Raw genomic sequence first — 72,089 nt, forward strand, 5'->3', positions numbered from 1 at the left:
CGTTCACCTCTTGTGCATGGGGTCCTGGGTTCGATCCCAGCTCGCATCAAGTGAACTTTGTGGTGGATAATCACCATGTGCCTGGGTTTTCTCGGGGTTCTCCCGTTTCCCCTCACTTTCTTCATTCCACCATTTCATTTATTTCTCATCATCACCATCACCTTTAGCCTAGCCGCATAATCGTCGACGTAACACTTAATCATTTCATTTCATTTCATTTCTCTCTTCTCAATAAGTTTGAACATCGTGTCTGTAGATTTCTTCTTGGTACGAACGTTTCCTCCCACTTTCTTATTCCACCAATTCTTCCATTATCATTCAATTGCCTTAATCATCGTCTACCTTAGCCTAAAAGGCATAATCGCGGGACGTTAAACTAAAATATTTCATTTCATTTTTCATTTGTTTCATTAACATTTAAAATAGTTTTCACATTAGGCTCCTCTGAGTAGGTTGTTCTCTTTGAGAGCAAAAGTGACAGGTGGCGTGGCACAAGGGAAGTCCTTTCCTTAATGGTCTAATGGCTAGTGCGTGTACCATTGATGTACGTGGTCTCGGGTTCGATTTCCGGTGAGGACAGTTTGGAACTGTTCTTGATATTTCTCTGTTTGTGTTTCTCTAGAATCTGGTAGTCCTAAACAGTTGAAAAAGAGAAAATAAGATTTTTCAAAAAAATATAGTGCCTTCACCTCTAGTGCGTGGGGTCTCTAGTTCGATCGTAGCTCACACCAAGTGGACTTTGTAGTGCACAAACACCATGTGCGTGTGTTTTCTCGTGGTTTCTCCAATTTTCTCTCACTTGATTCATTCTTGTCATCACTGTCTCCTTTAACCTGCATGACGTAACAATGGAACGTGCAACTGAAATATTTCATTTCATTTTCATTTTCTTGAAGAAATAATAAGTTTTAAGTATTTTTCTTTCTTTTTCGTTTTCGTCCAAAAAATTTGATTTCTTCGCCTGAGATTATTTAATTAACCTATAAACAAAGCGTCTATTCTTATAATGTGGCAGATTTTCTGCGTGGTTATCGAAGTATGCGAGGTGTAAGCTACACTAGAGCTGTATGATATTTCGATATTTGGATGAATATTTAAAAATATGCAAGATACTAACATTAGAAACAGTAGGCCTATTGACCGATATACCGATATTTTTGATATTGAAATATAATTTTGTATTTTGATATTCGACTTTCCTCGAGATTTCGATATTTTTATTACTTCACCATATCGATCAAGATTCGATATTTTATGGATATCGATTTTCGATTCTAAATCTCAATAACGCATATCCTTAAGAGGTCTTATCACTGCGAAATTAAACTACCGCTAATTTTACAGCAATTATGTGATATCTTCAAATAGATAAAAGATAATCGAAAAGTGGAACAAGAGCTCGCTAGACAATATTATTTTGCATGAGATATCCTTATCATGATTCACTTATCTGCTTTCGATTTCCAGTTATTTAGAAAATCGGCATTAATTTTCGCGTTTATAAATGGCTGCAAATGGAAAGCTACTAGGTGACTTGTGATAACGGTACCTATCGTCTAGAGCGCTCTTTTGTTCCACATTTCGATTATCTTTTGCCTATTTGAAGTTATCACATAATTATTGTAAAATTGGCGGTATTTTAATTTTGCAGTGATTAGGCCTCTTAATATAAGGTTGTTAAAACAAACATTGAAGTGTACTCGATTTCAATCATACGTAAGTGACATTAATATAAACAACAGATATGCACCGTTTATTAATTCATTCTAAAACAAGATACGATAATACTAGACTGCTAGGCTTACATTATTTAAGAAGTTCAATGGAAGAACTGAATAACTATTCTAGGTGTTATAGCTAGAAGCTGAATTATGAATAACTGACAATCTATTAAAATGCTACAATAGCAACAAAGGCGCTTTTTTTAGGGGTGCGGGAATAGGGTTAACTTCATAATTCTTTATTCATCAATTATTTTATAGGAGCAAAGAGACCTCTACTCCCAGCCATTAGAGGGTTACGCCCTCTCTTTGGCATAGATTCTTGAAGGATTTCTATTGATGATAAGATAAATGAAGATGGGCTAAGTGCAGAAAGTATGAACATAAGGAATAGTAATGATAATGTAACAATATATATTGAAGTTGAGTGCAGATATATGATTGAGGTGCTAAGGTGCTAATAGGCATTTAAATACATAGAATAAAGAAAAATGATGATGATGAATGAGGTGAAGTGCTAACACATCACAAACAGAATTTGATTAGTGAGACAGATGCAGGGTTAAATCTTCTGTCCCGGGGCGACTCGGGACTAATGAACACATGGGGAAGCCCTTGTTAATGGTGAGGATCTAGTGCTGAGATGGAAAAAGATGCGGTATATGATGATCAATGACGTATATATCATATATTTCCCTTTCAGCCGCAGGAAGGTGCTCGTGTTTCACATATAGAGATACAAAAATATTTAAAGGTGAATGTTTGTATCGATAGGCTGCGTCAGTAAGAGCGTCGGCGTGAAGGATGTCCAAGAAAAGTGGATGGCCTGTTGGGATGCGAGAGCTGATGTATCTCAGGCGAAGTTGTGCGAGATGCTCGGTGATCTTTGGAAAGTCTATATATTCGTATGTGAGCCACGTTGGGTATGGAAGTTTAATTCGATACGCCAGTCGAATAGCATGTCGTTCCAGTATGCTGAGTTTTTCATAGAAAGAAACAGAAGCATTGCACCAAGCGGTATGCCCAAAAGTAAGGATCGGACGGAGGAATGCTTTATATGTGTGAAGCAAAACATCTGCTTTTAGTCCCCAAGATGTTCCTGTGAGACGTCTCAAAAGATTTAATCTAAGATTGGCCTTATCCGTTAGTTTTTTCAAGTGAGCATTCCAGCTGAGCTTCGAATCGAAAACCACGCCTAGATATGTATCAGTGGTGGTAGGGCGTACATGATATCCATCAACAGTTAGTTGTAACAGAGTTGGGTTTCTACGGACTTTGGAACGACGCTTAGGTGGTAGAAAAACCAGAGCTTGCGTTTTCTCGGAGTTGATCGTTAACTGCCATTTCTTGCACCACTTGACAAAATTATCGATTGTTGTTTGTAATGCAATGTTAAGCTGATGTACAGTTTTGCCGAGAGCAAGAAAAGCTGTGTCGTCGGCATATTGAAAAATAAAGACATTACGTGGTACAGAAGGGATATCGGAAGCATACAGTATATATAGTGAAGGACTGAGAGCTGATCCTTGGGGTACTCCAGTAAGAGGAAAAAATCGGCCAGGAGAGTGCTGTACCAATTGTAACATAAGCTATGCGATTGGAAATAAAAGAATATATTAGCCTGAGATAGCATATAGAAAGATTAAACGACTGCAATTTTTTAATGAGGCCATAATGCCAAACCTTATCGAATGCCTTCTCTAAATCCATGAGAATGAGACAGGATGGAAAAGCTTTGTTATATTGATTAGTAATTATTGAACTGAGACCAAGTAGCTGGTCATTTATGGAAAAACCAGGGCGAAATCCCTCTTGATGAACAGGTAGCATAGAAGTGGCGTCAAGATACTTATGGAGTCGGCATACTAGAATTTTTTCCAATATCTTACTGAAAACTGAGGTGAGTTGGATTGGTCTGTAAGAAGCTACTGAATGTACAGGTTTATTCGGTTTATGGAACATACATATTTTGGAGACTTTCCAATCTGAGGGGTAAAACCCGGTTCTGAGGATGAATTATATATTGTGACGAGGAGCAACAAGAGAGATGGCGGGGCTTCTTTGATATGTCGGTAAGATATCTTATCGATTCCAGGTGCTGTATTCCTTTTCCGTTTTAGAGCAGAGTGCAGTTCATCCACAGTGATGGATGAAGTAAGAGATGATCTAGGTCTATGATATGCTCCGTGGAAGGTTTTAAGGCAGGAAGACAAGAGATATCTGTCCGTTCACAACTTTTGGAAACAGCTGTAGAGGTGAAAACGTCCTGTAACTGAGCAGCAAAAGCGTTTGCTTTGTCTTCGTCAGAGAAGACAGGAGTACCGTCGGCTATTAGAGGATAGGTGACTTTGGTGCTTTTGCCAATAAGTTGGTGAAACCGCTTCCAATAGCGAGAAGGATGTGCTTCCTCGGATAAGGTATTACAAGATTTTATCCAGTTTCGACGTTTATAAGCAACAAGATAATTACGCACCGTTCTTTGCCATTGGTGGTGTAGGCGTAAATATGCTTCGTTCCCAGTTCTATAATTTTCTCGAAGATGTCGGCGAGCTTGCTGGATGAGTGGAACGTATGTCGGCGGTAATTTCGGTTTGTGCGGATGCACTTGTTCGGTTGGAATATGATGCTTAGCACTAGTTTGTATTGCCGTAGTGATAGTTGTAAGACAGGAAGCTAACTCTGTCTCGCTAGTTGGAGGCGCTTCACTATGAAGTGCGCGCTCAAGCTCTTGCCGGAAGAGAGGCCAATTTGCTTTATCATATCTCGGGACATAATGAGGTGCGATTTCTTGGCGTGGTCGTTGTCCTCGAGTTAGTGTTAGTTTCACTGGATGGTGATCGCTCCCAATTGAGTCTAGAACTTCAAGCTGGCAGTCAGTAAGAAGATTCAGAGATGTAATGACAACATCAGGTGTAGTCTGACTTATAGGTCTGGTGTGCGAAGGTATGACATGAAGATGGAGCTGGAGATTGTTAGTTAAATACTGTTGAAAAGCTACTGTTTCACGATCACTACGACTATGAATATTAATGTCCGCCATGATAATAATATTTCGATAATTATTGGCAATGTATCCGAAATACTCTAACGGGATAGGTTGTCGTGGTCGAATGTAGATCGTACTGAAATTGATGACTATGGACGGAAAGTATATAGAGCAAAGGAGGAATTCCGGGAAAGTTCGAAAAGCTGGTGGATTATACGAGCGAACCGGATACTTAGGAAAAAAGCCTATTGCAACCCCACCTTGCGCACGAGCCAGGTGATCATGATAGTCATGACGCTCTAGTTGATAGCCAGGAATGCGGGCTACCATGCTCGGTTTTAAAGCAGTTTCATTAAGCGCAAAGACATTGATATGTTCCTCCAACAACATTGCTTCTAACAACAGTTTATGCTGCGAAAAGGATCGGATATTGACAAATAAGAAAGTAATCCCCATAATGAAATTTACTATGCAGATTGCACTAAACTGCAGTTTACAGAGATCCAATATGAAAATGGACATAGTTGTTAGAATACGTTGCATGTAGATTGATATGGAAGATGGATTTTGTAGCAGAAATGATGTGATGAAGAATATTGGCTCGCTGAAAGGGAAATATATTTTGAAGCACCAGACTGATGTAGCGGAGAAAATCTTCGATTGTTAGCGGTGGTAAGATGGATTGGTTTGGTTCAGTGGTCGTGTCAGTCGTTTTTAGCGGTACTGTTAGCTCCGGATGCTCGGGAGTTGGCTCTGGTTTAGCTTTACAGCGATAACTGTAGGTTGGGTGAAGTCCACTGCCACAGGTGTTACACTTTGGTGGTCCTTTTAAGTTTGGACATGCTTTGGTTTCATGTAGACCCGAGCAGTATCCACACTTAGATGGATTAGAGCAATTTGCTGTAATGTGGTCATTGTACACCTGACATTTTTCGCAGCGTATAGGTAAAGGTCCCTGAGTTTTAGAGGGTTCGACACGATGTATTTTCTTATAAATTGGTGCACCGAATCGTAACAGATAATCGATTGTCTCCTGTTGCTTAGAAAGTACCCGGACCATGTAGGTCGGACCATTATTATTTCGAATGCGAATGCATCTGTCTACTGTAATCCCCTCCTGTTTTAGCTCCTCTTGGAATTTCAGCATCGGTAAGTTCTGGGGAAATACCCCTAATAACAACCGAGAGATATGGTGTTTTGCGAGGTGGTGGAGGTTGTTTCTGCCGTTTATCTGTTAATTTTGTAAGTTTGGTGTTCTTACCGAAGATTTCGTAGGATGCTTTGTTGCGAATGGTAATACCAAAATCTGGATCTTTCGATTTCAGAATATAGCCGTTTCTAGTGGGGACGATTTGAACGAGAGTATCTCGTACCCGTGGGACGTATTTCATAATTTGTAGAAAAATCATTTATGGATTGGTGAACTTTGTATCGTAGTCTGTAAGAAATGAAATGATAAATTGGTATTTGACTGTGCAGCGGTAGTAGTTTGAAGCTCTGTAACAGTATTGTTACACTGTGGATTGACTTGAATGTCCATAGATTCTATTGGAGACCGTGACCGTATCCGTTTTGCTGACTGTATTGAATCATTTGATGGATGTCTCTCTCTAGATGTAGACGGTATTGATTGACTTCCCCAAAAAAGTGCCGAGTGCGATTAGAAGGTACAATGGGTGCCGTTTGTGCAAGTGCAGAGCTCGAGTTTGCAAGAAGTATAGCAGGTAATCCGGAATGTCGTCCTAGATTCGATTGTCCGTTAGTGTTGCTAGAGTCCGCCATCTTAATGAAGCTGCCCAGGGCCGAAGCCCAAACGAGAATGAAAAAGATGAACAAGATGATGAGATGAAGTTCAAACAGCAAGTTTGCCCTTCGAAAGTGAAAACTTCCGTCAACCCTCTAAGTGTTGTATGTGTGCTTTGCTCCCAAATGCGTATTGCAACACTTGTTCCTCGCTGACACACTAACTAGCACAAGAGAGGTTAGGCTCCTTGATTCAGTATGACAAAGGCGTTTTTTTTTGAGGGATGCAGGTTTGGGGAACATCTTTATTGTTTCAAAAGCAGAAGATGAGATTAATCTGCCACTAGAGGGTTTCGCCCTCTCTCTTGGCATGGGGTGTGTTTGCATCAATTGTGCCTTTATTTTACTTATAGTTGGGCATTGAGCTGTAGAGAAATATGCTAGTGATTAATAATTAATAAATATCAAAGAAACTAATACATTACAGCAACATATATATTGATAAGTTAAGAGAAAACATAAAGAAAAATTAACATAGGAAAGATAAATATAACTAACTAATATATAAGAAAGATATAATGAATGCAAGATAAATATAACTAACTAATATATATTAAATATATAATGAAGTGAAATGATAAAGAACAGTGAAGGTACTAAGAATGCGACGAAAAGAATGTACAAAGATATAAAGCATTAATGGTATTGAATTGGAAGAACGACAGTCGAGTGATGATTATGAATGCAGTGCACTTGACATCACAACACAATACAATTAAATTTGTAAGTATGACGAATGCAGGTTAGTCTTCTGTCTTGGGGCGGCTCAAGACTAATGAGAAAACACTGGGAAGCCCTTGTTAGTGGTGTGATAAATAAACAGTGCTATAATGGAAAAAGATGAGGAATGTCATCATGAATGAGTTGTCGTTGGAAAAATCTGACATGATGGTGATCATTCGGTAGAGTGCGAGCATAAATGGAAAGTAAGATGCTTAGTGGCGTATAAAAGTATCTGAACTGCGATTCTTGCTCCAAATCTATAAATATGGTGTTTAGAAAAATATCCTTGTAGTCGTGAAGGCATTTAGCTATATATTTTCTACGTAATTGGGCAATGTGTTGTACAAGCGGCGGAAAGTTTATCTTGTCGTAGAGATCGTGATTATGGTAAGGTAGTTTGATACGAAATGCTAGCCGAAAGGCATGACGCTCGAGTATCTCTAATCTGTTATAAAACTTTTGGGGGGCTGAACACCAGGCGACATGACCAAAAGTGAGAATACTCCGCATAAATGCTTTATAAGTGTTCAGTAGCAATGTTGAATTTAAACCCCAGGTTTGACCTACAAGGCGACGAAGAAGTTGAAGTCTATTCTTGCCTTTTGTAACAAGTTTCTGGAGTTGTGCTGACCATCTCAATTTATCATCGAAAATGACACCTAAATAAGTAACAGTTTTAGTTGGTCGGAGGAGATGATCGCCAACACGTATCTCAAGCAAATTCGGATTACGATGGACTTTACTACGACAATTCGGCGGTAAAATAACTAAAGTTTGTGTCTTTTCTTCGTTAACAGTAAGTCTCCACTTATTGCACCAGCAAAGAAAGTCCGTAATTGTAGTCTGCAAATTGACGTTAATATGTTGAATTGTTTTACCGAGTGTAAGAAAAGCAGTATCATCCGCATATTGGAAGAGATATGTATGAGGTGCCGGAGATGGTAAATCGGATGCGTATAGGATATACAGAAGAGGTGATAAACTTGACCCCTGTGGCACTCCCGTATAGGGGAAAATCGGATGTGATAGAGAGCCGTTGATATTAACATAGGCAATACGGTTTAATATAAAAGAGTAGATAACTCGAAGATAATTTAGAGGAACACCGAGCTTCAGCAATTTATAGAATAACCCATAATGCCATATACGATCAAATGCTTTCTCAAGATCCATGAGTATGAGGCAGGACGGTAGTGCTTTGTTATAATGATTTGTGATAATAGTGGTAAGACGGAGTAATTGATCATTGAGACTGTAATAGGGACGAAATCCTGTCTGATGAGAAGGTAAAAGATGATGATCATTGAGATATGGATGGAGACGATGCACCAGTATTTTCTCAAATAATTTTCCCAAAGTAGATGTCAGTTGTATGGGCCGATATGACTTCACGGAGTGAGGTGGTTTGTTTGTTTTTAAGAACATGCAAACTTTAGACATTTTCCAGTCGTGTGGATAATATCCAGTTCTTAAAATAAATGTATAAATCGTTGCCAGGAAGAGAAAAAACTGTAGTGAGCACTCTTTGAGGATTCGATAAGATATATGATCAAAACCAGGTGCTGTATTACGCTTCCGCTTTAAAGCATCTCTTATTTCATCTGAGGTAATTTCGTGATTTAAAGGATGTGTTGTATCCAACTCATGGGTGATTGATGGTTGGAGCAGTTGGTTGATTGCTGGTTCAGATATGCGGGGACTTAAACGATGTGCAGATAGAGGCGGCGTAAATACTGTTTGTAAGTGAGATGCGAAAGCATCCGCTTTCGCCTGATCAGTGTGCAAAGGCTGATCGTCCTGGACAAGAGGGTATGAAGTACTGACTTTCTGCCCAGTTAACAGGTGAAACTGTTTCCAGTATCTTGTGGGGTGTGTTTCGGTGTTCAACTTGTTGCACGTTTTAGTCCACGTAAGTCTTTTATGGGCAACTATATAATTGTGAACTGTGCGTTCCCATCGACGTGCTTGGGCTAAATATTCTGGGTTTCGTGTCTTCTCATATTCACGAAAATACTGTCTGGATTTTCGTACAAGTGTAAGATATTGCGGTGGTAATATTGGCTGATATGTTTTCCCATGATACGTAGGGATGTTCTTTGCAGCACTGTCGTTAAGAGCAGTTGTAATGCTATGAACGACATTGTTCAGATCAGCTTCAGAGGTTGGTGGTTGTAACTGATCTATTGTGGTATTGATATCAGTCCGATATTGTTCCCAGTTAGCCTTATCATATAAGAAAATAGTTCTTGTTAATTGTGGAGACGATGGTGGTCGTGCTTGGTTAATTATCGCTTTTAGTGGTAGATGATCGCTACCGATACAGTCAAGAACCGTGATAGAAGTTTTAGCAACTATTGAAGCTGTACTAATGATAACGTCAGGAGTAGTCTGACTACTCGGCCTGGTATGTTTGGGTAGTTGATATATATGGCCATGCAGACCTAGGGAAATAAAATCAGAAAACTGAGTTTTCTCCCTGGTGGATCGACTGTGAATATTGATATCCGCTAGTATTAGTAATTGACGATAATGCGAGAATAGGTACTGGAAGAAGTCGAGCGGAATATCATGCCCTGGACGGACATAGATTGTAGCTACGGTTAAAGCCATATTTGGTAGATATATGGTTGTCACCAAATGTTCAGGCAAGGGGACAAGTGATGGAATAGAATGAGCTCTGTAAGTTAGTTTATGGTAGATTCCAATAGCAGCGCCGCCTTGTGCTCGAGCGTTAGTATCTGCGTAATCATGTCTTAGTAACTGATACCTAGGAAGGCGTATAGATGTTGTGGGCTTAAGGGCTGTCTCATTCAAAGCAAATATATCCACATGTTGTTCTAAGAGTAGCTGCTCAAATAGTATTCGGTGTTGAGATAACGACCGAATATTCATAAAAAGAATAGTAAGAGCCATACTGAGACAGAAAGCTTTGGGTTTAAACTGCGGTATCACGTGGGACAATATGGAAATGAACATACGGACCAGAATAGGTAGCATAGAGATTAACTTGAAATATAACTGAGGCCGCCGCAATAACATGGTCAAGAATTAGCTGTCGTTGAAATGGAAAGATATTTTGCAAGATAAGAGTAATATAGCGCAGGAAATTCTCAACGGTGAGAGGAGAAGCAATAGATTGGGAAAAAGGAACAGAAGCGTCTGTTGTACGGAGCGGAACAGTCATTTCCGGGTGATCTGGTTTGGCTGCTGGCTTAGATTTGCATTTATAACTGTAAGTGGGATGTGCGTTACTTGAACAGGTTGAACAATGTGGTGGCTTCCCTGTATTTGAGCAGTCCTTAGTTTCATGTTGTCCTGCACAGTACCCACATTTGGGGACATTTGGACACTTGGAAGTAACATGCTCATTGTACACTTGACATTTCTCACATTGAACCGGAAGAGGTGAACTGGTACGAGATGGCTCAACACGATGTCGTTTTTTAAAGATGTAAGCACCATCTTGCAACAAAGTATCGATTGATATTTGAGACATGGTTAAAACACGAACCATATAAGTTGGACCATTGTTATTTTTGATTCGAAGACATTTTGCTACCTCTATGCCCTCGGCTTTAAGCTCCTCTAAGACTTCTTCGTCAGTTATTTCTGGCAGAACGCCTCGAATGACAACAGACATCATCGGTGAACGAGAGGGAGGTGGTTTTTGTTTGATCTTAGTACTGAGATTGGTAAGCTTGGCATTTTTTCCGAATATTTCGTAGCTGGCTTTGTTACGAAGCGTGATACCGAAGCTTTCATCATCAGATTTAATAATAATGCCATTCCTGGTAAACACAATCTCTTTGACACTGGCGCGAGGAAGGTATTTCATTATTTGATTAAAGATATGACGGCTATTACTGTACTTGCTGTCGTAATCGGTAAGCAAAAAGGAATGTATCTTTGGTCGTGTGAGAGATGCAATAAAGTTTGGCTGCATTCCAGAAGTAGATGTCGATGGCGGCGATATATCTGTAGTGCATTGCATTGGTTCTGCTTATACAGGTGGTTTCTGTATGTAAGCAGGTGAACGGGATCGAGAGCGTTTGCTTACAGATTCGGCACTACTTTCTGATAATGGTCGACCGCGCCGGTTCCTGCGAGGATCCCTTCCTGTTTCTTCCGAGGAGTTACTGATGGGAGGCACAACTATCCCCGGTAACCGATGCATGATTCAAAGGGATCAAGGCAATGGAAACAAAAATACTCAGCTGTGGGTAGTATATAGTTGAAGAGCACTTCGTTCGAATGCGTGCTACAAAAGACAGACGAGTTGGTCAGAGTATGACTGTAAACAATGACCTTCAAAAAATCTAGAACAAGCCCTCCAGAAGACGAGGATCTTCTGTCAGACTCCTAAGTAGCGTATCTGTACCGTTCTCACAAGTACGTCTACAATACTTGATCACTGCTTAGTACAGTAACTAACTACAAGAAGAGTTAGGCTCGAAGTATGATGTGACAAAGGCGCATTTTTTTTTACGTTTACCCGCTTAAAGGGTTGCGCCCTTTCTTCGGGAAGAGGTCGGATTGTATAGGAGCATCAATTTTAATATGAGAGGGTCTAGGTGGTGTTTAGTCATCTTTATTTAACATTTTATTCAGTTCACTCATAGGGATGGGCATCAATTAAATGAGGGCAATTTTCATCTGCCATGGATGCTAAGGAAGATCGTCTGGCTGACATATAAGTCGTAGTCGTTCCTTAACTTCGGCGCCTGAAATGAAGAGAACATAACAAAACACAGTTGCGGTGATTCAGGTTCATCTGGAGCTATAAAACATACGGTGAAATCACAGAAATAGACGGTAGGCAAGACAGGAAGAGTGGTAGATGTCATGAGGGTGAAGTGCTATGACGTCACAACACATGGGTATTGTTAGTAAGACGAATGCTGTTAGCTTCTGTTCCTGGGGCGACTCAGGAACTAATGAAGACAAAGGCAGCCCTGTTAGTGGTTGATTTACTGTGCATGAGATGGATAGATGAGCGGTGAAACTGTGCCAGGATGATAAATGTCGAAAACTTCCGGATCGACGTTCTCGCGGCCGATGTTCAAATGATACAGGGTCATCAGATGTTGTAAAGGTGTCGGATAATAAACAGCAGGGGTGTCATAGTCTCTATCATAGCGGAGAATGTTCAGGAATACTGGATGAGCAGTTGTAATGCGTTTCACAAAGGCGCATGAGCTCCAACCTATAACTTTGCATTTCAAACCTTTGATTTACGGTTATTTGTGATTTCACGTTTAATAAAAACAAATATTTTAAAGTATGTGTACCTTAAATAAATTATTTAAAGATATCTTTTTCATAAAGTTTATCCTTTTAAATTATTGTTCAAAGCCTTTGTATTTTATTAAGCCTTTTCCAAAATCAATGCAATTGAATTGTGCTGCTATCTTTGGAGTTCTTTAAAACTATAAGTTTGTGGACGTTTATATGTTTGTGGCCCATCCTTTCGACAATGAGATCTCGGAAACTACAGGCCATAGAAAGATGACGTTTTATGTAGATTGTCCAGTTCTAATTGAATATTAAAAAAAAATCATGACCATTATTTCTTTATTACATTTTTACGGGTACACTGGAAGTGTTGAAATTAGAAAAAAGCTAAAGAATTATATCCTACGCATTATACATTCCAACACCACATTATTGTATGTAGGGGTTGCATACCTCTCAGGCGTTTGTTTCATAGCCAAATGATAATGAAAAACGAAAGATAACCATTTCTCCACTCTAGGTTGAATCTTTATTGTTTGGAGTGTTTTGCCCAATGAAAACCATATATCACTAACATTATAATTAATTGTGTGTGTGATGTAATAAGCACTGCATGCAAGAAGAAAGAAAACACTAATCATACATGAATTAAAAACTCCACCAGGAAGTAGGCTCAAATCTTGCACCAATTCTGTCATCATCATTCACTTGCCTTAATCATCGTCTCCTTTAGCCTAAAAGGGTGTAATCGTGAGACGTTAAACTGAAATGTTTCATTTAATTTCATTTCCTAATGCCATATCGTCGCTGCGCCTTGAAGAACCGCTATGTTACATTTTTGTCGAAAATGAGTTATGTCGTGCAAATAAACCAGAAAGCTATCAGGCAGCGTCCCTTGTAATCAGGGTTTCTTCCAAACATGTTTTTTGGGGGGCAGTGCTCCCCGGAGCTCTGAGAGTGTACCCCGGAAAAGACCAAAATAATACGTGTATAATATAGTAATAAATAGAATAGTACTAGCAATGCCCCCCGGAATACTAAATGTGCTCCCCGGAACATTTTTTTCTGAAAGAACGACTGCTTGTAATGTCATAAGTTAATATTCAATTGTTTCGCCACAATGATAACAAATTATAGATTGAAATTAAAGGCTTCTGGTTCTCATCACGTAGCATTGATTAATGTATACAAATCCTCTATATGTTTATAAAGAGACAAAAGGTGCTACGTAAACACATAAATAGTAATATAATACTGCTGAAGCAAGCTACAACAATGTGCAGTACATAATATACGCAGAACCAATTTTATTGCATTTTTCAAGTGTTTTCGTGTATTTGGCAAAATTTTAAGAGTTCGGAATGTTTTTTGCTTCTGAAAAGTTGTGATTTTAACACATAGCGAGTCTTCGAGGCGCAGCGACGATACCATTACGGTATCCTAACAGTAGTAAGTCATGGCAATGCGAATACGAGTACTTACTTAAAAAAAAAAATCTTTGGAGAGGTTTTCTCTGTATCCGTTCAACAACATTTGTTGTAGAAAAATATTTTTAAAATGTCTTCTAATGACATGATAGAATATAACCTTCTTATATATATTTAAGTTGAAGATACTTGCGCTCAAATAACTAAGGATCATATATATCCTTAACCTTGTGAGCTTTCTGTGTCCACATCTCTATGAGGAGTCACTTATAAGTTTTTTTTTTTTTCGGGTGTATTACGAATCATTTGCAACGCAGAAACCTTTGATCATGCAGAAGCTTTTTCAGATCCCGAAATAACATTGCTTAGGAAATGTGTTTACGTAGTCCAAATTTACTTGATTAAAAGCTTTAAAAAAAATCTCTGTCAGCAACTTCCGTAATATCTGTTTCTTTAATCTCATCTTCATAACCTTCAAACTCTGGAGAGAAATAATATTTCTCCTGTCTTCGGTTGTTTTATCATTTGGTTTCCGTCTTCTAACGCACGTGTGATCAGGGTTTGTAAACTGAAAGGAAGCGCCAAGCAGTCTCCCCCGAAGTCGTGGCTATATTTAATGCTTTCCAGCTTCTGAGATAAATCCCAAACAACTAACTCAACTCTGCAGATTCCGCTATTTTTAATGGTAAAAAGTGACTTTATTTTCTCTCCCGCGGTGACAGTCCACGATTGATGCTTGGTGCTGTCGTGTAGTGCCTGTTAAGACTATTGGCTCCCTTTCTCCAGTGGCACATCCACGGGTAGGACGAAGGGAATGACCCCTGCGTTTAAGCTCTGTTAATTATAGGATACAAAGAGTCACATGTCCTCTTCTAAATACAGCTTTAATATGGGTTCTTACAAATGGTACAAATATTAACTAACATGTACAGTCAGCGACAAAAGTTCTTTTCCGTTTGATAAAATTCATTACGTAAATAACTTCAGAATGGAAGAACAATTTGAGTACAGTTTTCAGTAAATTTAAAAAAAAATGTAATTTTCTGTACATTGCAGCCATACCACCGTTATTCCCAAAATAAATTTTACCAAATGCAAAGAAGTTTTGTCGCTGACAAATACATTACACGCAGTAGTTTATACACGTCCCAAGCTAGACCCCTATCGTATAGAGGAAATATGTTTCAGTACTATTTTCTGGTATAAAGAGTAATGAAACAGGTAAGAATTGTTTTGCTAATTTCCATGTGACAGCTCATGTTGAACTATAGATCAAGGGCGTACCCACGGGGGGTCCACCGGGTCCGGGACCCCCCAAAGTTTTTAACTCAACATACATTTGTACACTTTCCCAATAAAACAATACTTGTTTAACAGGGAAGTGATTGATGTAACGTGAAAATTTGATCTTACACTTCATCTGTACTCTTTCTCTTATAAAAACAATCTAGTTCTATCATTTTCCCCCTGAAAATATAGATGGAAGTCTTTTACAATTACTTCTCATCTTTTCGGCTGCAGAATAATATGCGTTCAATACTACATAAAGGTAGTGGCTCGTACTACTGGACCCCCCTCTCCCGACAAAAATTTCTGGGTGCGTACCTGCTGCAGATCGATGCCTCATATTGCCTTGGCATTGAAAAAGAACTTTGAATTCAGTGGCGTAACAAATCTCTTCGAGCCCTCGGTGTTTGAGGGTAATAGGAACCTCCAATGAGTGCGTTGGCCCCGGTGTAAAAGTGTATTTTTGGAGTCCCCAATCAGCAAGTTATTTTGAAGATGTAACATTTCAAGCTTAATTCCTTTGCTAGAAGCCATAACAACGGGTCTCTTTGAATAGATTTATGCATATAAGTCACCATTGGTTTACTAAAAACTTCCCTCTTCCGGGTCCATTGCTACAGTGGGATCATGTTTTCTCCTTCTGGAATCTGTGAACGAGTAACACTACTAAAACAAAACAAATCAGAATTTAAATATCATAGATCTTTAAATTTCAACAGATATTGCACATAATATTTTTTTAAAAAATCATAAAGATATATTGATTATCGGTTTCGCCGTCGTTTCAGTGACTATTTCACTACTCTACATTCAAGACCCTAGCCTAAACTGCTTTCAAGATATACATTTGCTAGCTATTTTCAGCGTTTTAATGTTTCAATGTCTTCTACTTTTCCAACATTACTTGCATTTTAACAATGGTTAAAGAGATCAACTGAATTTGTCACTAGTCTGAATTATTTAAATTCATTAGTAACTATCACACAAAATGGATAGTAGGGTAATTTAAATATTCACTAATAAGTAGGGAGCGAGTTCATGGTCAGAACGTATGGCCTAAAAGTCGAGAAAAATAATCTAAAAATAGTGAAAATGACGATTAAATTTGCCGGTGTAACTTTAAAGAGGTCCGCGATATCAGGAAAAATAAGGTAGCTTCCTCAGTTGATTGATTTTAAGTTAAAAGAGCCAAACAAAATATAAACTAAGACAATTTAAAGATTAAAGATAAATAACAACACATTATTCAGGGTAAAATGCACTGATTTTTCCCATCGCGCCCATATAGCATGGTGTCTTTCCATTTCCTACGTGTTACTGCAAAGATAAAGAAATAATGCATCCACTTAAATTGTGTAATTATTTGTTTAGAATTAATAAATCGTGTGTGGGAAATTGGAAAGTGAAAATCAGGGGACACATTCGGGGGAGGTGGGACTTCCTAAGTACGATTTTTTCCGCTAAAATACAAACTGTCAAAAAACTTACAAATTTAAACATCAGAAATTATTTAATAAATATTACACACACACACAAAGTAATTTTGAAATATCTAATAAAAATGAAAACTCCAACTTTTCCCACTTACCTTACATATAGTTGCAGTACACCATTATTGTCTTGACAGCATAGGAACAAAGACAAATGTCTGTAGTTCAGATCCTCTTTCTTTTGTTAGTAAATTGTCATCCTGTGAGCAAATGTGTTTACCTTGTTACACAGAATCGAGCATATTGCCAAAATCAAAAGAATAACAAAAAAATAATTTAAAAAAGTACCGAAACATACCAAAAATGACGAAACAATAACCGAAACTAAGGAAAATGACAAGAAAACATAACATTAAAAAAAACACACACACACACAAAATTGGCCTAAAAGCTGAAAAATGGCAAAATGTTCAAAAAATGCACATTAAAATTACCAATTTTTGTTTTAGAACGAAGTGTGACATTATGTGTATTTCATAGAGATTGTGCTCCCGATACCAGAGAAAAGATGACATTTCAACTTTCGCTTCATACTAATAAGGAGTATGAGCATTTGGACTCCCTTCGTCTGGGGCTACAGTGCGTTGCAGCTCTTGCATTGCCAATTATTACGGCTCTAGTTAAGCTATAGTTTGACACTTATGAGATATACGAGATACCTAGACTTCAAATCAGCCAAGGCTAATGAGTGATTTCAGATTCTACTTTCATAAAATACTAGTTGAACCTGCGCTCTCTACACGGCGCATCATTCACATATGAGCATGATTCTCCTTGTCATTCCTCAAAACATTTGTACATATCCCTTTACAGACACAAATGAAAGACGTCTTGATAAAAATCGGAAAGGGGTACCATAAAGGAGAGATTTTTCGATTATTTTTTTTCAATATCTCGCATCGTTTGCAAAATTTCAGCCTACTTCTGGTTGGAATTTCTAATTCATGTATGATCAGTGCTTTTTTCTTCTTGTATGCACTATGTATTAGGCAAATATATTACACACAAAATTAATTATAATGTTATAGTGATATATGGGGTTCATTTTACAAAACACTCTAAAGAATAAATATTCATCTTAGACTGGAGAAATGGTTATCCCTCGTTTTTCATTTTCATTTGGCCATGAAAGAAACGCGTGAGTGATATACAACCCCTGAATACATCTGTATAGTGAAGGAATGTGTAACTCGCAGGAAATGATGTTTTCTTTTTTTAATTTCAACACTTTCAGTGTACCCCTAAAAATGTAATAAAGAAATAACGGCCATGTTTTTTAAAAAAATATATTCAATTAGAAGTGAACAATCTACACAAAATTTGCAATCGATCAGTGAAAACGCCATCTTCCTAGAGCTTGTTGTTCCGGAGAACTCACTGTCGAAATGATTGGCCACAGACATATAACCGTCCACAAACAAACTTTTCTTGACCACAAACATATAAACGTATAGCATTTTAATATATAGATTCTGTTTCATTTAATTTCTATGATTGATTAAACGCCCTACAATACATTCCATACTTATATAATCTTTCTACTGAAACCGGAAGTGGTATAATTCTACCGCTTCCGGTTTAAATCTTAATTGAAAAAATATCATTTCATTCAAATTTAACTCCTTCACTAGGTACTTCTTGTTCCGTAACATGTAACGAGGCAAAGAGGAAGCCAAATATTTCGCCCCTAGGATGCATGCCGCGCTAGGTTCCAGCCTATTCAACCTAAGAATAGTGTTCCTAGGTTTCCTTCAGAAAATTTCCCGCGACTGACACAAAAAATTCCCTTTTCTTATCAAATTTCCCGTAGTTTGTGAGTGTTGAATTCCTGTGACAAAAATTATCTGATAACATTAATTCAGCTATGTTAAAGGAAGTGTCAACCACCTTTGTCTTCTTTTACTTTCCCTTCACATTTTTAACAAAAAATACACACAAATACACACAGCTAACAATAGGTGTAAATTATGCTACTTTAAATAAACACACACACTACTAATATTCTATTGGTTTATTTCTGAAAAAGAAAGAATTAAGCATTTATATTAGTCAATCACTCAGCACAAAAATTTCCCTGGATTTTCATGTTTTATCGAAAAAAATCCTTTTTCCCTTTTTACTAAATTTACCTACGAAATTTCCCTAGATTATGGAAATTTCCCTCAAACTACAAACACTGCTTAGGAGTTAATCCGGGTCTGCACCCCACGCACCAGAAATGTGTACTCTTATCACTGAGCCACCGTGTTCCTTATTACCCGAACTGAAAAGAAATGACGCTATTCCCTGCACAGCTTCTGATTTCTGTAAACAATCTGTTTACTGTTTCGTTTATTTGTGCTCGATGTACACAAACCCTTCAAGGGGCTTATTTACAAAGATTACAGCTTCAACCTTCAACTGTTTTGGAAAGGAAGAAGAGGAGTTGAGCAACATTCAGCGTTTGTAAGAGGAATCTAAAAATATCTCCTGTGTCGCATGTGTTGTTGCTCCTAATTTTTCTTCCGTCAACCTTCCACATATGTGTTCTGACATCAAAATAAATAAAAACTAAAAAGCTCATGTTCTTTTTTTTTTTTTTTTTTTTTTGGTAAGATTCACAAAGAAATAGAGAGAAGAAAAATCTCGTACGTTGTGCAGACGAAATAGCGTGTGGTGAAAAAAAAATGTACCAGCTGACTGACATTTTGGGGGCGACATTTTGTCTTAATTCCAGACAGCGTGGCACCAGTGGATGCTGATACACATGTATAGCCTACATATACATATACGTTTTCACTCAAGCAATTCCCCTGTAGCTTGCGGGAGCACCAACCTTTAAGTAGGATACACAGAATATTATGTAATATTCAAATCTATCTTTTATTAATTTAATTCTACCATGTTACAAGTACTAGCATTTAATACGAGACATGTACCATTTTGTAGACCTCATCGAACTAGATAAAGTATTAATGGTTAAGTATAAATCCTTAATCCTTATGCGTAGTTTTCGAGAAATCGAGAAAACATATTCTTTTTGCGGTAAAAACTGTCATTGGTTTCCTATTATCATTGACTGTTGGATCATTCCAAGTCAATTCAACCAAATTTTGGGGAAATTTAACCCACTATCGCAGATTTGGATGAAATTTGGTACTGTTATATTTTTTTTCTGATTGGAAGTAGGGCTATGTAAATTTTATTGCAATAGCATCAGCGGTTCAGAAGTTATTGCATTTCAAAAATGAGAAGAAAATCCATTTTTTAACAGTCGCGACATGATATTTGCCCGTTTTGTAAGAACACTAAACGTCATATTTCGGTTCATATTAATGCCAGAAACATGATTGTTTTTTTTAATTTAGATTTTGTTTACCATTTAAAAACTGAAAAATTTCCGTGGAGCTGATAGATGATTTATAGTCATTTGAAAGGTAATTTTGGGAAAAAAAATTAGAACGACATTTTGTAAACTTCAAACCTTTATTTCCCAAAATCCGCATCATGCATTTCAATGAATTTGTTTTTGTTTAAAATTTAATTTGAATTTGTTTATTACATCTATTTTCACATATACAAAAATTGTAATGGGTCATCAAAACACTGAAGAGATATCCCAGTCAGTGTTGCTAACTGATTGAGAATATTTTTTCCCCAATAACTTCCATACGATTTAAGATATCCACCCTAAAATTGGTATAAATACTCTTCGGTATCCTAGAAACACGTCTGTGGGCATTACCACTCCTCCATAGCAATGCAGTTGTCAGAGTTGCCAACCAATTTCAGGGTTGCCTGGTTTTCCATGGTATGGTGGCAAAATGTTTTTTTTTTTTTTTTTTTTTTTTTTGCTACCAGCCATGGAAAGTCCCCAAGCGATGGAATTGGTGGGACTGTTAACTGGGTTGTGACAAAAGCAAGCTCTCAGAGATCATTGTCTGATCAAATAAATACATGTACCCTTATGTGTCATTTCTGTGAAGAAAACATCATTAGCACCCTGTTTTTCTTTGTGCACAAAGAAGAAATGGCTGTTGTTCTTGCCACACTTCAACGAAGATTCCTGAGAGCAAAAACTATTCCGGGAACACGTGCAATGCAATTGAAAAAATTGGTCCATTCAAAATTGGAACAAAGCGTACAAGTCTGGATGAAGATTTTAGTCAGTGAATAGTGATGAAGGCGATGCATCAGTAAAACTTCTACATCCCCATAGTCCATCTCCCTAATTTTATTGGGCTGAAAATGATTCCTATTGTATTCCGTTTACTCACATCTTCTGTAAACTAAGTATAACAACTGCTACTTGCAGAACATAACAGTGGTAGTTATTCAGATTACGATTAAAAAATGCTAATCCCCATTTATTCAGATTATTGCCTTTTCCCCCTTAATTACAAATTTTCGAAACTCCCTATTTCTCATCTGTGCTTGGATGGCCCATCACAATTTTCGTATGTGGAAATAGATGAAATAAGCTTACTTAAGATGTGGCACAGATACGCCTAACGCTGTGACAGTCAACCCTGAAATTGGCTGGCAACTCTGACAACTGGATTGCTTGGGAGGAGTGGTAATGCTCACAGACGTGTTTCTAGGATACGGAGGAGTATTTATACCAATTTTAGGGTGGATATATTAAATTGTATGGAAGTTATTGGAAAAAGTTTGTTTCGCAATCAGTTTGCAACATTGACTGGGTTATCTCCTCAGTGCTTGGATGGCCCATCACAATTTTTGTATATGTGAAACTAGATATAATAAGCTTTCAAACAAAAACAAATTCATTGAAATCCATGATGTGAATTTTGGGAAATCAAGGTTTGAAGTTTACAAAATGGCGTTCTAGTTTTTTCTCAAAATGTTACCTTTCAAATGACTTTATAAATTTTCTATCACCTTTACGGAAAATTTTCATTTTTTAAATGGTAAACAACTTCAAGACAATCTGAATATTTATTTATTTATTTGACAATCACCAGATAGAGATCAGAGGCTATTTATACTGGATATCTAACAACAACAACAACAATGGAAAGAATATGGGAAGGTATCGGCCAGGGCCTGTTTTAGTAGGTACACCCATGTTCAAAATGATTGTCGCATATCTATAACTGTCTTCTTGTAACAATATAATTTGATTATGATTTTGCAGGTTACTTTTAATACTAATACTATGTGTATAATTGGGAAACGTATACTTTAGGTAAATTTCACAGGAAAAGAACTATAAATACGAAAATTAGAATTAGTAAAACAAAATGTTGCTAAATGAACGACAAAGTTTTATTTTCGTTTTATTGTTCTTATTTTCTGCCCTTTTGACATGAAATTTTCCACATACATGTCTTTCTCGATTATACACATACTAACATTATAAAAAAATACTGGGCGAATTAGTTATCAAATTATGTTCCTATAACAACATATTTATAGACATGCGACAATAATTTTATACATGAGTGTACCATCCTGTCATTTGACTGGTAGGAATGAGGGAAACCCTGGAAAACCCGTCAGGATGGTCGGCAGCGGAAATCGAACCCACGAATTCCCGAATGCGAAGCCAACACTCTACCACTAAGCTATTTCGCTCCGTACTGTAATCTGAATATAAAAAAAGAATCATGTTTCTGGCATTAATAGAAACTGAAATATGATTTTTTAAGTGTTCTTACAAAAAAAGAAAATATCATGTCGTGACTGTTAAAAATGGATTTTCTTCTAACTTTCGAAATGCAATAGCTTCTGAACCGCTGATGCTATTGCAATACAATTTACATACTTGCAATCAGCATATAAAGTTTTATAACACTACCAAACTTCATCCAAAAATGAGATAGTGGGTTAAAAACCATGATTGAACTGACGTGGAATGACCCAGTTTTTGTTCCGTTGGAGAGATTTGTAATTTTATGGATGAAACAAGAATTTTAAGGGAAAAATTGGATCAAAAGGTTGCGATCTTGACCAATAATTAGTTTTACACGACCTTTAAGAACTATAAGAAATTTTTTGGTTGGAAAATTTATCAGATGCTTCGATCAGCAGCCACAACATTTTTGAATGGCCCTTTAACCGAGTTTTTGTATTTCCCGCGGAGGAATAACCACATCATACTGAGATAACTGATAGTTTGGATTTGGCAACATTATAAGTAGTTCTCCAGATATAAGGCCTACAAGAAAATTTTTGATTGAAATATATTGGATCTTTTGATTCAAAAATCGTATAAAGAGGTAGTTATCGTATTTTCTATGGAATAAGAACATCATACTGAGTTAACTGATAGTTTGGATTTGGCAACATTATAAGTAGTTCTCCAGATATATGGCCTACAAGAAAATTTTTGATTGAAAATATATTGGATCTTTGGACGAGGGGCTACAAAATTTTTGAACCGCCCCTAAATCGAGTTTTCGTATTTTCTACGGAATAAGCACATCATACAGAGTTAAGTGATAGTTTGGATTTAGCAACATTATAAATAGTTCTCCAGATATAAGGCCTACAAGAAAAAAAATGATTGAAATACATTGAATCGTTTGATCCAAAAAAAAAAAAAAAAGAGAGAGAGAGAGAGAGAGAGAGAAACTAACGAACTCAGCCCATTCTCCGTACGGATAAATCTCTCCTTGTTTTCCATATAATTTCGTTTCTTTTTTAACAAGACATTTAGACGTCTGCTGTTGAACAGGTTAGGTTCTAGTCTCCAGTGCAGGAGCTCCGGGATCAATTATTTCTTTTATGTAACATTCAGCAGATACAACTCAGAGGCTATTTTATACTAGATATCTAATAACGACGAGGGAACTACGAAAATTTTAAGATGTGAAATAACTTACATACTTAAATCAATTTAACACTTACATTTTCTCAAAGTATTCACCATTACACTGTACACACTTTTGCATCCTCGAAAACCACTTTTGGAAGCAGTGTTGTCAGTCTTTTTCTTGAAGTGTTGAAAGTTCATTCTCGTAAGCCACTACAGCTTCTTCAGGGCTACAAAATCTCTTCCCACGCATGCAATCTTTGATACTGGGGAATAGAAAAAAAAACACACGGGGCCAGGTCGGAGCTATACGGCGGATGAGTCATAAGTTTGACCTCCGTAGATTCTAAAAACTGAATTGTGATGTTGGCCATGTGTGCGGACGCGTTGTCATGATGAAGCAGGAACCCACGCAATCCAGTTCTTGGACGCCGTTCCCGAAGCTTCTGGAACACTTTTATTAGGCAAACAGTGGTGTACCACTGAACAGTAACAGTCCTTTGTTCTTCAAGTAGAACAGTTGCAACATGGCCAGATTTGGAGAAGAAAGTTGCGACCATCTTCTTCCCCACACTTCGCGGTCGCTTCACTTTCGTGGGTGGATTTTCGTCTGGAAAGATCCAAAGTGTAGACTGGCGTTTATTTTCAGAGTCAAATTGTTAGATCCAAGTCTCATCACTAGTAACAATGTCAGAGACGCGTCGAGAATTGCCTCCATCAAATTTTGCAAGCATTTCTTCACACCATTCCACACGCATGCGCTTCTGCTGTTCAGGCAAAGTGTGAGGCACCCAACAAGATGAAACCTTCCTGAGCAGAAGATGATCATGAAGAATTTTTGTTACTGCTGGCGATCCAATGTTCACTGTAGATTCAATGTCCTTGAAAGTTGTTCGAGGATTTTCTCGAATCATTTGTTCCACAGCGGCAATGTTTTCATCTGACACAGCTGTTGCCGGACGTCCAGCTCTCTCTTCATCTTTAAGAGATGTCCGGCCTCTTCTGAATTCACCAAACCACCGAAAAAACCTTGTTCAAACCACTTTTGAAATCGCAAAGGATCATTGCCCGAAAATGTTCCCTTTCGAGCTCCATTCTAGACAGCCGAATACTGCTCACGTCAACAAACAAGTGAAGGCGATACAGCCACACCGATAAGCGAGGCGAGTTGAAACTTGCTTCGCTTCTTCGCTCTGGATACCACTACCGAACGCAATTGTTGGAATTCAAATACTGTGCCACAATAATGCGTATCTCAAAACTTTCTTAATGATCCTCGTATAACATTGGAGAGGGTTTGGGAAGGCATCGGCCAGGGCCTGTTTAGTAGGTATCATTCCGGTGTTTGCCTGAGGAAAAAGCCAGTCAGGAGGGTCGGAAGTGAGAATCGAACCCACGTTCTCCCGAATGCGAAGCCAACGCTCTACGACTTAATGTACTTTGCTCGAATAGAAGTACTTTGGATTAAGTTCTAGACCTACTTTTTCCAATAGCCTCAGTGCCGGAAAAGATCGTTATACTTAAAAGAAAGAAAAGATAATAAAAGATAGATTTATTCATGATTCCTGTTATTATTTTGTAAATTAAAATGAAAAGTAAAAATTCTTTTTGAGTATTAATAACTTGCCAATATTTAACATATTACGTCAGTTACATCAAATGTCACAGTCTTACTTTACCAACTTCATATATTTGAGCTGTTTGCTATTATTTATTTACTTCATTTATTGTATCCATTTATTATTATTTATTTACTTTCAGTTTTGATATTTTATACGCTTATTTATTTATGTTTATTTATATCTTTATTTTTATTTGTTTAATTAACTAATTTCATGTCCTTATTTTTACTTAGTTACTTGTCTATACACTAGCTAAACCTGCGTTCTCTACACAGCTCATCATTCACAAATGAGTGTGAATCTCCTTGTCATTCCTCACAACATCTGTTCATGACCATTTACAGACACAAGTGAAAGACATCTTGATAAAAATCGGCAAGGGGTACCCTAAAGTGGAGATCTGTTAGATTACTTCTTCAATATCTCGCACCATTTGCAAGATTTGAGCCTACTTCCGGATGGAGTTTCAGTGTTTTCTTTCTTCTTGCATGCAATATGTAATAAACAAATACATTACATACACAATTAATTATAATGTCAGTGATCTATGATGTTTATTGCGCAAAACACTCCAAACAATAAAGATTTATCTTAGACTGGAGAAACGGTTATCCTTCGTTTTTCATTATCATTTGGCCATAAAACAAACTCCTGAGAGATATACTAATTCCATATTCAAATGTGTGGTATTGGAATGTAAAACTCGTAGAATATAATGCTTTATTTTTAAATTTCAGCACACTCCCAGTGTTTCACTAAAAAATTTAATAAAAAATAACGGTAATCTTTTCTTTAAAAAATCATTTAGAACTAAACAATCTACACAAAATTTTCCATCGATCAGTGAAAACGGCATCTTTCTAGGGCCTATGGTTCCCGAGAACTCATCGTAAAGATTCGCCACTTAAACGTCCACAAACATATAAACTTTTCTTGACCACAAACATATGAACCTAGCATTTTAATATACATATATTTTTATACATTTATTATTTGTCTATTAACAATTTTTACTTGACATTTTTGTCTTGGTTATCATGCTACCTGGTGTAATAACGAGTGCATAAGTGAATTGTATGTAAGTTAATGCTATGATTCGTAGCATAATAAAGTAATGTCATGTGGTGAGCATAAGTTATTTTAGATTTTACTATTGAGAAGTTCATTATCTATTTGTTTGTTGTTAGGGCCAAAGTATTATCTACCTTTGTGATTCAGTGGTATATTCGGTTGGCTTTCCTACAAAGTAATCAAAAAATCACGCAAGAACTTTTTACGGAATATTCTTGATTGATTCACACATATCAATCAATTTATCGTTGATAAATGAAATAAAATGATATATTTTTGTTTTACTTCTCACGGTTATGCCTCTTAGGCTAAACCAGGCGATAATGATGGAAAATAAATAACCCATTAATACGGTGTTTGTCCACCATAAAGTCCACTTGGCGCGAGTTGAGATCGAACCAGGGGTTGCACGCACCAGGGCTGAACGCTCTTCACTGATCCATCCTTAACATCGATAAAAATCGTTATTCTGCTACCTTGGGTGGCATCTACACGCTTTCAGTTTCCTTGCAATTACCAATCAGATTTCTAATGGTTCATTTATTCAGAAAAGCCTTCCCGGAATATGTCTCTGCATAATAAGACATTCTTTTATTTTGTGATATTAAAAACTGAAGTATTTTTTTTTTAATTTCTCGGGGAAACCAAACAATAAACAAGTAAAAGTGAAATATTTTAAATAATGTATCGAAAAACATCCTGGTAAAAATAGTAAAAGTAAGAAACAAACATTATAAACACGAAAGATTTTCACAAAGGAAAATAAGTCATTTCATAAACAATCCTATTTTCTCAAATCCGAAATAGAAAATGAAAGTATGGAAAATAAATATATATACTCTAGAAATCTTACAAAAATCATCACTTTACATTACAATAACAACTTAAACGCATTTGCACAACATCGTTTAATGTGGTGTTCTACAATCTTAGCGTAAGTGGTGTGTAGACTAGAGATGTGGGTCGGGTAAATACCCAGTGGGTAGGTAAATAAAAAATGGGCATTTACCCGGGTATTTACCCATTTTGTATTTACCTACCCAAAAAATGGGTATTTTCCGAAAGTTCAATTATTTTGAAGTTTTAAGAATTCTTATCCATACCGGTGACCTTTTTTAATATTTTGTGGTCTGTCGAGCGTGTTTTCTCATTCATTCACTATAAATATGCAAAATAATAACCTATTGACCCCGTTCATGTGCGGTGCGGGTTTGCAGGCAATTTTGACCATGGCCCACCCGCGATACAATTTTGGATACAATTATATGTTATTCTAGGTTACAACGACATCTAAAACCTAATTTTTTTTATTTTTCTCGAAGAACTTCATAGGTAAATTGGAGATCAAAATATTGAATCGAGTGTTTTGAAAGGGGGAAATGATGGGGATGAGCTGTTACAATTTTCAGACGAAGCCCTCGTGTACACCTATACATGCATCTAAGTTTGAACAACATCGATCAAGCCAATCTTGAGAAATAATTAACTTTTCCGAGTTTACGTCATTGTCCACGAACAAATCAGAGTCAGAGTTGAAACATGAGAAATTAATGTCTCCTGGGGGTACCTACATTACCACCCTCTTGTCGTTTTAAGATTGATCTCGGGCTATTTTACTATACTCATCCACCTATGCCATTTCTTTACCAAAGTGTGAACGGCTTTTAAACTTGGATTAGTTTCGCCAAGGCTTAAACAATTAAGAAATCGTAGTATGACTTCAAGCCTTATGTTGTCCAAACATAGAAATCGTATATAAACCCTCTTTGTTAAATCCTTGGGAGACAGACCCAGTTTTAAATGTAAAGTCTGCAATACACCGCCGATTTTGAAGAACCCTATCAAGTTATTGTGTATTTTCATTTGAGAATAGATGTTTTGAGACTCCTTCAATCCAACAATTTTCCCCGAAATGTGCAATTTTGAAATTTAAAAATTCTCAGAAATGATTCACAGACAACTCAGACAACTGTCATACGAATAAAAGATAAACGAAAGCTGGATCATGTATCTAAAGCATTACATATCAGAGGCTACAACTAATTGAATAAAGACGACCAAAATTATCAAAATCTTTCCGAGTTGAACATTATGGAGGTTCAAGTTAATCATGAAAAGATGGTATCTTATGTCTACTAGTTTCCAACTTAAAAGAACATTTTGGAGTAATTTTAATGAAACAAGAAAGTGAGTTTGATATAGTAGGTATATATAGTCGCATTTATTATACGAAAAAAATCCATCAATTTCCATCAAATATAAGGCTTTTCTTGACTTTTTATGGCTTCTTAGGTTCAACGGTACTATTTCGGATTTTTGATAGAATCTTAATGTTGATGTTTCTTAAAACAAATGCCGACGTATGGAACCTTAATGAAGTCTTACAGGAAGCGTTGGAGGAAAGCATCTTCGTTAGTGGGTGTCCCCTGTCACTTGTTGATCAGCCTTTATGGATTGAATTTTCATCCTTCGTATTCTCTCCCATCATGGTATCGCTTGGCTACGAGTTACTTGGATGCTCAATACAGTGAAATGCAAGGGGAAGTTAAAATGAAGTTAGAGAAATCAAAAAATCTATATTTACAGTGTGATGGTTGGAGTAACTTAAGAAATGAATCTAACAGTTATTTCGTCATTTTAAAGCCTGAACCTATTTTTGTTGATTTCACGTTGTCGAAAGAAAATAAACATGACGCACATTACTTGTCTGATGAGATTATGAATGTTCTGTAAAAACATAACCCTGAAAAAATTTTAATAATCATAGAAGACAACTCGTCCAACATGAGAGCAGCTTTTAAATTAGTAAAGGAGAAGTATCCTAGTCTTTGGGTTGTCTTGCTCATCTTCTCCATTTGCTTTGTTCTGACATCATCAGATGTCCATCGGTAAAGACATTACTGGGAAGTGTAATTGATGTTGTTAAAACAATCAAACATAGCCATCGCCTGCAAGTACTATTTACACAAAACTCAATGAAGAAAAAGTTTACAATTTCGTTAAAGTTGCTTAAAAAAAAATGGGGAAACCATTTACAATGCTTCTAAAGTGTGCTTGGGCTTCAGACGCTCGCGTGAGTGAGGAATCGTCATTACCTTCAGAAATCAAGAAAATACTTCTTGATGATGTATTCTGGATTTGTATTGAAAACCTTGTAGCCATTTTGAAACCTACAGTAGATTTGATTAATTGCTTCGAGTAAAATGAGTATCAGATAGACACTTTGCACTCAAAATTCCAGAGCCTTCATCTAACTCTGACAGAACAGTTACCATCATCAATCCTTTCGAAAACAGAAGGGCAGTCAATGATGGAAAAATTTAAACTAAGAAGTGAACCTGGCTTGGGCCCAATTCATCTGGTTGCAGATCTCTTCAATCCCACTTTTCACGTCTGCAAATTAACCGCTGAAGAATTGCTGTATGGAGTTAACTTCGTTTGTGAAGTTGGAAAACAAATGGGATTGAATTCTGTTTTACTGAGATCACATTTGACAATATAGGGACAGGGAAGGAAATTGGGCAAGGAAATTTTTGTGGGACGGAGTGGAACAAATGAGTTCACTACTTTGGTGGAGAGGGTTTCGAGACATCACTGAATTAACTGATGTCGTCATTCGAATCCTTTGTGCTCCGGTTACATCTGCTGCCACAGAAAGGACTCTCTTTACATTTAGTAAAACAATAAATCGTTTATCATTAGAGAGGACAGGAAAACTAACATATCCTTCTTATAACTGGAAGCTTTTAAATAAGAGATTGCCTGAAGTTTCACGAATGCAACACTCAGGACCAGGATCTTCAAGGAACAAGTCACCAGCTGTTGGCATGGAACAGAACAAAACACCAGAGACATTGGAAGAGGATACAGAGAAATGGTTGACATAGAAGGAAATGAAGAAGCGAGTAATAGTGATGTTGATATTGAAGAATTATGTGATGATTCCGACTCTGATTTTACGGTTGATTCTGAGTAGGACGGTAAAATTTGTGGTTGTTTTATAGTGCTCCAAATATGGTAGAGGTTAATTGTTGTTCTATATTGAATAATTTAAAGTATAAATATTACTGAGTTACTATACAGCTTAATGTTGTTTATCACATTAATATTTTAAATATGCTATTCCAACAAATTCTTTCACAAACCATTATTCTTAGTGTTAAACTCCATTTAGTGAACACTTCTAAAAATCAGGAATTAGTTACTTAAGTGGTTTACGAGATGTTGTTCCTTATTTTATGGATAATTTTCTTTCAATGGCATATTTAGTTAAGAATTTAATCGACCAATTTATTAAATTCAATTACCTTGATTATTCTGCAACTTTCGTAATCGGTAAATGTGTAATTGTTTAAAGTTTCTAAGTATTTTCAAGGTTATTAGCTACTAGAGTCGAGTTTCTTCACTATGATTGTAGAGTTTGTATCTGGCAACATTGTGAAAAGTTTAAAAACATTTGACTGTAATGAGACGTAGTAGTTCTGCAGAAGCTAGAGAAAAGGTTGAAGTTATGTGTACCGGTAACATTTGTAATTTTTGAAGACATTCAGTCAATTTGTATGGTTTTGGTCTTGTTTGTAGATATAGTAATGTGTGATGTTTAATGGAAAATAGACAAAAGATAGAAAGTTGTGTTTTGATTCTTAAACACAAATTGCCTTTATAGACTGTAACATTTTGGCACACCAGCGTGAGGCGGGAAAAAAGGACGAATCATGGATAAATTAGTAAAGGCTAGGAAACCGGTGCAGATATCGTTTTCAAAGGCTTATAATAGCTTAGTGGCTGAATGTGAAAAGGACAATGTAAATGTGGAAAGTGTCAAGTTATATTTTACGAAGTTGGAGAGACTTATAACCGAATTGTCAACTTATGATGAAAATATCCTTGAACTGTTGCTTAGTGATACAAGCAAAAAAAGTGAAGCACGTTACATGGAAGAGTACAACAACGTGGAAAGTTACCGGGAAATGTTCGACGAAGCGCGTGTAAAACATGAGAACATTTTGAAAAAAGTAGCTCCTTCTAGCAGTTCAGGTGGTCATACAGGTAAAAAGAAACTTAAATTACCGAAAATTGAGTTGAAAACTTTCAGTGGGGAAATAAGTGAGTGGATAAGTTTCTGGAGCCAGTTCAAACGAATTCATAACGATGATGAAATCGAGAAAGAGGACAAGTTCCAATACCTGCTACAAGCAATTAGTACCGGTAACAGAGCATGGGATGTAGTGAACAGTTATCCACCCACAGCCGATAATTACGATAAAGCTATAGAAAGTTTATGCAATCGTTTTGGTCGAGAAGAATTGTTGATAGAGTACTACATACGTGAACTGTTAGGACTTGTTATACAGAATGTTTCGAATGACAAAAATAAGTTAAAATTGTATTCCTTATATGATAAACTTGAGTCATATTTACGTGCGCTAGAATCAATAGGTATGACTAGTGAAAAATATGCAGCTATGTTATTCCCCTTGGTAGAATCTTGTTTGCCCGATGAAATTTTGAGGGTTTGGTTAAGGCATACAGCGACTGCCAGTGTAAGTGATAGTAATGCAAATACGTATAGTGAGAAACTAAAACAGTTGTTACAGTTTCTGAGAAATGAAGTGGAGGGAGAAGAACGCATTGCGTTAGCTCAAGCAGGGTTTAAAGTGAAACAAACTTCCATGGTGAATTTTAAAAAGAATAAAGAAGAAAAAAGGGTGCCTACTGTTAATAATCTGTTTTCTGGACAAAATCAGGTAAAAGAGGACAAACAGTGTGTTTTTTGTGAGGCGTATCATTTACCACAAAAGTGTGAAAAGGCCAAAAGTATGGATCTGGAAGAGAAAAAGGGTATACGGACAAAATCTCGCGGCCGAAACATCGCCGCCCAAAATCTCGCCGGCCAAAACCTCGCGGGACAAAATCTCGCCGGGCCAAAACCTCGCGTGGCCAAAACCTCGCCGCCCAAAACCTCGAGGGACAAAATCTCGCCGGGCCAAAACCTCGCGTGGCCAAAACCTCGCCGCCCAAAACCTCGCGGGACAAAATCTCGCCGGGCCAAAACCTCGCCTGGCCAAAAACCTCGCCGCCCAAAACCTCGCGTGGCCAAAACCTCGCCGCCCAAAACCTCGCGGGCCAAAATCTCGCCGCGAATGAAACTTTTCTTTAAAATTTACCCAATGTGTTTCCACATTACAAATGGAATTCCATTACGAATGGAATTTCCATATGCAATTCCACATTACAAATAATAATAATAATAATAATAATAATAATAATAATAATAATAATAATAATAATAATATACAAAACATCGTGTGCGTGGGCTTTCTCGGGTTATTCCCGTTTCCTCCCACTTTCTTTATTCGATCATTTCCTTCATCCTGGTCATCTACGTCTTCTTTAACCTATAGGACATAATCAAGGGACGTCGTAAAAACTCATATATTGTTTCATATTTTTATAAATATTATTAGATTTTTGTTAAAATTTTAAGTTTTTGGATGTTCCCAAGTTCACGAAACTAACCTCGTTAGTTGTCATTACTTTCCTTATGCAGACTTTCTTTCCCTATAACCAGTTTAAAAACATCCTGTCGCCCTACCTTCACATTGAAATCCTCTAATACAGAAATAGAATTTTCATATAGTATCGCGGGACTTGGTCAAATACCCGTGATACTTCTTCTGAAACAGCGTCTTTTATACCGTCATCCTTATCATCTGTTGGAACATTTACATTTTGGTCAGGCGAGATTTTGGGTATGGCGATATTTTGGGGCGCGAGGTTTTGGCCCGGCGAGATTTTGGCCCGCGAGGTTTTGGGTGGCGAGGTTTTGGACAGGCGAGGTTTTGGCCCCGCGAGATTTTGGCCCGCGACGTTTTGGGAGGCGAGGTTTTGGCCAGGCGGGGTTTTGGCCCGGCGAGATTTTGTCCCGCGAGGTTTTGGGCGGCGAGGTTTTGGCCAGGCGAGGTTTCGGCCTGGCGAGATTTTGGGCCGCGAGGTTTTGGGAGGCGAGGTTTTGGCCAGGCGAGGTTTTGGTCCGCGAGGTTGTCGCCGCGAGGTTCTGGCCGCGAGGTTTTGTACCCAAACCGAGAAAAAGAAACTGTTAATGCAGCAAAAGTGTTGTTTTCGGTGTTTGAAACCTCAAAAACATACTGCCAAGAACTGTACGTTTAATATTGTTTGTTTTTTGTGTAAGGGAAAACATTTTTCGGTTTTGTGCTCGGAAAAATTAGAAAACAAAACAAAACAAAATTCAGAACAGCATAATGTAACGCTAACGAATCAAAATGGTAGGGATGAGTTTCTCCTACAAACACTTAAGTTAAAATTGAAAACAAACGGGAAAGAGTGTGTAGTGCGTGCACTTTATGACAGTGGTTCACAAAGATCATATGTCTCTAAGCGAGTAGTGGAAGTACTGGGTTGTCAACCAATATGTACTGAAACTTTAGAACATAGTTTGTTTGGTGGTGTCAAAACACAAAAGGAGTCCCTTAACAAATATAGTATACTTGTAGCTGATGTTAATGAAAATCATTCATGTAGGATGGAAGTTTTAGAGAAACCAGTGATTTGCGGTGAGATACCTTCTCTTAAACGTGGACCGTGGTTAAAAGAAATGAAAAAGAGAAAAATTTGGCTGTCCGATTTAGATAGTACGGGAGAAATAGAACTGTTAATCGGTGCGGATATGGCTAGTGAATTTTTAACAGTAGATATGTTAAAGTTAGAGTCAGGACTATTTGCTGTTAGAACAATGTTTGGATGGACGATAATGGGTAAGTTACCGTCCAAAAGATGTTATGGTATGTCTGCCAATGTTGTGATCACTTTATTGTCAATCAGTGACCGTATTACGGATTTGTGGAAATTAGATACGTTAGGCATCACTGACCCAATAGAAGTTAAGACTAAGAACGAAAACCATGAAGTAATTTTAAGACATTTTGAAGAAACTTTGTGCGTGAATTCAGATGGTCGTTACGAAGTTAAGTTGCCGTGGAAGGAAGAACCTATGGAACTACATGACAACAAAGAAATAGCTGAAAAGAGATGTGTGAAGATGACCGAGAAGCTGTGGCAAGAAGGAAGATACGAAGACTATGACAACGTCTTCCGAAACTGGTTGGAAGAAGGAATCATAGAAGAAGTACCGGAGGAGGAGCTGGACAATCGAAGTTACTATTTACCACATAGGGCAGTGATAAAAGAGAATTCCAATACCCCAATCAGGCCAGTTTTTGATGCGTCTTCGAAAACAAAGGGTGCATATTCATTGAATGACTGTTTAGAGAAGGGTCCAAATTTAATTGAAAAAATTCCGGCACTTATGCATAGGTTTAGAGAAAAAAGATAGGGATTATATCGGACATTAGAAAAGCTTTCCTGCAAATTTCGGTAAATAAAAACGATCGTGATTATTTAAGATTTCTTTGGTGGGAGAATTTTGACGAAAGGAAGTTTAAAAGTTTTAGACATATGCGAGTTGTTTTTGGCGTGAATTGCAGTCCCTTTCTGTTGGGGGCCGTACTTAATTACCATTTAGAAAATGCTCCCCGTGAATATGAAGAAATAGCTAGTAAATTGAAACAATCCCTTTATGTCGATAATTGTGTCACGTCTGTTGACAATGAAGACGAAATGTTTGCTTTGATCGAAAAATCAAAGTCGCTGCTCAGTGAAGGTAAATTCGATTTACGAGGATGGGTGTATAGTGGTTCTTCTATAGGCAGTAATGATGTCTACACTCCAGTTCTAGGTATGTTATGGGACACATGTACAGACACTTTATTGTGTGATACAAAGAATTTAGGAAGAGTAGAAGGACCAGTGTCAAAACGAGTTATTTTATCTACTGCTCATAAGTTATTTGACCCTCTAGGATTTCTGTCACCAGTGACGTTGATTCCAAAATTGTTACTTCAAGAAAGCTGGGAAAATAACAACTCTTGGGACACACCAGTTTCTTCAGAAATTTCCAGGAAATTCGACAGGTGGTATAAAGAACTGGCGATGATGGCCGAAATAAAGATTCCTAGACAGTTTGCACAAGATGTTACAAGGAACTCTTGGACGTTACATGTTTTTTGTGATTCTAGTAAAAATGCATATGCATCTGTCGTGTTTTTGAGAAGTGAATGCAATGGAGAAGTTAATCTCCAGTTGTTATTCAGCAAAGCACGTGTTGCGCCATTGGAAAAGTCAACTATTCCACGTTTAGAATTAATGGCCTGTTGTATCGGAGTTAGACTTGCTGTGTCTGTGATTGAGAGTTTAAATTTAGACATTCCTGTGTTCTATTGGACAGATTCTTTGGTGGCGCTTTACTGGATAAAAAATGATGAACCTTGGGGAGTGTTTGTAATGAATAGAGTGAAGGAAATTCGAGCTCTCTCCGATGTAAAGTGTTGGAGACATGTACCGGGAAATTTGGACGCAGCTGACCTACCCTCAAGAGGCTGCAATGCTGCAGTGTTACTGAAGAGTAAATGGTGGGAAGGACCTGACTGGTTACGGCACACGGAAGAATTCTGGCCGAAAACTGATATGAAACCAAATGCGCTTGAAGTAAATAATGAAAAACTGAAAACAGTTGTTTCATTAAGTGTCGCAAATGAGCCAAAGTGGTATATGCAATATTTTTCAAATTATGAGAAATTAATACGTATGGTTGCATGGATCTTGCGTTTTATCCATAATTGTCGTTCAAAAGAAAGTGAAAGGTTAACCGGTGAGCTATTGGTATTTGAAATAGAATCAGCTGAGAAGGTTATAATGAGAACTATCCAGAAAGAATGTTTTGTTAGTGAACCAGATCGTTTGAAACAATTGTGTACTTTTGTTGATGGTGAAGGTTTGACTAGGTTAAAGACTAAAATTGCACGTAGACTCAATGAAGATGATTTTCGGAGCCCTATTGTATTACCACCTGAGCATGAAGTTGTGAAGATGTTGATATTGAAGGAACATTTGAAATCATCTCATGCTGGAGTTCAAGTACTATTGACAAAGTTGCGTGAAAAGTTTTGGATTCTTCGTGGAAGAAAAACTATAAGTTCTGTTGTTCGAAGATGTGTTAAATGTAAAAGGTACGATGCAAAAAATATTAATGTCACACCAGCTTCCTTGCCAGAAGACAGAGTTAAAGATGCATTAGTTTTCGAAATAACCGGAGTAGATTTAGCTGGGCCTCTCTTCCTTCAAGATGGGAAAAGATGTTGGATTGTCTTGTTTACTTTTGCCGTTTATCGTGCGGTGCATTTAGAACTGGTATTGTCTTTATCGACCCCTAGTTTTTTGTCAGCTTTTAGGAGATTTATTGACAGGCGCGGAAGGCCAAAGGTAATTTATTCTGATAATGGAACGAATTTTGTCGGTGCAGATAATCTCTTTAAGTTAATTGACTGGGAACAAATTTCTTTGTACTCATCAGTAGAAAGAATTCAGTGGAAGTTCATTCCACCTACCGCTGCTTGGTGGGGTGGATGGTGGGAGCGAATCATACAAATGATCAAGAAGCTTCTTCGTAGAACGTTGGGTAGAGCGTCTTTAAGTTATGAAGAAGTGAGTACAGTGTTGTGTGACATAGAAGCAGTTATCAATGCACGTCCGTTACTTATTTGTCAGAAGATTCAAATGATCTCACACCCATTACTCCAGCTGTTTTTACAAGATAATTTGGAGATAGGAGTACCTGATCTGGATCATATAGAGACAGTTGACAAGTCAAAAAGATTTAGAAGATTGCAGCACATAAGAACACAATTGAGAGATAGATTTCGTAGTGAGTATTTAAGTCAGTTAGTACTGAAGCAAACCGGAAAGAAAACTTGTCGAGAAATAAAAGAAGGAGACGTTGTACTTGTTGGAAGTGACAATAAGAGAAGACTAGACTGGCCTTTAGGAAAAATTACAAAGGTGTTCCCTGGGAAGGATGATATTGTAAGAGTAGCTAGGATTAAGACTGAGAGTGGAGAAATTATCAGACCTGTTCAGCGGTTGTACCCCTTGGAAGTGAGTTTTGTTCAAACCGAAGAAAGTGTTGTGCAAGCGAAAGACGAAGAGGAATGTCCGTCTAAAAACTTGACTTTAGGTAAACTTGAAGAAAAGGGTGAACGTGTTGTCACAACAAGAAAAGGTCGAAAGGTGAAGATACCTGTACGATACTTAGTGTGATTTTGTTTTGATTTATTTGTCATAAATCAAAAGGTGGGAGGATGTGGAGTTTGTATCTGGCAACATTGTGAAAAGTTTAAAAACATTTGACTGTAATGAGACGTAGTAGTTCTGCAGAAGCTAGAGAAAAGGTTGAAGTTATGTGTACCGGTAACATTTGTAATTTTTGAAGACATTCAGTCAATTTGTATGGTTTTGGTCTTGTTTGTAGATATAGTAATGTGTGATGTTTAATGGAAAATAGACAAAAGATAGAAAGTTGTGTTTTGATTCTTAAACACAAATTGCCTTTATAGACTGTAACAATGATATTACTATATCAACAACTTCGTTGTTACAGTGTAGTTTCTTAAACAGATTAATTTATTAATTCCGTAAACCAGGTGTAAAACTCAAGAAAGTTATTGGTCCGATTCTTTGCATACTTGACAATTCAGCACATCTCATTGCCCATAGATAAAATACCAAAAATAACATTATTTTGCGTGAAGAAAGTAACCAGCCGTATCTGTAATATCAATTCAGTTTTTTTAAATTATTAAAAAGTTGTTTTCATCCTTGTTATTCAAAAAAATTTTAAGGTAATGTTAACAACATATATGTATAACAAAATTGTTGTAAACTTTAAATCTTTAAAATAGGAAAGCAGTTATTAATAATACATTTTCCGCCATTAATAAATTTGGTAAACCAAAATAAAACTTATTTCTTTAGTAATAGAGATCCTGCTGTTACTTGAATACTTTAGTTAGTGTGTTCATAGGTGATTTGAAAAACTGGAGAATATATTGTAAGATAAAAGAAGATGAGCCAGATTGAGAAAAATGGAGATAGTTTCATGAGAGGCGAACCTAAGAAAGAACTTAAATTCCGTGTCAGTAATACCAGGAGCTGCTGGCAGGCAGAATGCTTAATAATAGTATATGACTGGTTTGGTGATAACTGACTTCACTTTCTTTAGTCATTGTTACGTTCTGTCATAAATTTTAAATTTTCGTGTTGGTTTGATCCACTACCAAATTATACCGCGTAGTTGATTGGACGCCTTAGGGGCACACCAAGATAAGAATTCACAGGGTAGAATGGATAATTATTTTCCGCCATGGGTAATAGAAGGAAATTTAGTGTAAGTAGAAAGAAAATTATGGTGAATAGGTGGGAAATCCGACTGTATTACTTAATAAATATCAAATTCATTCTTTAATTACTAGAAAAAATTATTAATTAGATAGTTATTTAGTGCTCCTGTTGCAGGTGATACAAATGACCATTATGTTTTTCATTGACAACGATAATATCCATTTATTGCTAATTGAAACATAAAATACCCACTAAAATACCCATTTTGGGTAAATACCCGGGTATTTACCCAGGGTATTTACCCGCTGAAATAAATACCCAGGTATTTTACATCCCTAGTGTAGACTCAGCTATCAATTGGCTGTACCTGATTATGGATTTCAGCCAAGCGTAAGTACGCAACCATGAACTCTGTTTGCTATTGTAATGAAATATGCATATGGGAGTCTTAACATAAAAACGAGAATATGTAACCCCGTGTAAATCAAAATATTATTTATTATCTTCTCCATACCCTCATTTACTTTAAATGTTATTCATTTCTCTCTTATCATTTTGGTGACGGTCATATATTATGTACGCATATGCAATAAACTCACATTTTGTATTATTCTTTTAAGAGGGGGGCGCGGTGGCTCAGTGGTAGAGCGTTCACCTCTGGTGCTTGGGGTCCCGGGTTCGATCCCAGCCCCCGCCAAGTGAACTTTGTGGTGGACAAACACCGTGCTCGTGGGTTTTCTCGGGGTTCTCCCGTTTCCTCCCGCTTTCTTCATTCCACCATTTCTCTCAACATCAAATTCATCTGCAAATCGAGGAAAATCTGCTTCAAAAACTTTGATAGCCTTAAAAACAGTTTAGCACCATCGGATGCTTGGCTCTTCCCAAAGTTATAAATGGGTCTCTTCTGTTTCGCCAGCGTAGAAGAGATCAACACCAACACGAAGCAGTGAAACAAGTGTGTGTGTGTGTGTCAACTTTGAAGGCAATTAAGTAAATGTGCAGGGATGTACGAAGGAGGTGGGTTCTGGGGGTCCGGACCCTCCCGAAATTTCGACTTTTGTGTAAATTTAGCCTAATTTTAGGGACAATTTTAGGAATTCTATTATAAAATATCTTCATATTGAGTTTGGACCCCTCCCGAAATAAATTCCTGCGTACGCTATTGTAAACAGGGGTGCCCACAAGGGGGGGCTATGACGCAAACTGCGTCATTGAAATATTTGGGGGGTTAAAATCTATATAAATATTTTTGATGAGGGGGGGGGGTAAAATTAATCGAAAAGAAGATTTTTTTCATGGAAGAACACCTACGGATAGACAATTGGGGGGGTGCGTCATAGACATAAGGGGGGGGGGGCACCACTGTTGTAAATGTGTACTTATATTGTGATAGTAAATAACTAAAACAGAATTTCGAGAACATTTTGACTGACCCTCGTATGAGTAACGATATTTTAACATTAACCAGATGCACACTTTTATGTACAAACATATTAAATCTTCATAGTTTCGAAGCTTATTGTGTCTTCCCAATGTCACATGAAACCAACTTGTTTATATTAACGTGTAACTGGAGTGCCTGGAGGCAAAGTAATTGTTTTAGAACATGAAGCCTAATTTCCTGAATTCTCCATTACTACGAGAAAACAAAAGTAAAAGATATTCACATGACATGCAAACAAAAGATAAACAAAGGATAGATGGCGCTATTGTTTATCAACGTTATTGGACACTTTGTTATTAAACAGCGTTTCCGCGTTTGCTCAATGTATTATGGGTTACCAGTGCAGGGATTATACGAACTATGATCCTGGAATTAAAGCTGTGTAGAGGTAGGTAAGTCCGTGACTTTCGTGACCTACAGGTCACAGGGTACATTGCTTGTGGCCAATGAGAGATGCTTCTCAATACAGAGGTATATCTACATGCTTAGAATTTTGTCCTTTAGAAACTAATGATTAAATCTATTGAAATCAGGGTTTTCGCCAGTATTCAGAAAGTGGGGGAGTGTCTTGACTCAATCGGATAGGGAGGATGTTACTTCAGCATACAATGCGCTCTTTACTAAATAATATACAAGTCTAATAATACAATTCATTAACCGATCGTGGGAAAAGTATCACCTCCTTGCTAAATGTCTCTTCTCTACTTTGAACAATTCGACAGGGGACGGTAGTGAACATCTCCAAATTCTTTCTTCAGCAGACTCTCAATTCTTTTGGCACTGCTTTTCATTCTTCTTTATTCTGAGCCACTTTCCTTTCCCGCGTAGATTTTCTTCCGTACATATTGTATTCTTTGGTCTGTATCTTCCAGTCAGGTTACTCTGTTATTTTTCCTTCTCTCATTCTCCCATAGTTACTAGGAAAGAATACTATTTCAAATCAGAAAAGCATAATCAATATCAGTGCACCTATGCTGCAGTTATGTTGAGTACCGGTATTGTTTCCTAGTAGTCCAATATATACTTTATAAGGAAATGAAATCTTTAAGTTTTACGTCCCACGGTTATGCCGGTTAGGCTAAAGGAGACGGTGATTGTGGGTAATGAATAAAATGGAGGAATGAAGAAAGTGGGAGGAAACGGGAGAACCTGGAGGAAACCCACGCACACGGTGTTTGTCCACCACAAAGTTCACTTGGCGGGGGCTGGAATCGAATCCGGGACCCCAAGCACCAGACGTGAACGCTCTACCACTGAGCCACCGCGGCCCCTAAACTTTATAAGGATTTAAACCATAAAACTCCTCAATGTCTGACAGCATTCAGAGCATAATTATTTATATGATCAAGCATAACTTCAGCATATAGGTATCAGGCAGGTAGCCAAGGGGGAAGGGGTCCGGGGGGTCCGGACTCCGCCCTTCGAAATCAGAAATGAAAAAAGTTAAGGAAGAAACAAAAAAGAATAAAAATGAAATGAAATCTATGAGTTTTACTTACCACGGTTATGACGACAAAAAGAAGAATCAGCGTTAAAATTAAAAAAAAAAAAAAAACTACAGCAAGCTTTTGATTACTGTTTCTTATGAGGAGATTTGTATTACTTGCAATACATGGTGGCGAGGTGAGCGAGATATCATGGAAGAGTCAGGGAATTTGACTTTCTAGAAAAGTTACGGAAGTCTCAGAATTTCAGCTACTAGTCAGAAAAATTTCAAGCTTTCGAAAGCATATTGCCGTTCTGTAACAGTGTGGACATTTTTTATCATAATTTTTCGTCATCGTTTCTCTGCAGTATCAAACATGTTTCAGAAAAAGTTTTCTACTGCTCAGAAAAAGTTTGCCATTTGGAACAGATTGTAGTTGACGGAATAATGAAAACAAAAAAGTTATGTGGAAAGAAAGTTTTGTTAATATTTGATTCAACAGAGAAAGGAACGGTATGTACTTTTTTTTAATGGTGGATATGATCATTTTATAATAGCTGAGGTCATAATGAAAGGAAAATTGTTCTATTTGAATAAACAGAGGAAGAAACGTAGATATTGTAAAATCTTTTTTCAATTTTTTTATTCTTTTAATCGAGATTTCTTCATAGTTTGTTAAAATACCTACTAACATATCCTCATTTTATTGTTCTACCAAACCAATATACGTTGCCAGCAGGGCCGGATTAAGAGAGGGGCTTAGAGAAGCTGCTCTGTCTTGTATGGTTCCAGTAGGATATAGCATCAGTCCATTATGCTATTGCCGTTAGATAATATCTGAATGAGATATCTTGATAAATGGATTAGACGTGGTTCTGTCCACTTGCCTGTACATTTTGGAGTGGCCACCTCGAAGTCCTGATCTGTCATCTTGCGACAATGCGTTATGGGTGTTCATTAAACAAAAAGTTGCTTCCACACATTACGAGACAGTTGACGAACTTAAGGATGCTGTTCGACGTGCGTTTACTGCCATCACGACAGCAGTGTTGAGAATTTCACATCCTACATGTAAGACAATCATACTTTGTTATGTCATAGATTCTCTGCAATAAATAGAAAGAATAGTCAGAGTATCTCTAAGTTATCCTCTGCCACGATCACACATTAACATAATACGACCATCTATGAATATGTGGATACGCGATAGGGAGTAACAGAACTTTGTGATCACTCTGTAGAATTAGATGTCACTTTACTCCCTAAATCAAGGTTACTGGTGGTATACGGGCCGTCATTACTTGTACATAAGAGTTATAATGGTATTAATAAGTAATATTTATTGGTGGTACGCCAATGGAAATGGTTGAGAACCCTCACAGAATCCCTTCACTCCACTCATCAGGTAATCTCATATTTTCATCTTTACTTCGGTTGTGTTTCTCATACATTGTCTTCTTGATAATGACGTTGAACTTGCTAAAGCATCTCCGGCTTTCCTTTTATACCTGCTTCTAATAGAGCTGTAGGAAACACATAAAAAATCTGGGAAACAGAAATAGGAAAAGAAATAAGAACAAGACATGGATCGACATGAAAGAAATATTACATTAACTTTTACTATATATATATTTAATTAAGCAACTCTGGACTTCTGTTACGAGCCGAGAAAGACCATCGCATATATATATTGTAATGCGTCGCAGTTTTGCAGGATTTGAGAAACAAGTCACAAGTTGGAAACCATCTGCAGCCGATATCCAGCGAGTAGGATGACATCTCCAAATGGCTTTTTCTGTCTTGAAATACGATCGGAGGAGAAGCTAAGAACATTTGCAGATGATCCCATCATGTTCTTTTTCTGCAGACTTCAGCAAAATTTTAGCAACATTTCTCAAGTCACTTAAATTATTTTTTTTTAAATAAGCAAAACATTTTTTTTTAAAAAAAAGCATGAAGAACGGAGACGTTTGCCAAAATTGCTAATTTATTTATTGCGGACTTTTTTCTTTTTGTTTTTTGTATCTTCTGCTAGATTTGGTAGCTCCCTAACTCTTGGCAGGGCTTAGAACACTGTCTCTCTCTGCTTAGAGCCTTTCTAACTTTCAAATAAATTGTGACAGAGCTACAGAAGTAAAGGTCGAGACTTAGGAAGATATAGGACAAGTCAAAAGTTTGGGAGTTCTTTTCTTATTTTATATAAACTATTGCAGGATCCAAAACTCAGTGTTAAGTGTGGTTGATGGTTATAGGTGCAAATTGGAAGATAATATTAGTACCAGAGTAGTCATATTGGGGCAAGCGTCTTTAGATATCTATGTTTCGAGTACAGAAAACTCTTCACAGCTACGATTTCAAAAATGTTTCATAAATCAGCACAAATGTAATACATTAATTCAGATTTGTAATTAATCATTGAAACAAATAGAAAAACAGAATATTAATTATTATTATTCTTTACTGGAAGCAAGGGCACCCATCAGGGGGGGCAAGGTGGGGCGCTCGCCCCCCTAAGAGGAAATTATACATGGCAATATAAAAATCCTAATAGAATTTTTACATTAGTTACAGCAAAATTTGAAACTATATTTGAAATGTCGCTTATACTTGCCCCCCCTTGGAAACCATAACTTGGGCACCCTTGGCTGGAAGTCATCTTTAAACTATTTTAAAAGTTTCTTTCATCAGGGGTCCCCACAGATGAGTTTTAGGGTGCAGGTTATACGCATAATTTTTTAAATTATGTGGAACATATATTTTTATTTATTTATTTATTTATTTATTGAAAGCGGCACATTCGAACTTAGATTATACAATGATGACGCATTTATGGTAAGAACGCTATCTGTGAGGTAATAATAAATCTAATATTCACGTGAGTTGCTAAAAGTCTATGTTTATTATGAAGCGCAGAAAAGATCCAAAATTGAATAAAAATTTAGTTTACGAAGAAAGTTCACAACCAACTCCAGTCTTCTCTACTTCTTTGGAGGGGGGAATGGTAAATTTCGAGAATTGGTTTTGTCACTACTCCGTCTCAGAGATAGTTACAGAGGTTGTTTCCAATCTAAGATGACGAAATTACAAACCTTATGCAGCACCACCAAGCGGGAAGAGAAGGAAGCTGCCAGTCGTTTGGGCATTTGGACCATTGACTGCGCGTGACAGGTGTGGTAAGTGCATATCGGGACAAATGTCCCCATTTATAAGTGCTTATTGAAAGGGCTACATAATTGCCTTTCCTACTTGAACTACAGTTATAGTGCAACTATCAAACTGTATAAGAAGCGTGGGTTCACTGTGTCCAAATATTGCATATAACGGGTGTTAAAAGAGGCAAGTAAGGCGAGGCGTAGGATGATTCCTGTGGGGCAGAAACAGGCCAATCCCCGGCTTGCCACTAGCCGTACACAAGCTAGAACTCGGGAAGTCGCGGCTCTGGTCACCAGGGAGAATTCAGCTGCACAGAGGAGTATCGCGAACCGGCTACATACATCATTGAAGACAGTGCGTACCATCATTCACCGCAATTTGAGGTTGGTAAAGCGACGGAATTTGGGTGTTCATAGGCTTTTGCCAAAACACATCCAGGAATGTCGCACCAACTGTCCAAAGCTGTATGAGGGGTATCTGGTCGGTGAAAAGGGGAAGTTTGTTGCTGCACTGGACGAGGCATATGTTTATCTGGATGACTGTCACAAGCAAGGTGGACTGTTTTATTGATTGACAGATGCGAGAGACTTTCAAATATGGTTCACTGAATACAAGAGAAGTATTGATACGTATTTCATGATTATTGCTGGATACTCGTACCAGAGCAAGCTGACCACACATCGGGTAGCCAGAAATAGGAAGGTGAGCTCTGAATTTTATGAGGCTAACGTCCTGACACCCGTTCATCGACATGAAATTCCCTATCTCTACAGGAGGGACAAGAATAATGTGTGGGTGCTTCAAGATAAGACGTCAAATCATATATCTCGCTCAACCCGCCTCTTCCTCCAACAAATGACAACAGAAACTGGAATTCGCGCTATTCCATTCACAGACATTTCAGTAAAGTCCCCTGATGTGTCAGTCATGGACTTTTGCGCCTTCAGCCTCCTAAAACGAGGCTTATTTCACAGGGGACACCGTACCGTTGAAGGGCTATGAAAAGCCTGTCAGGAGGAATGCCAACCTCCTACAGTGGAAACTTTGCTGTCGGGCAATTGGCCAGATGCAGGGCCACCAAATAGAGTATTTTTGATGGTGGCCACATTGTTTCTCTTAAGGTAAGTGCAGGTTGAAATCGTCACCATAGATCGGAAACAACCTCTGTACAAGTAATATTCGAGTAACTGTTAGGAGTCTATATGTCACTATTGCGAGAAACAAAGAAAAAGAGACTTAAAAATTGCCAATTATCGTACGAGACATAAAAATAGTTTTTGTCCCATTTTCTCAAAAACTACTCATGAGAATTCATCCTTTAGGATATCATTTTTTCAGGTTGATGTCATCTATCGATTGATTTCTATGTTTTTATAATTAAACAGAAATTAAGGTTTTAGAGTTATTCATGAGCCATGCTGTGTCCTGCCATCTTCCTTGCGTATTATTGACGAGCTTAGGATCATTTTAGTAGATGGCGTGATTGTCGTATAACCAATTTTCAGGATCGTTTTTCTTGATTTTCTACGCATCGGGATTTACAATCTTTCATATCATTTTGTTCAACTAAATGAGTTGCATCGATTACTATATGTATAATATTTTCCCCGTTTAACGTTAATGATATTTTTGATACAAGAGGGTACGGTGGCTTAATAGTAGAGCACTTACCTCTGGTACTTCAGGTCCCTGGTTCGGAGTGGACAACATCGTGTCCGTGGTTTTTCTGGGGATACTCCCATTTCCTCCCACATTCTCATTCCAATAATTATTCCATCATAATTCATTTGTTTTTATCCGTCTCCTTAGCGTGAAAGACATAATCGTGGGACGTTAAACTGAAAGATTTCTAGGGGATACATAACTTTCTATATATAAACTGGTGTCGAAGGTTTAGCAACAGTGTTCCTCCTTGTGTGTATTTCTATGCGGAATTTTCATTCTGTGTTCAGAAGTTCACAATGATACTCGTTCTACGTAATCAATTATTTTTAAATATTAAACGTAACTTGAATTGGTAATAACATTTGACCCATTATCTACTACTCTTGATATAAGTTGTTCCCAGTGATGCTAGGTCCTCAAGTTAAAGTTTCCATCAGGAATGCTAAAAAAAAAAAAAAAAAAAACCTCCCTTTTTAAGATATAATTTTCCTACTTTTCGTTCACTAATTTTCTCACTTAGTGCCCACACTAATAATAAAGTACCGCAGGGTGAGCGCGAACCATCAACTTTATGATTACTAGAAGCGTGTTTTTCCGACTTCGCCACAGTGGGGATGAAGAAAACCTCTCGCTTCTAGAGGGATAAATCATTGAGGTCTTAATATGGCTAATCAGACAAAACCCTATATCTCGAGTTCCATTAGATGGTATCGTGAAACTTTTAAGATTTATTGCTTTCTGGTGGGGTACTATCTATGTGTAAAATTTGAGCAAAACACCTTCGGCTAACATCTTCGGAGCCTGTCCTCTTTAGTAACATAATATTTGTTGAAAAACTAAATTTACCTACATTTTATCTCATATTCGTAAAATCTCCCTTTTTCCCTCCTTAAAAAAATCTTTGCTAAATCTCCATACGCCGCGGGAAATTTCCCGCAAACCTTGGCTCGCATGCAGATTCCCTGCACCACTAGCGACATCTCTTGGCATCGGGGAGGATGCAGCGTAGCTTGCGACATCTATTAGTCTGACTGTGAATTATTAGAAATTAGCGTGACTAATAGAGTGAGTCATCTTATTATAATAAGAATTCAGTCCATAACCGACGCGTCCAGTGGCTTGATTCTGTACTTCAGCTTCCTTGGTGGCCGGATAACATAGTTGGGAACAGTCTATACTGTGTGCTTGATCTTTCTATTATGTTTATGTGCCAGCCAACTGCAAAGAATTGAGGCTCGATCACCATTCTGACCCGGTCACCGTTAATACAAGTCCTGTCGTTTGTAACTTAGATGTCGCATAAGGACAGAAAAACTGAAAAAAAAAATTTCGACCCGAAAATCGGAAAATATTTTTGAACAAGTAAACGACCATTAGGAAGACCTAGGCGTAGATGGGAAGACAATATTAAGATGGATCTGACAGAAATAAGGATACAAAGTAAAAACTGGTTCCATTTGGTTAAGGACAGAAGTCAATAGAGAGCTTTTGTGAACACAGCATTGAACCTCCGGGTTCCAGGCGATATAGTTAGTTAACACGAGAAAAAGCCCACATAGGGCATACTGAAAGTATGAAGTCTGACCCTATTTTCGTCATAGTTAGTAGGAGTAGGGTTGGGTAATTTTGGAGTTAGACTAGGGTTACCAGATATTATGTTTTACGACTTTCTGGCACTTTTCGCTATATGAAACCACATTTGAAAACCAGGAAAATCTTCCTTTCTTCGAGTGTGTAAAAGCTCTAGCAACCGTAGCGTAGAGTAATACGAAAAAGTGCCTTGAAACTTAATAATTGTTAAGGAAGAGAGTGTATAAATTTAATGTGTGTAAGTGACTAAGGTTGTACCCACATAATGAAGGTCTGCTTTATGGAGAATTGAAACAGTTTGTCATTAATATTGAATGGCTTTAAACTCGCTTATTTCACATCTTCACATTATGAAAGAACTACATTATTTATTTGATCATGAATTACAAGTACTACCTATTAGGGATGAAACTCGACTCGAGTTTCGAGTCGAGCCACAGGTGATTTTCTCAAGTCGAGTTCCGAGCCGAGTCACTGTTTTTGAGGTCGAGTTTCGAGTTGAGTCGAGTTTGATAAATGGCTCGGTCGTTCAGTTTGTTTTAACTTGTTTTGAAATAATGGCCTGATTAGATTGGAAAGTGAAAGACATCAGAAATGTAGGCACTGATGTGAAATACTTTTAGTATTGCTCACGACAGGGAACACTACTCGCATCTCGTCTCGTGTTCCTTGTTGTGAGCAATACTAAAAGTATTCCACATTAGTGCTTACATTTCTGATGCCTTTTTGAGCCCACGTAGAAGCCTAACCCAGGTAGTGATGTCAACCGGCTCGACTCGGTTCGAATGAGCCACCAACCTGGTCGGTTGGGCTCAGGTTAGCCATCGGCTCGGTTCGATGAGCCGTTGGCTAGGCTAACTTTTCAGTTCGGCTTGATCGTGAAGGATATGTAAGCCGAACCGTTGACAACCTTAAATCCGGGCCGAGCAGTTCTGAACATGTTTGGCCGGCGCCCAATACCTTTTAAGAATTTTTGGTTCGAGCCCGGCTCCTCAGGAACTCAAACCCAGAATCTCGTGAACGTTGTCCTTGCCTCCTGAAGACTTCTCGACGACCGAGATCGGCAGTCAACTAGTATTCAGATACAAACCGCCTATCTTTCATGGTTATACACGGTGTTATAATAATAATAATAATAATAATAATAATAATAATAATAATAATAATAATAATAATAATAAGATGATGATGATGAAGAAGAAGAAGTTGAGAAAATAAAATATTTAAGTTTTACGTCCCTCGCTTATGTCAGTTAGGCTAAAGGAGACGGTGATGATGTGAAATGAATGAAATTGTGGAATGAAGAACGTGGGATGAAACGGGAGAACCCCGAGAAAACCCACGAGCACGGAAGAAGAAGAAGAAGTTGTTGAAGTAGTATCATTGATAATTATATTGTCTACGTAGGATACTTGAAGAGAGTACTTGAAACTATACCCAGATTTAGCTCGATTTTGCCCATTTTGGCTCAACTCGACTCAAAACTCGACACGAATTGGAATCGATGGGGGAATTTTTAGAGTCGAGTCGTGCTCAAAGATGTCTGTTTCGAGTTGAGTTTAGTTTCAAAGAAAACTCGCTCGTGCCTATCCCTACTACCTATATTTGAATATGAATCTCTCCATTCTAGGCTTTATCCTGACAGAATTTTGACCTTGAAGACTGTATTCTCCTTTAACCTTATTCAATACTTGAAATATTAAAGAAAAAGACATGTGTGAGTGAGTTCGGTAAAGAATTTCATATAATGTCAATGTGGAGTTATATATGTGTTTCTCTGTGTCCAATTCAGCCTTTACCTGAACAGATGGAGTTGTATATACGGTACCGGGAATTAGCGAAGCGTACAAATCGGATATATATCACATAACCTGTTTTTCCGTTCCACATGATAACACGAGCTCCAATCTTTCTGATATTTTTTTTTATTTTTCTCCTTTTTTTTAAACATTTAAAGGTTATCTAAGTGTTTCCAATAAGCCTTTATGCATCCCATCCCTTTGACAGGAATAAATATACGCAGACTTTTGTTGAATGAATGGATTATGTCGAAACAAAATACGTCCAAGTATTATTGATCTGGTTGTAGCTATTAATAACTCTTGGCTGTTTATGCGTGTAGGAGCTGGCGATAAGAGGGAAATTGTAATTCTCCAGTTGAATTCCCCCTCCCTCCTTCTTCTCCATGAGGTAAAACACGTCAGCAAACGGTTATATAGTCCTAAGCTCAATTGGGATTTCGCTGTTATGCGAAGGAAATGAAATAGATCGTAACATAACCAGAAATAGAATTCAATAATAACTTGTAATTCTTTTCTTTTTTAAAACTCAAAGCAATTATTTCTTTATAGCATCGTAGCAGAGAGAAAAAGAAGACTAGTCAAAGAGCCAACATCTCTTAGACACAATTCTCTGAGAAAAATGTTCATTTTTGTTTTGCCCAACTTTTTTTGGCTTCCAGTTTCAAGAAAAAACGGCTTTATACTGAAATCAGGCGAATAGAAGGATGCTCAACGTTTGTCAAGTCAAAATCGCCACTTACTAATGATTAAATGAAAAATATACTAATCGTTAGTACTACTTTAGTACTGGTTAGCACTCCAAGCTCAACGTTAGTACTCTCACCCATGTAAAGTTATTAGCGAATTAAAGTGGCGGAATTCACTTGACGTCAAGCCAGAATTGCCACTTTTGTAAATATTGTCCAAAGTATACAAAAGTGATGTCAATCGTTAGTACTACATTAGTACTGGTTAGTACTGCAAGCACAACGTTAGTACTCTCACCCATGTAAAGTTATCAACGAATTAAAGTGGCGATATTCACTTGACGTCAAGCCAGAATCGCCACTTTTGTAAATATTGTCCAAAGTATACAAAAATGATGTCAATCGTTAGTACTACATTAGTACTGGTTAGTACTGCAAGCACAACGTTAGTACTCTTACCCACGTAAAGTTATTAACGAATTATATGTCACGAAACTACCATAAAAATACATAGAGAATTTTTCGTGGAATCAAATTTTTTCCAGATCCAAAACCACTAATGATCTCTAGTAGTGCAATCGTTAGTGTTTGTAGAGCTCCGACTCCCTACTTTATGCTTCAATAGTTTGGTCGCTACAACCAGAAACTCTCCTCCAGGAAGCACTAACAACTAATCCTATTGTAATCGATAGTTCATCGTTAGCGCTTCTAGCAAACACTAATAGTTTCGTTAGTGCTATACTACGAGTGTAGATATAGTCAATTATATGTTACGAAGCTTCTCTAAAAGTACATGGAAATTTTCATTGGTATAAATTCTCTCCAAATTCGAAAGCAGTAATGATCTCTTCTAGTGCAATCGTTAGTGCTTTCTAGACCAACTAACAACATTAGTGCGTCAATAGTTTGGATGTTAGAACCAAAAGATTTTTGGGGGATCTAACTTCAAGTTAGCTCCATTCTAGAAAGCACTAAGGGTGAAACCTAGTGCAATAGATAGTTTGTAGCTAGTGCTTCTAGAAAACACTAATATCTTTCGTTAGTGCTTCTTTGTTAGTGTAGATATTTGCAATTATGTCATGAAACTCCCATAAGAAATACATTGGGTATTTTTCATTTTATAAAATTACCACCAAATTTAAAATCACTAATAGTCAATTATAGTGTAATTTATAGTGTTTCGTTAGTACTTGCTAGTGCATAGACTCCAAACATTAATGCCCATGGTGAATGTTTTTGTGGGAAAGGGCTATCGTGTAGTTAGCACCCTCTAAGTTTTATCTTCTAGCGTCTATACTGTTGAAAGTCTAATGTAGGAAGTTCTGCAATAAATCTCAGTAACAAAGTAGTAACCACTACACTATATGTGGCCATTAGTGCTTTTAAATTTGCTAGGAATTTTACAAAATGAAAAATTCCACGTGTCTAAAGTTAGCCCCATCCACATCTCAAATGCTACTAAATATTTTCACATGACTAGTGCTACGATAGTGCACTAAACACTAAAGTTTGTGCTGTAATAGTTTAGAAGTTATTAGAGAATAACTCGATTAGAAATAAATTTAAATTTATCGAAATTTACAATGATTATCCCACAAAGGTAGAATAAACGTCAGGGTTTAATGCATCATTAGTGCTTTCTGAAACACCAAGCACTAAGTTAGTGCTATGATAGTTTAGGAATTATATGTGAATAACTCACTCGAGGTTAAATTTACATTCGTCGAATTTTACAATAATTGACCAACAAACGTAGAACAAACGCTAAAAATTAGTGCATCGTTAGTGCTTCATAAAACACAAAGCATTAACGCTACTGCTATCATAGTTTAGGAGTTATTAATGAATAATTCGGGTATGACTGAATTTGAATTCATCGGTCGAATTTACATTAAATTTCCACAAATATACGACAATGACTGAAGGTTAGTGCAACGTTATTGCTCCAAAAATACTACGCACTAACGTTAGTGTTATAATAGTTTAAAAGTTATTAATGAATAACTTGAGTGGGGCTAACTTTAGATTTTTAAATTTTTACACAATGTTTCACTAGTTGTCACAAAAACGAGACAAATATTAGTGGTTAGTGCATTGTTCATGCTCCATAAAAATTAAGCACTATCGTTAGTGATATAGTGTAAGGGATATTAGTGAATAACTTGCACGGGGCTAAATTTACATTTTTCAAATTTTACAATAATTGTCCCTCAAAGATTAGTGCAAACGCCAGAGATTAGTGCATCTTTTGTGCTTAAAAAGTACTAAGCACTAACGGTAGTGTTATCTTAACTTAGGAGTTATTAATGAATAACTCGGACCGAACTGAATTTAAATTTATCGAATTTTACAATAATTGTTCTCTCAAAGATGGAACAGACATCAAAATTAGTGCATCGTTATTGAGTCCCAAAACACCAAGAAGTAACATCAGTGATTTCATAGATCAAAGTCAGTGCAAAATTCGAAAAATTAGTGTAAAAGTCGATAAATTTAAATTCTGTCATGCCTGAGTTATTCATTAATGACTCCTAAACTACGATAGCACAAACGTTAGTGCTTAGTGTTTTTTGAGCACTAACGATGCATTAATCTTTGACGTTTATCCCAACTCTATGAGACGATTATTGTAAAATTCAATAAATTTAAATTTAGTCCCGAGTGAGTTATTCACATATAATACCTAAACCATGATAGCCCTAACTTTAGTACTTGGTGTTTCGGGAAGCACTAACGATGTACTAAACTCTGACGTTTATCTTACCATTATGGGATAGTTATTGTAAAATTTGATAAATATAAATTTAGTTCCAATCGAATTATTCGCTAATAACTTCTAAACTATTATAGCATTAACATTAGTACTTAGTGTTTTATAGAGCTCTAAGAACGCACTAACCGCTGGCGTTTGTACCACTTTTATTGCACAATTACTATAAAATTGAATAAGAGTTGAAAAATCTAAAGTTAGCCCCGCCCGTGTTACTACTTAATAACTTCTAAAGTATCATAGCAGTAACGTTCCTGCTTAGTGTACGAACGTAGCACTAACCATGTGAAAAGTTTTAGTAGTATTTGAGATGTGGATGGAGTTAACTTTAGACATAATGGAATTTTTCATTTTGTAAAATTCCCGCCAAACTTAAATCACAGTGACTACATTTGGGTTTTGTTGCACAACTTCCAACATTAGTCCTTCAACAGTATGAACACTAGAAGATAAAATTTAGCGGGTGCACCTTGCACCTCCCCACATAACCATCCACAATGAGAAGCACTAATGTTCGGAGTTGATGCACTAGCCCGTACTAACAAAGCACTAACGATTACACTAGAATTAATTGACCATTAGTGCTTTTAAATTTGGCGAGAATTTTACAAAATGAAAACTTCCCTATGTATTTCTTATGAAAGTTTAGTGACATATAACTTGCCATATCTACACTAATAGAGAAGTACTAACGAAACTATTAATGTTGTCTAACGATGTACTATCGATTGTAGTAGGATTATCGTTGGTATTTTCTGGGGAGAAGCTAACGTGAATTTAGACCCCAAAAGCTTTTTTCTTTAATTTGGCGACAATTTGACCCAGTAAAAAAATCCTCATCTATTTTATGGGAGTTTGTCATACACAATTGCCCACATCTACACAAGTAGAGAAGAATTAACGAAAATATTGGTGTTTCCTATAAGCACTAGCAACACATTATCAACTGCACTAGGTTTCGTCGTTAGTTCTTTCTGGGGAGGAGCTAACGTGAAGTTAGCTCCACCAAAGTTTTCTGGGTCTAGCATCCAAACTATTGAAGGTAGTATTGTTAGTTCGTGCTCTAAAAAGCACTAACGATTGCACTGGAAGAGATCATTAGTACTTTTGAATTGTCAAAAATTTGACCCGATGAAAAATTCTAAATGTATTTCTTACGGGAGTTTCGTGAAATATAATTGACCATATCCACACTGATAGTGAAGCACTAAAAAAATTTGTAGTATTTATCTAGAAGCACTAACGATTGCACTATAAGAGATCATTAGTGCTCCTATGGAGACTACTTCACGGAGATTATTCTAACACCAATGTCTCTGGTCCCTTAGAAGCATGTCCTTAGTTACGATTTTAGCTTAACACTATTTCAATATCGTCACTTCAGTTCGTTTAATGACTTCATTTCGGTGAGAATACTAACGTTTTACTTGAAGCACTAACAATTGACACTACTTTCGTATACCTTAGACAATATTATAAAAAGTGGAGATACTGGCTTCACAAGTGAATATCGACACTTTAATTCAACTTTTCCCAACCGGTATGCCGCGAATGGGCCGCTAGTGTGCCGCAAGGAAATCGAAACTAAATTATTAATTCTATAGCAATCAAATTGCAAGGCATAGGGAAAAATGTATATTTGTATTTAACATTAACATGTATCCCTACTATGAATCTACAATTTTGTGTTTCACACTGTTACTTTTCTGTACATTTTTAATGTTGAAAATAGTATATGTTATCATTGTTATGACCACTATTGCTTCTTTATTGTTGCAGACTATTTCGTAACTTGAAATTTTAAAATACATCCAGTCCTTTTGATAAAACAAACATGCATACAAATTACGTACATTTGTGTTTTAAAAGTAAAAGAGATTTGTTTGTTCATTCGTTATTTAGTGATCTTTCTTTTTAGTGAAAGGTTGGATACAGTTTTCAAGAAAAAGTGTATTTTTAAAAGCCTTGGTCCCAAGGGCGCCCATCAGGGGGGCAAGATGGGGCGCTCACCCCCCTAGAGGAAATTGTACTTCAGAATATCAAAAATCCATTAGAATGTTTACATTAGTTACAGCAAAATTTGAAACTATTCTTGAAACGTCGCTTATACTTGCCCCCTTGGAAACCACAACATGGGCGCCCTTGCTTGGTCCCATATCTTATTGCAGTTGTTTTCTGTTTTTAAATTAGAATGAAAAAAAATAAGCATAATGATTTACCACGGGGGGAAATCACTGATCGAGCTTTCTTCTCTGTGAGAAGGAAATCAGTAATCAAAGAAAAAATACCACTACATTTTATATTTACAAATAATAATAATAATATCTATATGAGTGTGCCGCGAGAATTCAAGTTACACCTGTAGTGTGCCGCAAGTTGAAAATGGTTGGGAAACGCTGCTTTAATTCCTTAATAAATTTACATGGGTAAGAGTACTAACCTTCCGCTCGAAGCACTAACCAGTACTAACGAAGCACTTACGATTGACATCACTTTTGTAAACTTTGGACAAAATTTATAAAAGTGGCGATTCTGGCTTGACGTCAAGTGAATATCGCCACTTTAATTCGCTAATAACTTTACATGGGTGAGAGTACTACTGTTGTGCTTGCAGTACTAACAAGTACTGACGTAGTACTAACGATTGACATCACTTTTGTATACTTTGGACAATATTTACAAAAGTGGCGATTCTGGCTTGACGTCAAGTGAATATCGCCATTTTAATTCGCCAATAACTTTACATGGGTGAGAGTACTGACGTTGTGCTTGCAGTACTAACAAGTACTAACGTAGTACTAACGATTGACAACACTTTTGTATACTTTGGACAATATTTACAAAAGTGACGATTCTGGCTTGACGTCAAGTGAATATAGGCATTTTAATTGGTTAATAACTTTACAGGGGTAAGAGTACTAACGTTGTGCTTGGAGTACTAACCAGTACTAACGTAGTACTAACGATTAGTATATTTTTCGTTTAATTATTAGTAAGTGACGATTTTGACTTGACAAACCAGGATGCTCAACAAAATGTGCGATTTGTTTTTGAAGTTTTTATTACAGTTTCTGAAGTACTGTTACCCACAGTGCTGTGCCGTGGAAAATCAGCGCCCGGGGCGAGAGTATACAGTGGTGTCCCCGTACATATGAGTGAGTTCAACAGACCAGCCGCAAAGCCCCAAAATGGTTGGTGCGAAGCGTAAGAAAATTTTCAAAAATGAATCCTACTTTTCTTTGATTTTTTAGCATTTGTTATTACTTTTTTTCCTTCCATTTCATATATGTGCACATGCATTTTCTGACCTTGGTCAAATTAAATATTAGATTGACAAATACTGCTGTTGATCTAAAATATTCCAAGTAATTTTTTCTCTCTCTTTTTCTTTCCTTCTTCTCTTTTCTTTTTTCCGTCCCGAATTTTGCGCCCCCTGACTTCGGCGCCAGGGGCCGTCACCCCCGCCCTCCCTCCCCAAGGCACAACACCCCTCCCCCAAAGCATGACACTGGTTACCCACGAGAAGAGAAATTTCTCGACTCATTTCGAGTACTGTCTTGAAAACAAGATGAGAAGCACATTTCAAAATTCGAAATGAAATGAGAAGTTTCTTTAGTATGATATGGAACACTAGTTCACCCAAGTCTTACATCTGAAAGATTCTTTTAGTGTTACTTGATTTATACTTAAAAATTATAAGTTGATAAAGTGATTTTACAAACAGAGTGAAGATCATTTATCAAAGTTTAAAGATAAGCGTCATTATATAATATACTCCAATAATCAGTGGCGTATTTAGGATTTTCTTTCTGGGGGGGGGGCTATGCGCAACACGAGGAAGCAAAGTGGCCAATTGCCCACCTAAGTTCGAGAATTAAATATATTTTAATAGATTGTCTACTAATATACTAGAAGAAAAAAGTGAAACTCGTATCTCGGTGGAAGATCTTACCCTCCCAGGCACATCTGAAATGACACTCCTACAAACACACGTTGAATATTTGGAATCTCATTTCAATTTAACTGATTTCGATTCGGAAAAAACAAAAACCTTCAGTTTTATCTGTGTATGTTTTTACCTGAAAGAAAATGTTGAAACAAGTTGAAGCGAAATATACTGATTGCAGTTTTAATGGCAAGAATTGCAGACTGGTAAATCTTATGTGATATGATACCAGGGGCGGATCCAGGACGGATTTCTGGCGAGGGGGTACTGCTACTTAGAGCTACTTTTAAGAGCTCCAAACTCTGGGATGGGTTTTATTTATATATAAAATAAGGAGCGCATCTGTATGATACACACAAAAATTTAGCAGTGAATCTAGCAATTTATTCTTTTCATAGAAGAAAAAAGAAGCATTCTCTTGGCCTACCTAATTTCCCGAGCTATTTATTCCCCCAACCCCTTTTGATTCAAACATTTATCTTTCTTTATAACTATACGATGTAAATATTCCTTTGTTATAATAACTAAAGTCCCTTTGATATCCGTACAAAGATGGTGTGGAACACCAGTTTCGCGGACCTCTCGCTACGCGGAAATATTCTGATTATGTTCTGGACGAATGAAGAAAAAAAATGAAGGCACAAATTTTGTACGTAAATTTACAAAACTAGACGAGAATAGCTTTCCAAGAATGGAAATGAGACGAAAAAGTATTATTCTAGAATCGAAACGAGACAAAATTTACGAGAATTGTCCAAACATTGACGAGAGGGTGAGGGAAAAGTTTATTTCTGGTCTCGTTGGCAACACTATTCTCAATTCCTTACAATTCATTTCAGATGTGATTCCTTACAATACATTTGTTAACAATCGATATACGGCCTCCCTCATTTCAAAGGATGTGTTACATTACCTTATTGCGCAGTTTATGAAAAATTATTTTAACACTTTCGATTCGGGGCTAATCTGACCTTATTTATTCCAGTATACTGGAGTTTTTAGGCCTTTTTCCAAAAAAATATAGCACATTGCTAAATAATAACAGATGTACTAAAAACATTGCAAACACATTTTTGGATTTTAGATTTTATTGAGCTGAGCGAAGCGAAGCTCTTATACTCGGGTTAGCCGTTTGGTTGTCCGCGAACTCCTCCTAGACCGTTTGGCCGATCTCAACCAAACTTAGCACGCTGATAGAGTATGTCGTGCTGAGTGACAACATAGGTCGAAATAAAAAATCCGATGTACCATCGAGGAATAATCACCGAAAAACGCTTCCTCCTAGACCGTTTGGCCGATCTCAACCAAACTTAGCACGCTGATAGAGTATGTCGTGCTGAGTGACAACATAGGTCGAAATAAAAAATCCGATGTACCATCGAGGAATAATCACCGAAAAACGCTTCCTCCTAGACCGTTTGGCCGATCTCAACCAAACTTAGCACGCTGATAGAGTATGTCGTGCTGAGTGACAACATAGGTCGAAATAAAAAATCCGATGTACCATCGAGGAATAATCACCGAAAGACGCTTCCTCCTAGACCGTTTGGCCGATCTCAACCAAACTTAGCACGCTGATAGAGTATGTCGTGCTGAGTGACAACATAGGTCGAAATCAAAAATCCGATGTACCATCGAGGAATAATCACCGAAAAACGCTTCCTCCTAGACCGTTTGGCCGAACTCAACCAAACTTAGCACGCTGATAGAGTATGTCGTGCTGAGTGACAACATAGGTTGAAATCAAAAATCCGATGTACCATCGAGGAATAATCACCGAAAAACGCTTGCATAGACTTAACATGGGGAAAAAGTTTTCACGCGATTTTTTTGTCAACAATTAAAAATGGCATTTATTATTGCATAATGGCCAGGAATGATTACGTAGTTTAAGCTCGCTCAGCTCATTTCATTGCAATCGGGTACATCCATTGCATTCCTAGTTACTATTATATACTTTGGTGATTTAAGAGGAGTAGTTTGCTACACTGCTGTTTGAAATATGTGCTTTTTGAACAATCGACAAAAAGATTTACAATAGCAAAATAATACTCCCGCCATGTGTAAATTGCGAGCAGTGACAATGGTGTGCAATAAGGAGCGAGAAATCTTCGGGGACTGAAAATTAAATAGTTTTCGAAACAAAATATTCCATTATTTTATCGAACGTGCTGCAGTTAAACGCAGAAAGCTAATCACAACAATCAATCTCCAAAAGTTCGTTTACTCTTTGTTGAGTGTCAAATGAATAGCATTTCTTCAAGAACTGAGTTTCAGTAAGCATTTAACACGGCCGACAACTAGCCGCAGCCCATATTAATATGTTGCATAGGGGCTATTATATAAAAAAACGAGTTAAACTCGGTCTCCGGAGTTTTGGAATAAACATACAACCTGAGTTTGACTCGGGCTTAGGGTCGAAAGTGGTAAGATAAAGTCACCAGTGTTTTTTCCAGACCTGTTTTTTTTGGGGGGGGGCAAAGCCCTCCCGGAGCTCTGAGAGTGCCCCCACGGAGGAGACCAAAATAATACGTCTATAATATAATATAATAATAGTTGTATCAGCAGTGCCCCTCCCGGAATACTAACTGTGCCTCCGGAACGTTGTTTCTGAAAGAGACACTGAAAGCCACACGTTCAATGGACCTCCATTTTTTTTTTTTTTTTAATTAGTGTTCCACGGTTATACTCCAAGGCGTAGGAAAACGGCATGGTGATAATTATTGAAACGGTTAAACGAAGAAAATGGGAGGAAACAGGTGGAAATCCATGCACACATCGTTTGTCTACCGCAAGAAGATACTTCCGTATGCTGGAAGTCTCCATGTTGGAACTGGGAGTCCGCATGTTAACGCCCACGTTGGAATTTGGAAATTATTCTAAGCCACAAAAGATGAAATGGAAGCGTATAAACAAACCCCTTGTTAGGGTATTTTTTTATTATGGACAGGTACTACTTAAATAAACTTTACACACTTGATAGTGAACACTAATGATTGTGAAAAGTAATTCCACACTACTTCAAACCTTTAATGTATCAATATATCTCTGGGTACATTAACATACACTATTGCAACCACAAGGTTTCAGAAATCAGTACATTTCCACAACTTTATCTTGTTTTCGTTTTACATATCCAGTTACTCTAACTGTCTCCTTTCTACAAACGTATTTTACATACGTGAACCACAACTACCAATAACAATTATAGAATAAACCCAGCCACTTATGGCTCCAATCTAACATTTAAATAATCTCAGCCACTTATGGCTCATTTCCGACTTCAACACAATTACACATTACTTATCTTCCGCAGTAACGCTTTTCTTTTGTTAGTCCAATTTACCAACACCTTGTCCGATATTTTAAACAGTGCCCAAGCATACTCACTAAACCCTAACACCCCTTAAATACTCAATACTAGACTCCATAGTGGTCACACTGACCTGAACCGCTATGTTGATATAGTGGCACACTGCATATATTTAGAGAATTAGATAATTAGTAACTGTGATCACAAAATAATTTTGCTTCTTTTTCTCAATTTACTCTGCATATATACACATTTACTTTAATGTCTCGACTTTGATGGTATTCGTTAATTTAAAAGATCACTTTTAGTTACATATAGTGTGTTTATAGTTGTAGAACTCTTTTCGTTCGGTTTGTAAGACACGGTTTCTTGAATACTGTAACGGACAAGGTTCTCTTTTGGAAAGTTCCCTTTTAATTTAAAGTTTCATTTTCTTAATTTAAAAATCAGTTTTATTTACATGTACGTGTAGTATGTTCATGACTGTAGAACTTTTCTCTTTCAATTTATGTTACACGGTTCATTAGCTGGAATAGACAACGCTTCATTTCGAAGCCTCACTGATTATTTCTCTGACGTGACTGTTTACACACCCGCAGCACTTTTTTTTTTAAATACTTAGTGTGTACTTACGACAACGGTTTGGGAAAAATTTCTTACCTGGAACTTGGCAAAGAGCAGACCAGTAAAAGGGATAATATGGCAGCATCATCTTTCGGAAGAACAGGTCTAAAGCCCCATAATCGGCAGTCCTGACAGAGTATTTTGCACCGTCCGCAGCCTGTCTTGACATACTGCTCAATGGTCTGCATGGTAATCTACGAAAATCGGCTTCTTAGCTGTAGACTTAATTAGACACTTTCTGTTAATCTGTTTCATACTATAAAGTTTGCAGAACTCATATAGTCTAGTTTTGTGATCACATACAATCTATTTTTGTTGCATGATTTTGGCGCGACGTGGAGATTTCCCGTCGTGTTTTCTTGCCGAAAATGATTTTGTACTCATGGTCATTATCCGAAAATCATTAGATCAAGTCTAAAGGTAAACTTCTTGGATCTATCTAAATCGAAAAAAAAAAAAATTGAACGAACTCGAAAAAGTTTTTGAAATTGAATAATAATTTTAAAAAGTATATAGGACATATTACCATTTAAATAGATATTTTGGATATTATATTTGAGATGAGAAGAAAACAATACGTTACAGGTACGAGTTTATTCGTTATTGGTAATTTCGTTTAAAAGTGAGTATTTTTCAAAACTAACTTGTGATTTACAGTTCATTTCCAAATATCTGACATTGTCAAATAATTAATACGACTGGCCAGTATGTCAAAGGAAATACAGTTTGCATGGAGTATAAATGGAAATATAATTTGTATTTTGTATTTCTATTTGTGTTTCGTTCTTCCGTGAATGCATCAGAAGCTATTTTAATGTAGGTTTTGCTAATCTTTCAGAGGATTTCATTTCAGTTTTAATATTTTATTTATTTATTGACTTTTTTTTACTGTTTATTCATTAGTATGACTCTATATAATTTTAATTCATGTGAACTTCGTGAACTTTCCGATCTAGATCTGACTTTTTTAAAAAACTAATTTTGTTTATAACAATAGACAACTCGCTCCACTGGTAAGTTGCTCTGTGAGTAATTCCATAATCCTTAATTACAAATATTTTAAGGTGTTACTCTCGAATAAAGAAGAACTGTTCAACTGGAAGTAACATCGGCAAATATTTGTTGGAAAACTATTAAAGAAATAAATTTATATAAAAGAAAATAAAGATATTAACATTTCTGTATCTTCCTTTTAAATATCATAGAGAGACATTCGACCAATCAATGATAAGGTTGTCTATACATTTTCCAGTTTTGACTAAACACAGACGAGCATTTATTTACATCTCTCAGGTTTGTGTACCATGTATTCTAGTAACTGGATTTACACTTTTCTATAAATGATGATGCTTACATTTGAAAAAATGAAATCTTTATCGTCCAGCGATTATGCCCGCTAGGCTAAGGAAGACGATAATTAACGCAAGTGAATGACAATGAAAGAATTGGCGGAATGAAAAAGTGGGAGGAAACGAGAGTACGCCGAAAATCGAACCAGGGACCCCATACACCAGAGGTAAGCGCTCTACCACTGAGCTACCCTCCTTATACTTGAGTTTCCATTTTAGTTACTGTTCTTAGGTGCTGCGAGGAAGATTTGTTATATATTTCTATTGTATTAAATTGGTATTAAAAACCATATTAAGTTTTAAAAATTATAAATAATAATTATTCTTTTCTGGCTAGAGTATTAGCATTATGCATTAGAAAAAGTATCCATTTCATTGTTGTTATTAATTTTGTGCCCTTGAGAAAAAAACAGTTCTTTTAGGGAAAAACTACGACAATATTGTTCGTTCGGGGAAGGTTCACAAAATTTACATTCAGGCAAATGACCACTTTGGAGAATAAGTTAGCACTGAGCCTCTATTTTATTTTTCTTAGCTTAGTTTGCAAATATTTTTCAGCTTTAAGTTTAATTTTATTTGATAATAACTTTTATTTCCATTTAGGCTACTTAGGTAGTGTGGTCCTAGATGTAGAAAAATAATGTTTTTACTTTAGAAGACAGAGTCGACACTCTTATGTCGTATTCTTATACTTGGAGTTTGATTTCGTTTAGTAATTGAAATATCACAAGTTGCATACAACAAACTCAAAATAACAGATTTTTTTCCGATTCAGATATTAGTCTTTCGGCCATTGTATTGGTTAAGGCTTTTTCTTATAACTCGCATTTGATTTTATTTGTAACTGTTTAAGAGTATCCACAAACCGTTTTTCAAATTATTTTACGTGATTAATTATTAGATCCAATTTGTCAAATTGTATTTATGCATATTGGCAACAAGCGAAATGATGTAGATTATGGAGAAGTTTATAAGCTCAATTCTCGTTACCGGAAATCATAAGAACTTTTGTAAAACATACAATCCTTTTATTTTATGAAGGAAGTACCGAAGGGAATGGGTAGATAAGTATAGTGAAATGGCCCGAGATGAATCTTGGGAAGACAAGTGGGGGGTATATAGGTACCCCCAAGATACGTTAATCCCTCACGTTTCAAACCTCAACTCTCATTGGTTCATGAGAAATGGCGCAAAATCGGAAAGCTGGGATTAATTATTTATCAAGAATGGCTCGATCGATTTTGTTGAAACTTGGATGTATGTGTCGGTGTATACAAGGGCTTTATCTAAAAAATGGTGATACTTGGAATGATTATAGCTTTCCAGGACTTACCGACGGGAAATTGTCAAAAGTGAATATTTTTTACTTTTTAGGGGTCTAAAGGGGGATGAAGAAATTCCCATGTTATTTAAATGGGCGTTTTCTTGGGATAGAAAATCTTATCTTTTAGGTAGTTGAAATAGGAAAAGAAACGATGGAATTGTGGGTTCAAGAGGTGCGAGGCCGTAGGCCGAGCAAAGACACTGTGTGGAGGCGAAGCCCCCGGATGGGTAGATTCAGGAAATATGAAGAGCAAGTTCACGAAATTCACTGTTGATGCAAAGGGCGATAGACAAGAAATGCGAGGCCGTAGGTCGAGCAAAGTCTTGGGTCTGGAGGCGGAGCTCCCAGCTAACCAAAGGCTAGTGTAATATAAAATTAGTTTGAATGATAATTTTATGAGCCATTAATTTTTTGACTTGCAAGAAACTTCAATTTTTAAAAATAGATGACAGTAATGAATTATTTTTAACTTTTAAGAGCTTTATTATTATTTTCTGCTTTCTAGCGCTTTTATTATTTGCCATTTTTTAGCGTTTGAGTTGAACTCTGTTAATGTTTTTTTTCTTTAAAAAAGTTAATCTTTTTGTCTTTCCTAAATTTTGCTACTAAGTCTTCGCAGGTTAGTGTAATTTATCTCAATCTACAAGCATTGCATAGTGCCAACTGAAATCTTAAAGTAAGAATATATACTAGGGATGACCACAAAGTTTCGGCTCCGGCGGCGGTTCTTGAAGATCAGGTTTTCAGAACCAGATCTTAGGGACCGGTTCCAGACTTGGAACCGAAAACCCGGTTCCAGACCTGGATCCGAAAGCCCCTAAAGACCCGTAAAGAAGGCACAAAGTTCAGCTTCAAAACACTCCAAAGAGGTCCACGCGCTTGTGCCCTTCCCTCCCAGATCCGCTTGTGTCCCTCAGCAAAAAGTTTTGGTCCACCAGTAGGTGTTTAGCCAAATGAGTTTGCCAGTTACCCAAATGAGACAAGCGGCCGCCACCTGGACGCATGCCTGTCGCTTCCACCATTTCATCTAGCAAACTATTCACAATCTGCCAGCAGCTTGTGTTTAGCGTAGGGATGGCCACAAAGTTCCGGTTCCGGCGGAGGTTCTTGCAGATCCGGTTTTCAGATCTGGTTCTGGAACCGGTTCCAGATCTGGATCCAAAAAACCGGTTACGGAACCGGATCTTTTAGGACCGGATCCGTTCAGAACCGAAAACCGGTTCCACCAGGAACCGGTTCTGGCCATCCCTAATTTATACCGCTAGTAGCAGCCGATGCAATTAGTTACGACTATTGACGGCAGAGTTGCTGAGATCACATTTCTGGAATTGTGAGAGTTAGTTGAATTTCCATAGATTCTATAACAGGTGGTGTATCAAGAATCAGAATGATCTGTGATTGAACTGGCATAACTTGCACTGCTCGAATCCTACTATTAGCGTTCAACGAAAAAAATGTCCAAACATCAGAGAGATATCAATAAATAATTTTCACTGAGTTGAACAAAATTATATATGTAAGTGTAAAAGCTCACGCCTTGTTTCCAAGGAAATGCAGGGCAACGAATTTCTTTATAAACTTAAAAATTGATCGTGTAGGATAACAATGCAATTTCTTGATGTGAAATGTGCTCTCATTAAGTTGTTCATTATGACAGTAGCCAGGCACGTAGCCAAGGGGGGGCCCGTGGGGTCCGAACCCCTCCCCCTTCGAGACCAGAAATGAAAGAAATTAAGGAAGGATGAAACAAAATGAAACGAGAAAAAGAAGGATCAGCGTTAAAAATTAAAAAAAAAATCTACAGGAAGCTTTTGGTTACTCTTTCTTATGAGGAGATTTGTATTACTTGCAGTACATGGTGGCGAGGTGAGCGAGATATCCTGGAAGAGTCAGGAATTAGAAATTTCTAGAAAAGTTGCAGAATTCTCAGAATTTCTGCTACTATTTCCTATTCCAGGCAACCTGATAGGAAACTCCCCTTCCTCCCGCCACTCTCCAGTACGGAGGGGAAATCAAGCCATTGACCTTCACAGGGAGGGAAGCTTTTCTAATAAACAGAATCGTGTACACACTAAATTCGTACGTCAATTCGCTCGCACCTGATGGTGAGAAAGCACTGCTGTTTTTACCTGTTAACCCCGAATAACAAACAATTACTGTTTTTAATTTTTGTCTTTAAGAAAAATATTTTTTACTATTTATGTATTAAAGTTTTGGCTTTAGTCCTATTTATTAAATTGCATTTCTAGAAATAAGAACAAATTCGTTATAAAGTTAATTTCCATCATTGTTTCACTTAAGAATCGGGAGAGAAAGCAAACCAATCCTGTCGACATTCTGTCTTTATTTACAATTTCAAGGAAGGTAATCTTCTGGCTGTCTGAGTATCGAGTGCGCAGACTATCGACCTGTGCAAATAGTGTATGAATTTAGCGTGTGTGGTAACTATATTATATATAGTGTCGTGTGAAATTAGTGCATATTAAATTGTATTCTGTATCCATTATGTTTTGTATAGTTTATATTATCTGAAACAAATTTTAGTGCATATTAAATTGTAAATAATTGCGTATTTAGTGCTTTGTGAAGCGACAATTCATGATGCTTGCAGTAGTTCTGCGATAAAACATGAGCCCGGGACAGCGTTACGAAGTGGTGAGAATCGTTGCATTTTGAATATCTTCCATGCTTTAAGAGAACAACACCCTAATTTAACTGTTGAAGAATTCGCCGACATGACTGGGAAACAGACAAGTGTAGGAAAGGCAACTGTTTATAGAAGTAGGCGGGAGGCTAAATTTAATGAAAATAAATTAAGAAGTCCCAAAAATACGCGTACAAGTATTTCCCCTCTCGGAAAACTATGACGACTTCACGAAATCGGCAATTCGATCAAAGGTACATGAGGTCTTTTCCCGTAATGAATTGCCAACGTTAAATAAAATTCTGATAGCTATAAATACCGATGATGAACTGCCCTGCTTTTTCACTTAACTCTCCATAGACTGTTGAAAATAATGAAATTCAAGTATGTATAGCACCCATTAATTGCATTGACCTCCAGACAAGAGTTCTGTGAGAAATAAAAACTTTTGTTAGGGCCGTGGTGGCTCCGTGGTAGAGCGTTCACCTCTGGGGCATAACGCCCTGGTTCGATCCCAGCTCGTGCCAAGTGGGCTTTGTGGTGAACAGGTACTACTTTTGCAGATTTTATCGGAGTTCTCCCGTTTCCTCCTACTTTTTTCTTTGCACTGTTTCATTCATTCTCGTCATCACAGGCTCCTTTAGCCTACCCGGCATAACTGCGATACGTAAAACTCAAAGATTTCATTTCATTTCCAAACATCTGTTACTCTCCCTCCCCCTCAACGGTCGTCAGGACTGTTGACAACTCCGTTTTTATTAAAATAGTCAAGTAACAATTCAAAAGTCAATTTCCTCTATTATCAATTGGCTAAACTCAAGGCCAACGAAAGGGCCGGGTGAGGATTGCAACCGCACAAGGCGCCAAATTTTAGGGGATTTTAGGGGCGTCAAATTCACTATGATGGTTAAGCTCCAATATTATAATTTTGCTTGAAACGGCAGACTCAGACATGGGCCTGATCAAATTACGTAGCATCTGTAGTTACTATTTCGTGTCAGGCTTCAATCAATCTGGGATTGTTTTTCTAAGTCCAGCATAACAAATTTTCCCCCTTAATAAACTCAGAAGACTTCAATGTTGATGAATCTTGTATGTATGATGCTTTACCTTAAATTTATCGCCGCGTATTAATAAACAACAAACAAAAAAAAGATACTTTGCCACCATCACATCAGGTGTACGTACGAAGAGAAAAACGTAAGAAAATGATTTCATTGAAAAGTAATCAATAGAAACCAGGGCATTTGCCTGAGTTGAGGCGCCCGGGGCGAGACGCATTTATTCACTATTATCAGTGTGTATACATATGGTTATTTTTCTTCTGGTTCTTTTTAATGTAAGAACACATGTATATAAGAGAGGAAACAAGAAGTGTATTATTATTATTATTATTATTATTATTATTATTATTATTATTATTATTAATATTATTATTATTATTATTATTATTATTATTATTATTATTATTATTATTATTATTATTATTATTATTATTTCAGGTTCTATTGTTATTATCTTAACGCACTGATAATTTACCCATACATATTGTACTTGGTTTCCGATTTTATATTATGAAATTCATGTATCAAAGCAGTAAATACCAATTCAATTACCAACCCTGACATCCCTTGCCATTCCAACATTATGTCATAACCCCGACTGCCAAAAAAGAAGGAAAATAAACAATACAACTGTTCAATAAAATTTCCATTAAAATGACACATGTGCTACTTACTCACTAATGCAGGTAAATATAATTAAGTGTTTTAAAATACTCAATGTTATTATGAAAGTTGTAATTTATTATTTAGGCCTAGACATATTTAGATACACTATACCTCCGTGTGCGGGGGTTGATGGTGCAAGACGGAACACCAACATTCACCTGTACTTGAGCGTGGTGGGGGAAAAAACTTCTTCTTTTTCCTATCCTTTTATGTGAAACAGTGGATAGTCAGGGAGATTTCAAGCTTCCGAAAGCATAGTGCCGTTGAGTAACACCGTGCACATTTTTTATCATAATTTTTCATTATCGCATCCTTGCAGGATCAAACATGTTATTTCAAAAACAATTTTCTACTGCTCCTTTAACCTGTCATTTGGAACCTACAATAGTTGACGGAATAATAAAAACAAAAAATTATATGGAAAATGAGTTCTATTAGCATTTGATTCAATAGAAAAAGGAACGCAGATATTGTAAAATATTTTACAAGACATTATTGAGTATGTACTTTTCATAATAGTTGAGATCATAATGAAAGGAAAATTGTTATATTTGAATGAACAAAGAAAGGAACTTAAATATTGTAAAATCGTTTTCAATACTGTTTTTTATTCTTTTATTACTCGAGATTTCTTCATACTTTGCTATTAAAATACCAACATATCCTTATTTTGTTGTCCTAACAAACCAATACATGTTGATAGTAAAGTAGCTAACATTGATCAAGCTCCTGAGCCTTCAGAATTTCATATCACGCCCTCCCCCCCCCCCTCCGTTGCGAAATCCTGGCTAAACGAACCAATATATGTTCCAGTAAAATAGTTTAGAATGATCGAGCCTCTGGTGTGATGATCACAGTATTTCATGTCACGGACCCCCCCCCCCTTTCACGAAATCCTGGCTACGTGCCTGCACTAGCAACAGCACAGTATATGTATTCTTAATGAGATATAGCCTAAAATGTTCATTAATTTCTTTCTTTTCCCCTTCCCTAGTTAATGAGCGTAAGCCCATAGATGCCGGTAATGCTCAGAAATGTGTATAAATAAAACTCCTGACAATATCGCCCATAGTACTTGTATTAATTAACAGTTTTTTTTTATTTTGAAAGAGGCCGCTATTTATTTATGAACTGCTCTGCTGAGCAAAACACAAATTGTGTCAATTGTTTTTTGTTTTCCCAACGGTGACACACACACTATTTACGCACATACTGCTTATAAATATATCACGAAGTACCGGTACCGATACAATTGAAACGAGAGACAGACATCGCGTTAGAACTCAAACAATCAGCCAGAGAAAGTTACTGAAATAGAGAATTCATATTTTTGATGGTTTTTACAGTTGATCCAAACTGCCGGTTGTTACAAATCAAGGATCGGCTTCTAATGCAAATCTCGTACTGTTATATTTACCATAAATACAAGCTTTGCTTTGTTATAATTAAATATGAACTTAATTATTTGCTGAGCAAAACCATATATTTTCATTATAGTTCAACACGTGTTACAGTTTCGCCAACTAACTTTTTGGCTTCATCAGACACTATGTGATACAGGATAACTGTACAATCGTATATACATACAACAGCTAAGATATCTTTCTTCTGATTGACTACTGGCAGCAGCAAATCCCTTTCAATTGTACTTATTTGAAAATTTTCTATATAGATTCATTCTATTGTTGCTAATTACACAAAATGACGATCTTACAAGTAAGTAAATAATTACACACACACACACACACACACACACGTATATATATATAAGTAGCCAATCAGAAGAAAGATATCTTAGCTGTTGTATGTATATACGATTGTACAGTTATCCTGTATCACATAGTGTCTGATGAAGCCAAAAAGTTAGTTGGCGAAACTGTAACACGTGTTGAATTTTAATGAAAATATATGGTTTTGCTCAGCAAATAATTAGTTTATATTTTGTTAAATTTAACTTCTTTTTCAAATTCTGTATGATTTTATTTTCGAATTAAGTAAACATGGTTCTTTTAAGTGAAGATAGGGTAAACGCCGTGTTTTTTTTAAAAAAAGTTTGAATCAAAAATAGTTCTTGATCGACTCCGAATGTTTCAATTTCGTTAAACACAATTTCACTTCCTCATGAGTTTGTTTTTCTCCTCTCATATCTCAGAAGAGTACAAAGGGTATGCGGGGCTTCGCATAAATATGGCATCCTGTCCGTATTTTACATCTGCTGTCCGGTCGATGTCCTCTTTCAGATAGCTCGCTACGAGAGTGTAGCTGTGCTGTGCGACGTTATTTTCATGAGTTGAAAGAGATTTTGCATCCAGAGAAAGAGAGGCCAGGCATGGATGACGTCAATGCAATGAGGGAAAGGGTAATTAAAAGTAGGGGAATGGGGGGGGGGTTAATGCCTCAACACACAACACAGTACGTAGTTTCACGTCTAACTGAATTATCGTCCGCAACAACCAGGTAAATAACTGTGTTATCTCTGCTCAAGCCCTGTAAACAACGAAGCTGGATTCGGAAACAACACTAACAGTTCCTGGAAAGAAATCGTTTTACGAATTTCTCAATTCCATCACTAAATAAATTATTAAATAACATATATACTTATAGAATATTGTATAACAAACTAAAATCTATAATGTTACAATCAGTGAAGGTTTACAGCCAGACAGATGGCATTTAGGTGGAATCTGTGGTCAGCACCTAGATAAATATCTTTGTTACTTATAATTTTCTAAACCTGAGTCAGGAGACCACGCTGGCTTAGTGCTAGAGCGCTTACCTCTGATCCCTGGGTCTCTGGTTCGATCCCAGGTCAAGTAAGTTTGTGATGGACAATATTATTCCCGTGGGTTTTCTCAGGGTACTCCCGTTTCCTTCCACTTTCTCATTCCATCAATTCTTCCATTATCACTTCCTTGCCTTAATTATTGTCCCCCTTAACCTAAAAAGGACTTAATCTTAGGGCATTAAACTAAAAGATTTCATTTCTAAACCCAAGTCTTCTATGCTTTATTTGTTCCATCCGACTCAGCCTGTATGTCTTTTTCATAATTCCTCCTTTCGCGATTTTTCCGATAATGATAGAGCGTTTCCTCCAGGCTTAACAGATAAGTCTATTGTTTGAAGCTAATTTCGTTCAAGAATAATGGGGTGAAAGGGGAATAAGTCCAATCACCAATTAAAACTTTCCACGTACCTAATTGTATAATTCAAACATGAAAATATTGAATTTCTTATATATTAATCGATTTTGACGCAGCATGGAATAAATTTGATTTCAATGTTTCCAATTTATTTCCACAACTTCATACCGAAATGCATATATAAAGAGCAATAGGCATGGGAGCCCAAAGAAAATTTTCTAGTGAGGGCCATCTCCCTGGTTGCTATGTCACATCCGGTATTTAATACATGCGGTTACCATATTACGTATAGATTTCACTCTTTGTTGATTTTTAAAAGTGCGTCTTTGGTGCATGTAGTCCTGAGTTCGATTCTCAGTGAAGAAGCCATAAGATTTGAAGGCTTTATGATAGTTTGGACTCGACCTTGCACTTCAAATCCCTGTCTCATGTCGTCTACGAGGGTCACCACGAAAGTTTTGAGATACTCATTGTTGTGGCACAGTATTTGAATTCCAACAATTGCGTTCGGTAGTGGTATCCAGAGCGAAGAAGTGAAGCAAGTTTCAACTCGTCTCGCTTATTGCCGTGGCCGTATCGCCTTCACTTGTTTGTTGATGTGAACAGTATTCGGCTGTCTAGAATGGAGTTCGAAAGGGAACATTTTCCGGCAATGATCCTTTACGATTTCAAAAGTGGTTTGAACGAGACACAAAGCCTTGACTGCTTGCAGGGGGCATTTGGAGACCTTGCTCCTTCCCGTGCTACAATTTTTCGGTGGTTTGGTGTATTAAGAAGAGGCCGAACATCGCTTAAAGATGAAGAGAGAGCTGGACGTCCGGCAACAGCTGTGTCAGATGAAAACATTGCCACTGTGGAACAAATGATTCGAGAAAATCCTCGAACAACTTTCAAGGACATTGAATCTACAGTGATCATTGGATCGCCAGCAGTAACAAAAATGCTTCAAGATCATCTTCGGCTCAGGAAGGTTTCATCTCGTTGGGTGCCTCACACTTTGACTGAACAGCAGAAGCGCATGCGTGTGGAATGGTGTGAAGAAATGCTTGCAAGATTTGATGGAGCCAATTCTCGACGCGTCTCTGACATTGTTACTGGTGATGAGACTTGGA

General features: G+C 37.1%; 2 protein-coding genes across 2 annotated transcripts; both read left to right on the top strand.

The window, feature by feature from the left end:
* The first annotated feature begins 30,834 nt into the window (after nt 1–30,834).
* Nucleotides 30,835–34,472, top strand: LOC145681345 (uncharacterized). Its single transcript, XM_081753001.1, has 2 exons — nt 30,835–31,866; nt 33,312–34,472. The coding sequence occupies exons 1-2, from the start codon at nt 30,835–30,837 to the stop codon at nt 34,470–34,472; spliced, it is 2,193 nt and encodes a 730-aa protein (XP_081609127.1).
* A 122-nt stretch (nt 34,473–34,594) lies between these two features.
* LOC145681346 (uncharacterized) lies at nt 34,595–37,291 on the top strand. The gene has a single exon (XM_081753002.1). It carries the CDS (start codon nt 34,595–34,597, stop codon nt 37,289–37,291), a length of 2,697 nt encoding a protein of 898 aa, XP_081609128.1.
* Nucleotides 37,292–72,089: the final 34,798 nt, after the last annotated feature.

Source organism: Thermobia domestica, chromosome 3, assembly GCF_964235325.1.
Source record: "Thermobia domestica chromosome 3, izTheDome1.hap1.1, whole genome shotgun sequence".
NCBI lineage: Eukaryota > Metazoa > Arthropoda > Insecta > Zygentoma > Lepismatidae > Thermobia > Thermobia domestica.

Excerpts from the sequence above, each read along its gene's own strand:
- LOC145681346 (XM_081753002.1), top strand. The coding sequence starts at position 34,595 with ATGCGAGTTGTTTTTGGCGTGAATTGCAGTCCCTTTCTGTTGGGGGCC.
- LOC145681345 (XM_081753001.1), top strand. The coding sequence starts at position 30,835 with ATGGATAAATTAGTAAAGGCTAGGAAACCGGTGCAGATATCGTTTTCA. Across the intron at positions 31,867-33,311 it reads TGTTTTCTGGACAAAATCAG|GGAAAACATTTTTCGGTTTT; the intron begins GTAAAAGAGGAC and ends TTTTTGTGTAAG.